At 39.3% G+C, this 67,500-nt stretch overlaps 1 protein-coding gene and 1 pseudogene across 1 annotated transcript; both read right to left on the bottom strand.

Annotated features, from left to right (window-relative positions):
* Positions 1-14,399: 14,399 nt before the first annotated feature.
* Positions 14,400-15,800, bottom strand: LOC128661565 (uncharacterized membrane protein C3orf80 homolog; annotated as a pseudogene).
* A 1,661-nt stretch (positions 15,801-17,461) lies between these two features.
* Positions 17,462-40,050, bottom strand: LOC128660600 (collagen alpha-2(VI) chain-like). The gene is made up of 4 exons (XM_053714526.1): positions 39,903-40,050; positions 22,679-23,125; positions 22,550-22,588; positions 17,462-20,245 (listed from the first exon to the last, which is right to left on the bottom strand). Exons 1-4 carry the CDS (start codon positions 39,928-39,930, stop codon positions 19,638-19,640), a joined length of 1,122 nt encoding a protein of 373 aa, XP_053570501.1. The 5' UTR covers positions 39,931-40,050; the 3' UTR covers positions 17,462-19,637.
* Between the last annotated feature and the right edge of the window lie 27,450 nt (positions 40,051-67,500).

Here is a 67,500-nt window from a genome sequence, read left to right as displayed (position 1 = left end):
GCGGCTAGTGTGTTGTCTATTCCTAGAGGGGTCTTATCAGACTTCCCACTCACTATCCCACTCTGAGTTGCAATTCTTTTTGGGGATTTTTTTAATGGTGGTAGTTTGCACTGATGCGGGTTACTTATTTAGCCCATTAACTTTAGTCTAAAGTTTATGTGATAAATATAGGTAGTGCACATTAGTTCAGACCACAACCATTAAAAGAAATCCTCATAAAATACTAAGGAGGAAGTTACTAAGATGAGAGCTCCACCTGCACTATAAAAATACCCCACGTGTTCTATCAAATATTCCTACCTATCAAATATTCTTACTGCTGCTAATGCACTGTGAAATGTGCTGACGTGCATATGCTCATGCGCACTCAGCAGGGTAGGAAAATTTGATAGGGGTTGTGGAAATAATTACTCCTGCTTCACTCAGTGAAGCATTGATGTAAATAGTGTATGCGCACTCAATAGGTAGGAAAATCTGACAGATAGTGTTTGTGTTCTGTCAGATTTTCCAATTAATACATGCGTAGTACTTGGGTAGGTGAATCTGACAGAGGAAGCATAAAGAGTCATTATAATTAACTGGTGTTGTTCTTTAATGGGAACTGATATTGCAGTTGGAAGACGGCGAGCTAGTCCTTGCTTACCTTCCAACATTTATGCTACCTGTCTATAGAAAACCAGGATTGGTTACTCTGCTTTTCTTTTTCTACAGGTCCCTGTCAGAGGTCGGTTGAGTCTGTCATACCTTTGTTGCTGTACCTGCCTTGCAGCGGATCCACAAGCACTTAAGCAGTTAATATATGTGGACCAGGGACTCAGTTTATTTATCTCTTCATATTTGGGGATATTACTGAAGGGCATTAGTGGCTGGGCACTCACTGCTTGAGGGGATTATTTTTTATTAGAAGCTTGGCGGTATTGAATCTTGAGGGGTTAATCAGTATATGTGGAACAACTGAGACCGAGTTGGATATTACACAGGTCTCAGGATTTTTTGGGTGATTTTATGTGCAGCATGATTTCTCTGCAGTTCCTTACATGTTTCATAAAGATGTAAGAGATTATTCATGAACGGTAAATTTGTGAGTGAATCTCTAGCGCCGCTTATTTGTGCGCATGTCTTTTTGTGTTGCAGAAGTTTTAACTGCGATCACATGACCTCCTGTCCATTCCTCTATATCGCGCAGAGACAGACTCAGCTACGCAGCTCCCGGCCATCGCTCTGGGTACTCCCCGTGGAGTGTTTAGTGTTCCAATAGTTTGATTCCTTGCTGGTTTTCTTGAGTGGTGCCTTCCTAATGATTAAAGTTCCATTTATTTTGTAGATCAAATTTTTTTGGGGGGAAATACATTTTTAATGTTATATATAAAATTTGGATTGTATTGATCTTCAAATATTTTTTTCTGCAGTATATACAATTAAGGTTCTATAGATCAAGTACATGGGACAGAATGGCATTGTGTATGGAAGTAATTGGTCTCATGGTGGCTTCCATGGACGTTATTTTGTTTGCTCGTTTGCATCTGAGACCTCTACAGTTATGCATGCTCAGACAATGGAGACCACTCGGACCTCTCTCAGAGGATAGTCTTAGACACACAGACAAGAGATTCTCTGTCCTGGTAGCTCTCTCAGGACAATCTGTCCCAGGGCACATGCTTCCTGAGACCATCTTGGGAGATTGTGACCACGGATGCCAGCCTTTTAGGCTGGGGAGCAGTTTGGGGTTCCTTAAGAGCTCATGGACTTTGGACTCAGGAGGATTCTGCCCTCCCAATAAATATTCTGGAGTTGAGAGCAATCTTCAATGCACTGATAGCTTGGCCTCAACTGAGTTTGGTCCGGTTTATCAGATTCCAATTGGACATCATTACTTCAGTGGTGTATATCAACCAGAGAGGAATTTGGAGCTCCTTAGCTATGAAGGTGACTTACATACTTCAGTGGGCAGAGTCTCACAATTGTCACCTTTCTGCCATCCTCATTCCAGGGGTGGACAACTGGGAAATGGATTATCTGAGCTGACAGACTTTTCATCCAGGGGAGTGGGCTCTTCATCCAGAAGTATTCTCAATGATAACTCTCAGGTGAGGAGTTCCGGAGTTGGACCTGATGGCGTCTCGTCTAAACGCCAAACTTCCAAAATACAGATTAAGATCAAGGGATCCGCAAGCAGCTCTGGTGGTTCCATAGGACTTCGGTCTAATCTACCTGTTTTCTCCGTTTGTCCTCCTTCCTCGGGTGATAGCCTGTATCAAACAGGAGCAGGCTTCGGTGATTCTAATCACTCCAGCTTGGCCTCGCAGAATTTGGTTTGCGGACCTGGTAAAGATGTTGTCCTTTTCCCCCGTGGAAATTGCTTCTGAGGAATGACCTTCTTCTTCAGGGTCCTTTCCTACATCCAAACCTAGATTCTCTGAAGCTGACTGCTTGGAGATTGAACACCTAATCTTGTCTAGACGAGGTTTTTCAGATAAGGTTATTGATACTATGATTCAGGCTCGTAAGCCAGAAACTCACAAGATTTGCTATAAAGTATGGCGTACATACTTTTTCTGGTGTGAATCTAAGGGATTCTCTTGGAATCAGGTGAGGATTCCTCACATTCTGTCTTTTCTCCAGGAGGGCCTAGAGAAGGGCTTATCCGTCAAGACTCTGAAATGCTAGGTCTCTGCCCTTTAGGTTCTTTTTCTTTAGCGTCTGGCTGATTTACCAGATGTTCAATCTTTTGTTTAGGCTTTAGTCAGAATCAAGCCTGTGTTTAAGTCTGTTGCTCCTCCATGGAGCCTTAATCTTGTTCTTAGAGTTCTGCAGCAGGCTCTGTTTGAGCCTATGCTTTCTGTTGATATTAAATTATTATCCTGGAAGGTTTTGTTTCTTCTCACTATTTCTTCTGCTCGTAGAGTCTTAGAGCTTTCGGCTCTGCAGCGTGACCCTCCTTACCTTATTTTTTATGCAGATAAGGCGGTCCTTCATACTAAATTGGTATTTCTTCCTAAGGTGGTGACGGACCGCAATATCAATCAGGAAATTGTTGTTTCTTCGTTCTGTCCTAATCCTTCTTCTCAGAAGGAACGTCTGTTGCATAACCTGGATGTTGTGCGTGCTCTGAAGTGCTGTCTGCAGGCAACTAGAGACTTTCAACAATCTACTGCTCTTTTTGTTATGTACTCTGGTAAATGTAAGGGCCAGAAGGCCACTTCTTCTACTCTTTCCTTTTGGTTGAGAAGTGTTATTCGGCTGGCTTATAAGACAGCTGGACAACAGCCTCCTTAGAGGATTACTGCTCATTCCACTAGGACTGTGTCATCTTTCGGGGCCTTTAAAAATGAGGCTTCTGTGGAACAAATCTGCAAGGCAGCTACTTGATCCTCGTTGCATACTTTTTCTAAATTCTACAAATTCAATGTTTTTGCCTCGGCTGAAGCTTCTTTTGGGAGGAAAGTTCTTCAAGCTGTGGTGCCTTCTGTTTAGGTCCGCCTGTCTTGTTATCCCTCCCTTCCATTCTGCGTCCTCTAGCTTGGATATTGGTTCCCACTAGTAATTAGAATGGATTTGTGGACTCTCCATGCCATTAGAAAAAAAACAAAATGTATGCTTACCTGATAAAATATTTTCTTTCCTGGCATGGAGAGTACATAACCCGCCCTAAATTTATTTTAAGAAGGCTCTTGTAATTTTTTAAACCTCAGGCACCTCTATAACCTTTGTGTCTCTTTCCATATTACTAGGGGTTTATGGGAAGTGCGAGTGATACTTAACAGCTTTGCTGGGGTGTTCTTTGCCTCCTCCTGATGGCCAGGAGTTGAATTCCTACTAGTAATTAGAATGGATTTGTGGACTCTCCATGCCAGGAAAGAAAATTATTTATCAGGTAAGCATAAACTTTGTTTTTGAGGGAGAAGCCAAGGTGGCAACTGGACATCTGAACCAGGTCCAGATGTCAGATTGAATGGTCAAGCAGGAGCAATCATCATTACTGAAGCTGACACCTGATTGGAGCAAAAAATCTTTAGAAAAGATCAAATAGTGGAAAAGGATGTTCTAGACTAAATTTCCAAGGAGACACATAGGGGTCAATTTATCAAAGGCTTTGCAGGCCTTTCGACCCCCTACAACTGCAGGTTCTCACAAGAGAACCTGCAGTCCGTATTTAGCAAGCAGCAGTCATCAAACCGCTGCTTTCCTAAACTTTTGCCACCTCTAACGTGGCAAATTTCAATCTCTCCAGTCTTGTCCTACCGGGGAGATTGACAGATCCTGTCTGCGCGTGATTGGCTGGCAGGGGCGGGATTGCACGCAAACACAAAATAGCGCTTGTGTGCAATGCTGAATTTATTCCACAAGTAAAATTCAGCCCGACAGCAGCTTGATAAATTGACCCCTAAGTCGTTTGTCATATGTGCCTTTTAGAACCTGGATCTGTCACAGTACTTCGAAAGAGAACAGCTGACAGGGAAGAAAGCAAGTAACAGGTAAGTAGCAAGTTCTGTGTATACAGAATCTACAGAGCATACAATAAGGTACAATTTATTATCAAATAAGGTACATGTAATTAGTTTGTTCTCTCAATACAGAGTCTAGACTGATAAATAAAGCTGAATTTATAATCTTGGAAGAAAATACACTTACTAGACCAGTCAAATTCTGTCTATACAGAATTTAGATATTGATACACTAAAGCATAAATTATGCAAAAAGTGTACTTATTCATAAATAAACAGATGCCCATAGATATAGGTCCTTGAGCAAGTTAACTCAGGCTAATAGGACCGAAACACAAGACATTAACTAAGCAGTATTTTTTATGTTGAAATTGTTTTTATTGTAATTTTTACAATATTAATAAACATATTAATTTAGCATGTCACCATTGTCATATTGCTTCTGCATGTACTGTTACATTGTCACAGATAATACAATCAGTTTTCTCTGAACGTTGTCTTCTCATCTATTTCCTGGACTACTATTTTATTATAGTATGAAACCGTTCAACCTAAAAACAAAGAATCATATAAATTGTTTTTCATATATTGCATCTAATAGTCTGCAGTAAATATTGACTAGTAAATTGTGCATACTGAATAGGTCCCAGCTCTCCGTTCTAACTCTGCACAAGCTATATATTACTACTGAGACATCTGAATCCCCCTCCTTTCTCTTGCTGCGTAAAACATTATGAATGGCTCCCATTGAATAAGAAAGCTTTTTTAATGTTTAAGGTTTCAGCTGCTATACTTGCCATGTTGTAATGGTGTATTATTTTGTTTTTAATAAGTAAAAAGTTTGGAGGCGTAGTTTTCCAAAATTGAGTTAAACTTATTCTAATAATTGTGCAAATGGTCATAGCTAATTTCTGATTTCTTTTTGGGATTTGTTGGATCAGGAAATGTAATAATGCTTGTTCAGGTGTCAGTAGGATCTGATTTTGAAATATAGAGCTTAAGAGATCATAGGCCTGGTCCCAGATCTCTCTGATTTTGTTGCAATGCCACCACATATGTATATACGATCCTCTCTCTTCACAACCTCTGTGGGGAGAGGCTTTCTGGTCTTCCAAATCTAGTTGGATGAAGATACCACTTAAAGACCACCTTCAAAATGTTTTCTTTGAGAGCAGCATTGTGTGAGAATGAAAAACCCTTAGTTAGATTAGTAGTCCAGGTCTTCAGAGGCCATGTTTTACTTAGATCCTGTTCCCACTTTAAAATAATTTGTGATTTGTTCTCCTTAAAGTTACTGTTGAAAATTGGATATAGGATAGATGTTGCACTTTGTATATGTTCCTTGGATAGGCACAAATATTCAAATGTAGTGTTTGTTGGGATCTTAGTGTAACCTATCACTTCTTGCACCCTAGATTTCAACTGCAAGATGTGAAACCAAATGTTCCTATCATTGGGCTCAAGGGCATTATATTGCTTGTATGAAGCAAAATTGTCCTCCATTAGAAGATCAGCTATTCTATAAAGCCTTTTATTAGCCCATTTCTGTTGCACCAGTAGGTGTATTGAGGTTTGTGGTAGTATCAAAGGTGTTGTCCTAGATCTGTCATGAATTAAAGGATATTGTGCAATTAACTTATGCCGTAGGAATATAGTGTGTGAGATTGCTATATATTTGTTTTTTAGAGATTGTCTAAAGCTTTTTTGTGTCCAGAGTAATCTAGTAATCTGATCTGAGTTCATAATTTCATACTTGATTTGTACACATTAAGAATTGTGTTCTTTTTTAAACCAGTGTATGGTCTGGGCCATTCGCGCAGAATAATAATATGAGACCATGTGTGTTAATCCTACTCCTCGTCTTTTTTGTGGGTGCACATAATTTTCTTGTTAATCCTGGCTCTTTTTTCCTGTCAAATAAAATGTAATTAATCGTACTGAAGAGAATTAAGATCCGATATCGGTATTGAAACCGGTAATTACCTAAACAAGTAGAAACTAAGCAGTATTTTTATATTTAATATCTTGCGAGCAATTATGAGCATGAAAATTCATATACACATAAATAGGCACAAGATATATACTTTACACAGTACTGTTACCCAGTAGAGGGTATATATAACCATATATAGATAATGGTACAATATATATGATGTGTACAGGTAAAATAACAGAGGCTAGTTCAGACTAAAACCATCTATAATATAACCCATTTTCAGATTTGGTAACAGATTCTTGATAGAACCTGAATAAGGTCAAATTTAAAGGGACAGTCAAGTCAAAAAAAAACTTTTATGATTCAGATAGAGCATGTAATTTTAAACAACTTTTCAATTTACTTTTATCACCAATTTTGCTTTGTTCTCTTGGTATTCTTAGTTGAAAGCTAAACCTAGGAGGTTCATATGCTAATTTCTTAGACCTTGAAGGCCGCCTCTAATCTAAATGCATTTTGATCGTTTTTCACCACTAGAGGGCATTAGTTCATGTGTTCATATAAATAACATTGAGCTCATGCACATTAATTTACCATGGAGACAGCTCTGATTGGCTAAACTGCAAGTCTGTTAAACGAACTGAAATAAGGGGGCAGTCTACTGAGGCTTAGATACAAGGTAATTACAGGTAAAACGTTTATTATTATAACTGTGTTGGTTATGCAAAACTGGGAAATTGGTAATTAAAAAAATGGATGGGAGGGCGGACAGCGCCTAAGACTATATACCGGCTACACTATTAAGAAGACCCCCTATTGGGTCTGGGAGAAATAGCAGTGAAGGATAAATAGGAGCGCCTAGGGCTTAGGTATAATCAGGAATCACACTTTCGGTTGAAAATACATAAAACAATTTATTACAACATACCCAATAAAAACAGAAAAATTAAAATAAATTCAGCATTTCAGTAATTGGAACAGGTTATTGGGACCCTTGTTTAAGGATCTTTACATAAATGAATCAGTTCCTCATCCGATTATTATAGATGGGGGGAGGGGTGGATTAGGTCCTCCAACGAATTGAGAGTGTGAATAAAACAGATACTGTGCTTTGACACAATAGAAAATTACCAAATCAACATGGGTTCACAATATATAGTGTGTGACAACAGTGGTGGAAATCAGTGATTACAATACAGTGATATAAAATGATGTGACAAAAGAGAAGCTAAAAGAAAAATTTAAAAAATTAAAAAAATTCAAAACTCAAAAAATAAAAAAATAAAAAATAAGAAACAAAACTGGTTTTCAAAAAGGTATTTTCGTGGACAAAAAATGTGTGTGATAGTGATAAAAAATGGAGTGTGATAAAATGCGATATTAAATCATCCTTAATACAGATTCCTGATAAGGAAATGATCTCATAGAATATAAAATGTTAAATATACCAAAGTAAAACAAATATAATAACACTGGCCAGGTAATTAAAGGATTATCTATCTTTTTAAACAAAAATTCTGGTGTTGACTGTCCCTTTAAAGTATACAGTATCTGGAACTAGGTACCTTTATACTAAGATATTAGAGTGCATGACTGAATCATTCCAATTATAACTTGCTTAGAAGAGTACTAGGAATGGATTATACATGAAGGAATATATATATATCTATATGAAAACATCTACAATACACAGCTGAGCAAAATCAGCTATAGTTTGAATATAAAAAATTGCGTTGGTCAATTCTCATATAAACGTATTCCCTAAGGAATAATGGCCGTTAAAATGCACTAAGAATAAGATATTAAACTGAGCGTAATCTTATATAAATAAAAAATGAAGCAGGGGAATAAGGGGAATATAACCCCTGACATGGAATAGTTATTAAAAGTCATAAATACTATTAACTACATGGTAAATCTCTTGTAACTTTGAGAAAAACAGTGGAACAAATTAAAGTAACAAAGAGGACTGATCTCTAAAACCTCTGGGGCCCCATCCGATATGCAGCGTCGCCCGCAAAAGCCGGCGACGCTGTTTTTTGCGCAGGTTTGGTATCCTATATACAGCGCCGCATATAAATGTGGCACGTATATTTCACCCGGCGGACGTAGTTTTTCCCCCCATAGACTAACATATAAAACCCGCGCAATTTGGTATCCAATATCCAGCGCAAGGCCTTACGTTGCGAAAATGGAGAAAACTTACTCCATTTTCACCTCACCATAAAATGCAGCCGTAGCAGGCCTTGCGCTGAGTATGGGAGCACCGTAACTCCCTAAAATGCCTAAAAAAAACAAACACCTAATGCATGCGCAATGTCTACCTACCTGTCAACCGCAATTCCCCACCGCAATACCTAATAAAGTGTTTCACCCCTAAACCGCCACTCCCGGACCTCGCTGCCACTAAATAAAGTGTTTGACCCCTAAACCGCCTACATTAAATATATCAATTCCTAATCTGACCCCCCTACACCGCCGCCACCTACATTAAATATATTAACCCCTAATCTGACCCCCTACACCGCCGCCACCTACATTAAATATATTACCCCCTAAACCTAAGTCTAACCCTAACACCCCCTAACTTAATTATTATTTAAATAAATCTAAATAATATTAATATTATTAACTAAATTATTCCTATTTAAAACTAAATACTTACCTATAAAATAAACCCTAAGATAGCTACAATATAATTAATAATTACATTGTGGCTATTTTAGGATTTATATTTATTTTACAGGTAACTTTGTATTTATTTTAACTAGGTACAATAGCTATTAAATAGTTAATAACTATTTAATAGCTACCTAGTTAAAATAATTACAAAATTACCTGTAAAATAAGTCCTAACCTAAGTTACAAATACACCTAACACTACACTATCAATAAATTAATTAAATAAAATTATCTACAATTATCTAAAATAAAATACAATTAAATAAACTAAACTATATTCCAAAACCCCCCCCCACTAAATTACAAAAAATAAAAAAATATTACAAGAAGTTTAATCTAATTACACCTAATCTAAGCCCCCTAATAAAATAAAAAAAGCCCCCCAAATCAATAAAATTTCCCTAACCTAAACTAAATTACAAATAGCCCTTACAAAGGGCCTTTTGTGGGGCATTTTCCCAAAGTAATCAGCTCTTTTACCAGCCCTTAAAAGGGCTTTTTGTGGGGCATTGCCCCAAAGTAATCAGCTCTTTTACCTGTAAAAAAAAAGAAATACAATACCCCCCCAACATTACAACCCACCACCCACACACCCCTACTCTAGAACCCACCCGATCCCCCCTTAAATAAACCTAACACTACCCCATTGAAGATCATCCTACCTTGAGCCGTCTTCACCCAGCCGGGCCGAACTCTTCATCCGATCCGGGCACAAGTGGTCCTCCAGCCGGGCAGAAGTCTTCATCCGATCGGGGCAGAAGAGGTCCTCCATCCAGCAGAAGTCTTCATCCAAGCGGCATCTTCTATCTTCATCCTCCCGGCGATGAGCGGCTCCATCTTGAAGACCTCCAGTGCGGAACATCCTTCTCAGCTGACGACTACCCGACGAATGGCTGGTCCTTTAAATTACGTCATCCAAGATGGCGTCCCTCGAATTCCGATTGGCTGATAGGATTCTATCAGCCAATCGGAATTAAGGTAGGAAAAATCCGATTGGTTGATTTAATCAGCCAATCGGATTGAAATTCAATCCGATCAGCTGATTGTATCAGCCAATAGAATTGACGTTGCATACGATAGTATGGGGACTTGCTTATTAGACCCAAACATGTAATAAAGAAATAAGCTGCAGAGCTCTCACAAACAAGATAACATCATGGGTCCAAGCAAATATAGAAGAAAAACTACTGTTGAGAAATTAAATATACCTTAAAGGGACATTAAACCCCCAATTTTTTTTTTCATGATTCCGATAGAAAATAGGATTTTAAACAACATTACTGTTTACTTCTAATATCTAATTTGCTTTATTCTTTAGATATCTGTTGTTGAAGAAATAGCAATGCACATAGGTGAGCCAATCACATGAGGCATCTATATGCAGCCACCAATCAGCAGCTACTGGGCCTAACTAGATATGCTTTTGAGCAAAGGATATAAAGAGAATGAAGCAAATTAGATAATAGAAGTACATTTTAATAGAAAGTTGTTTTAAATTGCATGCTCTTTCTAAATCATGAAAAAAAAATGTGTTTCATGTCCCTTTAAACATACTTGTACATCTCAATGCTAAGGTGCAACAGTGTCACTGTATAGAACAAGGGCAGCATTATAAAAGTTTTTTGATTACTGAACCAAATTTTGACTGAGGACTCTCCATTGTAAAATCAGAAACTCATTCCGCCATCAGATGATAGTACTCACTCCTTAAAGTAGTGCTGTGACTTTTGAGGTGCTGGGGGGAAATAAGTGAGTCCCTGGTAAGACCTCACCTTGAGTATGTGGTGCAGTTATTGGGACAGATCTCAAAAAAAGACATTGCAGACCTAGAAAAAGTTCAGAGAAGGGCCACAAAGCTAATAAGGGGAATGGAAAATGTAAACTATGAGGAGAGGCTAGCCAAACTGGATCTGTTTTCTCTAGAAAAAAGGCGCTTGAGAGGTGACATGATTACTTTATATAAATATATTCAAGGCCCATATGCAGAGATGGCAGAAGCTCTGTTTATTCCGTGAAAATTGTTTGTCACAAGAGGTTACAATTTGCAACGGAAACATTTTTTCACTGCAAGAGCAATAGAATTGTGGAACTCATTACCTAAGGAGGTAGTGAATGCCAAACCCTTAGATACATTTATAAATGGTTTGGATACATTTCTGGATAGAAACAGATTTCATGGATATGATTGCTTGTATTAAATGGGTCACCTTTTAGTGGGATAAATTTAAGCTCAACTGGAGCTTTTTTGTAAGTATATTAGATTTGTATAGGTTGAACTCGATGAACTTCGGTCTTTTTTCCACCTCATCTACTATGTTACTATGTTATGTTTATGGTTTGCAAATGGCGGCCACCATCTGAGGAAAGATGGAGAGCTCTAGCTAGTGGTAGGAAAAATATAACGATCCGTATCGTGCTGTGCAATAAAACCCTTCTCTACAACAGCTTTAATAGTTGTAATAAATAAAAATTAATATAATTGATTTTAAAATGTATTCCTCATGCACAAGACAAAAAAGTATGAGCCGCTATTTAGCTATATACCAAATACAGTACAGTGATTTAAAGCGGTAAACACCTTTTATTGATAATAAATAAAAATTAGTTTCTGAGCTGTATTAACATTTGAGAGTCCACAAGCCCTTATACAGTAGTGTAGCAACATAAGTATATGATCGATAACAGTAATAGTGACACCTGAAAGTTTTTAGTCCCCTACCATGCAATACGCAGCAGTGTATGTGCTAATAGCCTAATAGGCTATTTGAGTGCTGTAAGGTCCCTTACCTGAGCGAAGCCCCCCTACACTGAAGCTTAGCAGCATGATGTATGTTGCTCTATTCAGAGCCCATCCGGTGCTTGTACATGTACAGCAAAGGATCTGAGAGGAAATACCTGCAATACCACAGGGAGAGGCTAAGGGATATGTCCCCGCACCTGAGGGTAGTTATGGCTGAAATCCCATAGGGAGATGCTGTGCACATTACAGAGTTTTCACATGTCCCTGTATTATTCAGAGTGCTTGAAATATCTTCTTTCTTTTTTTTGAATGATACGTCCCAGGGATAAAAGGTCTCATATTGGTCTGAGCTCCCATATAATAATCCATAAGTAAGTAGCTGGAACACCTCTATTCTCAACCTACTCCTAAGAGGCCAAGATAAAAAAATACAGAGGAGAGATGGGAGGCATTTAAAGGGACATGAACCCAATTTTTTTCTTTCTTTGTGATTCAGATAGAACATGCAACTTTCTAATTTACTCCTATTATCAATTTTTCTTCGTTCTTTTGATATCTTTATTTTAAAAAGATGGCATTTAAGCTAAGGAGCCGGTCAATTTTTGGTTCAGACCTCTGGACAGCACTTATTTATTGGTGGGTGAATTTATCCACCAATCAGCAAGGACAACCCAGGTTATTCACCAAAAATGGGCCGGCATCTAAACTTACATTCTTGCTTTTCAAATAAAGATACCAAGAGAATGAAGAACATTTGATAATGGGAGTAAATTAAAAAGTTGCTTAAAATTGCATGCTCCATCTGAATCACAAAAGAAAAAAATTGGGTTCAGTGTCCCTTTAAGCTCTTGTGTGGGTTCTTGGCCTCCTCTTAGTGGTGTAAATCATATCCCACATGATAAGAGTCTAGAGATTCAATAACATCATACGAAAGAAAGTTTCTCTAAATGTGCTACAATCCTCTCCCCCAACACACATTCACTTATATAATTCAGGTGTAATCCATCCTTACTGTACAATTTGTACCCAATTGAAAAGTCAGCCCAGTGCTCTAAAAAGTGAAAGCCCTTATTTTTACATCATGATTTTAACCAGGAATTAACTGCTTAAAGGGACTGTCTAGTCCAGAATTGTTATTGCTTAAAAAGATAAATAACCCCTTTATTACCCATTCCCCAGTTTTGCATAAACAACAGGGTTATATTAATATACTTTTTACCTCTGTGATTACCTTGTATCTAAGCCTCTGCAGACCTCCCCCTTATTTCAGTTCTTTTGACAAACTTGCATTTCAGCCAATTGGTGCCCTCTCATAAGTAAATCCACTGACGTGAGCACAATGTTATCTGTATGGCACACATGAACTAACACCCTCTAGCTGTGCAAACCAGTCAACTGCATTAAAAAAAGAGGTGGCTTTCAGGGGCTTAGAAATTAGCAAATGAGTCTGTCTAGGTTTAGCTTTCAACTAAGAATGCCAAAAGAACAAAGCAAATTTGATGATAAAAGTACATTTGAATGTTGTTTAAAATTAGGATCCCTATATGAATTATGGAAGTTTCATTTTGTCTAGAATGTCCCTTTAAAGTACTTTTACAATGGGAAGTGGCTACTTAGGAAATTTTGAGGTAAAATATTTTCTTTTTTTACACAGAGATGTTCAGGTGATATTTTACAGTCAGCTTCTTACAGATATGTTGCATCCATTTCAAGTGATTCAACATCTGGGTTTCCTCTCCCTTCTTTAAAAAAGGGCAGACCCTGAAAGTTGAAGAGAAATCAGAGCTGACCTCCATAGAAAGTAATAAAGCTCTCTGTGATGCAGAATTTCACAGGGTAATGTAGCTCAACAGGGAGCACCTGGGACCAGGGGCGGTGCTAGGATTTTTGGCTACACAGGCGAGGATACATTTTGCGCCCTCCTCCCACAAATTACATACCATTGCTGTTTTTTACAAAATGTTACAAAGATGTATTTAAAAAAAGAAAATATAATTTCCCATTACCCCATAAAATTATATATATCTATATATACACACACACACACACATATATATATATATATATATATATATATATATATATATATATATATATATATATATATATATATAAAAGAAACAGAAGATCCCCAAAGGAGGACAAATGGAGGCCGATGCTTCATCCAAGGTCAGTTCAAAGCAAGTTTATTAGCAAAGTGCTAGTACATCGATGAAGCCAAGACATTAACACCTGACGCGTTTCGCTTCATCATATTTATATATACACACACACAAAATATATATATATATATATACACTATATCATGTTGGTATTGATATATAAAGCTAGCTAGGGTAAGGCAGCCTAGGACTAATTGGTTGGACAAATATTATGTTATGTGACAAACATGGTATATGGATATAGAAGGAAGCTCTGGTATTTATCTGCAGGATAAAATTATATATGTAAATAGATTTGTAGGATAAATAGGATATGCAGGTGAAACTAATAGAAATACGTGTGCATAGATGGAACGAGCAAGGGATTACCTGGTGTGATGTATCTGTGTAAAAAGACTGGGGCTAAATTAAAGTGTCCCCTACAGTTTTTAGTGTCAGTGAGAGGTCTGTGTCCCTGGCCTCCCTTCCTCTCCTGCCTGTGCTGGGATCTGACTGTGATACTGGCAGGATGACCTGGTTGAGTCTCATGGTTGGACTATCGTATGTAGGTAGGTACTTACCGTACTTGACCTCCTCGTAGCTGGGCAGCTGCAGGAAAACCGGCGAAGCGATGCTCTGACAGATGCCGGATATTGTCTATGAGCGAGTCCTGCTGAGAGCTGGTTTCATTGAGCAGCCCCGGGCCATCCTGACTGTGCTGCTGTTGGCGCCATGTACCTGCGCGGGCTGGGGCAAAAATTATGCGCTGGAGGAAGTAGCCGATGGCGAAGAAGAACACCACCAGCAGTATAAGCAGTGAGTCCGGATAGCTTTCTGACAAACCAGTCCACGTTGTCCAGGAAAGGGAAGAGCAGCTTGCAGCATTTGATCTCTGTGTGGCTGACATTGCCATATACACAGCAGCCTTCCTTCTCCCCGCAGAGAGCAGATCCCCACAGCTCCAGCCAGCCTGGGACTCCTGCAGCAGCAGGAGGCTTAGTATTAGGGCATAGTGTAAGGGTTAGGATTAGCATCAGGGTTAGTCTGTGGCTTCAGACTTCACTGCTAAACAGTTGTGGCACCTAAGAGGCCGTAAACGGTGCTGGCGCTGCACTGCTGCCTGCTGGGAGACGGAGTCCTGTCCACTCCTATGTTGCGGATTCCGCCACTGATAAAGTGATATGTCAAAAAAAATAAATATATAAAACACTGGCTGTTCTGAATCTGACAATTTTGCGCCCCACTGCTGGTGCGCACTAAGGCGGTTGCCTACCTTGCCTATATGCAAGCACCGGGGTTGCCTGGGACATATAGATTCTCAGTTTGCAGAAAATACAAATTAAACTAAAAAAAATTCACTATAAATTTAACTTGCATTTGCCTGTAGTTTAATAACATTACTTTTCTGTCAGACAAATAAGTGTATCGTAGACTTTGAACAAATTTCACCTGCATACAGCAGGCATAAAAATAAGTGAAAAATACAGGTGTAAGTGTTTAGTGAATATAATAATTGGTGAGAGTTTCAGACACACCCAGGGAACTCCCCTGTGGAATTAAAAGGTGACCAGGGGCTGAGGTAAGGGAGAGTGATCTTAGGTGGTGCAGATTATACTATATATAATTGATGATGTTATAAAAATGTAATCAGTGATGTGAAGGGGGTCGTTTAAGTTAGGAATTTCCTTGTTCTAAATGTTTGATAGAAAACTTAAACTCTGATTTTAATGTTAGCTTTACCCAACACAGGAGCACGCTACATTTAGTTGAATGGCATCATTATGCACGCTTTGCTTAAACGGCAAACGTGATGCAGTTTTTAGAAAACTGCCACACCAAAGATGATGGCTATACATGAAAGCAAGGAAATTTGTATGTACAAAAACCACTAATTTCACATCTTTTTTAAAAGTATGGCTTTCCTAATGTTACATAAGTCTGCAATTTAGATTTCAGTTAATCATCTTTCTAAGGGCATGTTTCTCTATAGCTCTCTGCTCAAGTAAGTCTCTCCAAAAAGATCTGTTAATGCAACAAGATCCTTCACAGGGTTCCATAAAGGGAAATTTGACCTTGATTGCTGTGTATCTCTCTAAGTGGCATAGTATACATTTCTGTATGTCAAAGAGATGCACATACATTACAGAATAGTTCCCTATTATATAATAAGCAGTGTAACAAGCATATTGAAAGTGCAATGTAAAAATATTAGCCACAGTAAACTTTAAAGGGACATGAAACCCCAAAAAATTATTTCATGATTCAGATAGAGAATACCATTTTAAACAACTTTCCAATTTACTTCTATCATTTAATTTGCTTCCTTCTCTTGTTATCCTTTGCTGAAAGGTTTATCTAGGCAAGCTCAGAAGCAGGAAGCAGCAGAGAACCAACCTAGGTTCTAGCTGTTGATTGGTGGCTGCATATATATTTTGATTGTGATTGGCTTATCAATGTGTTCAGTAAGAAACCATTAGTGCATTGCTGCTCCTTCAACAAATGATACCTAAGAGAATAAAAACAAATTAGATAATAGAAGTAAATTAGAAAGTTGTTTAAAAATGTTTATTCTTTATCTGAATCATGAAAGAAAAAATTTGGATTTCATGTCCCTTTAAATTTATTTAAATTCATATTATAAAAACACAGCAAGATGGGAATTTAAATTATACAGTTTAAAAATGTATACTTAATTTTTCTCAAGTCTTGCAGCCTAGCGAGTGGGAGGAACAGAGGCAATCTTGGGCATGTATGATGATCTCTTATTGCATTCTCTAAAGATGCTGCACCTGTAGGTATCACTGTTTTATCTCACTAACTGCAAGTCCCCAGCATGGGATCTTGATCATGTGTTACTATCATACAGATGGCCTAATAGAAACTCAATGTGCCATTATTATTAACAATTGTTTTGTTGTTGAACTACTGCTGTCCATATAGCCAGGCATGGTTATGTTGAGGACAATGTGGTGGTTTATAACAGGGCTATGATCATTAGTTAAAGAGACATTATATACTAGATTTTTCTTTGCATAAATGTTTTGTAGATGATCCATTTATATAGCCCATACAGTATTTTTTTTTTTTTAAATGTATAGTTTTGCTAATTTTTAACAACATTGCTCTGATTTTCAGACTCTTAAACAAGCCCCAAAGTTTTAGGAGAATACTGACGTATACCTACTCCAGCTTGCTCCTGTTTGTGTAAAGAATCTTTTCATATGCAGAGGAAGGCGGGGGGGGGGGGGGGAGTGTCTATCTCCCACTTAAAGGGCCAGTAAACCAATATTATATAAGATTATTTTGTGGGTTTACTGGCCCTTTAATGTGGATGTTCTAGCTACCTTTTTAACAGAGCTAAACTGGATGCTGCTAAGTAAGTTTTAAAACTGTTTTATACTGGATTTTTATATCAGTATCTGTGCATATTATTCTTTATAGTAGTGTCTATTACATGCAGTTATATGAAAATTGGTGTATACTGTCCCTTTAAAGTTCACAGAGGAGGAGACACAAAACCTGTTTGCACATTTTATTTTCATGTTTTACTGACATTTAGTATGTTTTTATTTTTTCAAAATCAACAAAACACTTAAAACAACACACTTATCAATTAGGGCAAATAATGTGACATAATAGTCCACTCTTTATTACCAAAAACAAATATTAAACAGTCATATATGCAGTTCCTTAATTTTTGTAAACAATAAAGCATATTTTCAAAATGTTTCCTTTCTGCTGTATAATCCCTGTGCATTTTTCTGTCACACCTTGCTTTTTATCACGTAGCTCTATATTTCTTCAGTCCAACGCCTTTGTCCACCCAGTTGAACCTTAGATCTGCTTTGTCCCTTCTATATGTGTATTTTTACTTTTGTTATAGATTAAACTCCATTACCCAATGACAAATGACCTTTTCTGTTATGTTTTAGTAACTGATCTATCTAATCTAGCAGCACCCTCCCCTATTAAACACATAAAAACAAATGGCCTAATATTTGAAATGCATTTATTAGATATTTATAAAATTAAAATAATCTATCTGTAGTTTTTTTCAAATATTTTTTGCCCTCTACTACTTCAAATAAAGTTGCTTGAGAGCATCTGAAATCAGAACATTTGGGGCCATAATGCTAATATATATATATATATATATATATATATATATATATATATATATATATATATATATATATATTTATATATATATATATTATATGATCTCTAAAACCTACTAAAGTAATTACATTTTCTCCAAGAGCTGGGGTCAAGTCGAGCGGGAACACATGGGAACGGAGTTCCTGCACTATTTTTGCAAGAGGAACTAAGTTTCCTCTGAACAGAGAACATAAACACTTTAGTAAACACTGCTGCTGCTGGTGGGAGGAGCTAGAGCACAGTCTGTTTAGAGGGATAGTGAGATCCTCTAGTAATAGACAGTAACACTTCCTACAATACACAATATCACCCCGCAATGTGTGTAACACATGGTGCTTACATTTCTGTATGGCTTTCCCTTGGGTTATTTAGCTCCCCTCAGCAGAAATAGAACTATTGCACCTTAAGTGGGCGTGACAAAGGAGGATTCTCAGGCACAAACTATTCAACCCTTCATTGGATTTAATTTGCTTTCATTAACCAAAGTGTATATATTATATACATATTAATACAGTGTGTATGTTTATAAAACAATATTAATTGTAAGGGGGTGGAAGTCTTGGTGAGTTCCCACACTTTTTTTGTAGGACTTGACCCCTGTCCAAAAGTAATAGCGGTTTGTACTTACATATGATGCTGATGCTGGTAATGCATTCATTTTATTTTCAGCGTATATATTTATATTGAGTTTCATAATCTTAATATACAGCTAAGCTTAAAAATATTAAAGGGACACAAACATCTTTTTTTATTTGTTGCATGTAAGAAGACATTTTAAAATGCATTAGTTTTATTTAAAAAAAGAAGAAGAAAGAGACAAATAGTTGTTTCTGTTCTACCATTAAAGGGACAGTCTACCATAGAATTGTTATTGTTTTAAAAGATAGATAATCCCTTTATTACCCATTCCCCAGTTTTGCATAACCAACACAGTTATATTAATATACTTTTTACCTCTGTGATTACCATGTATCTAGGAACCTTCTTCCAGCCCCCTGATCACATGACTGTGACTGTTTATTATCTATTGTCTTAAATTTAGCATTGTTTTGTGATAAATCTTAAATAACTCCCCTGTGCATGAACACAGTGTTATCTATATGGCCCACGTGTACTTTTTGTCTATTTGTGTTGAAAAGAGATTTAAAAAGCATGTGATAAGAGGCAGCCCTCAAAGGCTTAGAAATTAGCATGTGAGCCTACCTATGTTTAGTTTAAATTAAGAATACCAAGAGAAAAAAGCAAATTTGATGATAAAAGTAAATTGGAAAGTTGATTTAAATTAAAAGTCCTATCTGAATAATGAAAGTTTAATTTATACTAGACTGTCCCTTTAAAGCAATGTAAGTTCTCATCAGCCTTAAGGCCCAGATGCATTTTCTGTTAGTTCAAAATAAAAATAAAAAGATTGAATCTGATCTGCAAAAAAAAAATGTCAAAAAAATATTTTAACATGTTTAAATAGTGCTCTTTCATATTCAAGAAATACATTTTTAAAATGTTCTGTCCCTTTAACTACTGATTACATTTTATTTTCATCCCAACCATTGCACAAAGTTTCTCACAAAGTGGGTGGTAAATAATTGATTATATTGCTTGAGAGTAAATAATGAAGCTCTGTCTCTTAGAGTCAATTGAGACAGCTTTTCAGAATTGACCTCAGATCCAACTGCAATGGCTGATGTAACAATATTATTGGCCCTAATGGACTCTACACCCTGTACAAGATTCTTGTTATTGTTCATGCCATCAGTTATGAAAACAAAGGAAATTTCAGCATTTGCTCTTGCGCCTTTAAGTCCTCCATTTCGGCTTCTCACTATGTTTTTGAGTGCATAAAGAATAGCTGTACCAACGTGGGATGATGATTCATAGTACACCGCATTAGAGGGCAATGACTGAAAGCTTGTGAGGTTGTAGGTGAAATCCAAAAGGATGTTTTGTTCATTTTCACCTCCATATTGGAGTACAGCAATCCTGGCTCCTCTTGTATCCTTATCATGCGTGGCAAGTTTAAGTTCATAGGATATGTGTTTTATAAACTGCAGAACTTGCACAAAGTTATCAATACCAGTTCTCTCTGAACCATCCACAAAGAATACAATATCCACAGGCCGGCCTACCAGTGGTCCAAGTGACGTCTCTGTAAATAACAAAGAGAAAACAAACAAACACTGTTTAGTTTAATATATATGTTTTACAGATACTATCTTGTATGTTAATTTGTTAGCTCTATTCAATCCATGTGTGTGTTTGTGGGAGGGGAAATGTGCATGCTCACAGTAGCAGACCTACTCAACAGAGGGATAGGATAGGAAATAAAAGAGCATTCAGATCTGCTCATGGCCCACTTAGAGGGGTATGTGACCTGGTTATCAAATGGTTAGTGGGAAAATGGCAAACTTCCTAACCTGTTAGACATAAGATTTAGATAAGATTTAGAGTTATTACTGTGGGAGGGAATGTAGAACTTTAGCTCATTCAAAAATAAATCCTTGAATCAAAGATGGGTGATATAAAAAGTGCATTTTCTCTATTTCTTAGCTAATTATAAACAATGTTTACATTAATAAAAGTGGGACCAAGCTCAAACTATGGGCCCATTTATCAAGGTCCGTGTTTCTGGTGAGCCTTTAGACTCGCCAGAAACACCAGTTATGAAGCAGCGATCTAAAGACCGCGGCTTCATAACCTTTCCGCCTGCTCTGAGGCGGCGGACAGAGATTGCGTAAAATCAACCCGATCGAATACGATCGGGTTGATTAACACCCCCTGCTAGCGGCCGATTGTCGACGAATCTGCAGCGGTCGGAGTTGCACCAGCAGTTCAAAAAAGCTGCTGGTGCAATGCTGAATGCGGAGAGCGTATTGCTTTCCGCATTCAGCGATGTCTGTCAGACATGATCCGCTGATCGGATCATGTCGGACAGACATTTCATAAATAGGCCCCTATATCGCATTCGCTAAAAGAATAAATCAATACATCAAATAGATGGCTGATATGAATGAGAAAAAAAACCTCTTTCAAATGAGTAATAACATTATACTTTAGATATCCACTACGCACTAGTTTTAGAGAAATAAAAAGTGCACCAACAAACATAACAAACAGCTGAGACCTTAAAGGCACAAATGACAGTTACTTTTCTTACTAGATACAGTATTTGCTTTAGAGCTGAAAATGGAGGTCAAACTATAAATACAAATACATCAAATAAATATAAATTATAAATACATATAGTATTTGGTTATTTATAGCAGTATAATTGAAGCTTTATGTTTACCTGCTCCCGGAAAGAATTCTGTTGACACCCATAGTTCAGAAGAAATAGTTGAAAAGGGGCAGTAAAGTCAAAATTAAACTTTCCTGATTTGGATACAGCATGCAGTTTTAACCACCTTTCCAATTTTCTTTATATGTAAAATCTTAACAATATACTGTATGTCTTTCTGGGGGTTTTTTTTTCTTCATTTTTTAATTTCTAGAAAGTCTACCTTCTACAATACTACCATAAATAAATGTATTTTTGGAACATTTTGTGTAACTAGATTTAATAACTTTAAACCCATAGGTGGCAGTAACGCGCTGCTTAGAATAAAGTACATTTCTTTATATTAGATTTTCAGAAACAGTAGCCTGTTTCCAATCTTTTTGAATATTACCTGATAAATATCAGAAAGCGTAGCTGTTTTTTTCTGTTTTGAAACAATTCTAATCAGCTACTGAAACATTCAAATCCATTAAAAAAAATAAAAATAGCATATTATTTATTGATATTTCCAGGAAATTTCAAAAATATTGATGAAAACTTCCTAATATACAATGGCTAACATAGAATTTTAAAATTATCTAAAAATATTATTTTTTTTACAAGTGCAATGATTTTATAATTAACATGTTTTAACCTCTAAAAATGTAATTACATAATAAATTAACATTCTGTTTTCAACTATATTACTATCTGAATTAAGTTATATTTTATCCTTTTTTTATTAATTTAATTGCTTATTAATATATGAACTAATCATACTTAAGAAGTTTCACATTAAACATGTTACAGTTAAAGTGCTCTTGACTTCTCGAAAGTGGTAAAAAATGACTTTTCAACAGAAAAACCGTGGCGAATGATTTTATGTACTGATTGAAGTAGCATTGTTGAATTGTCACTTTTATGGACGAATGCATTTTATATAACTGCCGTTTTTTTTAGGGTTGATGAATGGATTAGCAGCTACTCATTTTGGAAAACTTTGTGAGATTCTTCTCTATTTAATATTTGAAAGTCTTTCAGTTGAATTCGAAATGAGGCCCCTGTCAGTCAGTGAGTAACAGGACCCTGACATACACAACCCTGCACTTCCTTAAGTGTCACCATAAATTTAAACATATTTTCTTAACCTATATATATATAAAATGTGCACTAACATAGTTTTGTTGTATTTCTTACCTTGGTTACAGACTTGATCTGGGCAAATAATTTCAGGTTCTACAAAACAAAAACCGGGAAAAATACAAATAAAATCTCAATTGTCAATTAAATCATTGCCTAAAAGTACATCTGAGATCAACAATATACCTGGACAGAGAAGTGCTTCAATGTTTTCCAAAAACTCCTCTGCTGCTAATTCTGCGTACACACTTAGATTCTTTACACGATGATTTACGTTGCAAGCAATTTTCTCCAGCTCTTTTTTCTCTGCACTGCTGTTAAAGATATCTCCTATACCAATGGCATAGACTTCCACTCCTTTACAGAGGGACTCCAGCTTGTCTCTATCCTTGGGATCATACCGTCCATCTGTGATTACTAGAGCAACCACCTTACTCACTGCTCTTTGGTTGGGTTGGATCAGCTGCTCATAGGTGTACTTCAGAGCTGAAGGTGTCCAAGTCCCTCCAGCTAACCACTCCATAGACTTAACTCTACTCAAGAAAGAAGCCTTGCTAGATATGCTGGGATCATCCATTCTAATTGCTTGGACAGATCCTTGATGGCTGTACTGCACCACACCAAGACGAGAACCTGCACAAAACATTGGAAATAAATATAACTATTTTAATGTGCCTCTGCAAAGTTAACTATACAAATAAAACATTTTCAAGAGAAAGTCTACTCCAGAATTTTCATTGTTTAAAAAGATAGATATTTCCTTTATTCCCCAATTTTGCATAACCAAAACAGTTATATTAATACACTTTTTATCCGTGATTACCTTGTATCTAAGCCTCTGCAGACTGCCCCCTTATTTCAGTTATTTTGACAGACATGCATTTTAGCCAATCAGTGCTGACTCCTAGGTAACTCCACGTGCGTGAGCACAATGTTATCTATATAGCACACATGAACTAACACCCTATTGTTGTGAAAAACTGTCAAAATGAATTCAGATAAGAGGCGGCCTTCAAGGGCTATGAAATTATCCTATGAGTTTACCTAGGTTTAGCTTTTACCAAGAATACCAAGAGAAAAAGAAGCAAATTTGAGGATAAAAGTAAATTGGAAATTTGTTTAAAATTGCAAGCCCTATCTCAATCATGAAAGTTTAATTTTGACTAGACTGTCCATTTAATTTTATTTTATGAAAGTGTTGAGAAATAAATGAATAAATTGTTCCTGTGATGTTTAATTAAAGGAATAGTAAATGTTTTTTTGACCCATTAAAGGGACAGTCTACTCCATAATTTGTGTTGTTTAAAAGATAGATAATCCCTTTATTACCCATTCCCCAGTTTTGCATAACCAACACATTTATAATAAGACACGTTTTACCTCTGTGATTACCTTGTATCTAAGCCTCTGCAAACTGCCCCCTTGTTTCAGTTCGTTTGACAGACTTGCATTTTAGCCAATCAGTGCTGACTTCTAGGTAACTCCACGTGCGTGAGCACAGTGTTTTCTATATGACACACATGAACTAACACCCTCTAGTGGTGAAAAACTGTCAAAATGCATTTTTATAAGATGCGGCCTTCAATGTCTAAGAAATTAGCATATGAGCCTACCAAGGTTTAGCTTTCAACTAAGAATACCAAGAGAACAAACCAAAATTGGTGATAAAAGTAAGATTAAAATAACATGCTCTATCTGAATCATGAAAGTTTATTTTGGACATGACTGTCCCTTTAATTATAATTTTTTTGGGGGCCAGTATAGTCTAATGACTGTTACTTTACTGTTTCCATAATTTTTTTTTAATGTTTAACTTGCCCCCTGAACTTGACAGCTAACTCTCCACACCAGCTGCTTGCTGCACAAGCAGTTTTTTTCCTGAAGTTGTCAACAGGTCGGTGCGGCCAATCATAAGCATGACAATTGCATTATCAACTTTAATCAGGACCTTGAATTCAGCATCTTGAGTGTGCCCTGATAAAATCAATGGCAAGAACAGCATGCTTATGATTGGATGCTCCACAGACGGTTAGGGTAAGTTATGCATAAAAACGCTGCGTAGGAGCAGTAAAGTAACACTCATTAGTCTATACTGGTCCTTAAAAATAAAATTCTGAATTTTAAAAAATAACTTTTACTATAGTAAAAAAAAATTCATTGCATTCTCATGATTTATTTTTCTTGCTTTGTCTTTATAATTCACCATTAAAAACTGCATTTTCTTCCAACATTCACAGAAAGGCAGGAGTGCATACTGTAGAATTAACAGGGATGTAGCGTATCTTAAAAAGATAGATAACCCCTTTATTACCCATTCCCCTGTTTTGCATAATCAACACAGCTCAGTTATATTAATTTACTTTTTACCTGTGTGATTACCTTGTATCTAAGCCTTTGCAGACTGCCCCCTTATTTCAGTTCTTTTGACAGACTTGTATTTAGCCAATCAGTGCCCTCTCATGTGTAACTTCCCGGGCGTGGTCACAATGTTATCTATATGTCACACATGAACTAACACCCTCCAGCTGTGAAAAAAAATGCCAAATGCATTGAAATAAGGGGCGGCCATCAAGGGCTTAGAAATTAGCGTATGAGCCAACCTAGTTTTAGCTTTCAACAAAGAATACCAAGAGAACAATGCAATTTTGATGATAAAAGTAAATTGGAAAATTGTTTAAAATTACATTCCTTATCTGAATCATGAAAGTTTAATTTTGACTAGACTATCCCTTTAAGAGACATAACATACTAAAGAGAAGGCATATTTAGCATCTGAATGCAGAAGAATGTGTTACATTACTGGATTAATAACCAATCTAGCCAATAGGCGATACATAAATATCTGCTATAAGGGGTAGCCAAGTGACTATTATGCCCCTATAGGATGATACACACCATACTTATGTAACTTGACTTAGACTAAGCGGTAAAGTATCTGGAATTCATCTTATTTTCTACATAGTATTGGTTAAAAAGTTTAACTAAATTAGGGTCAATGTTTTCTTTTAGTATTTTATAAAATTCTGCCGGAATTAAATCCGTTCCAGGTGCTTTGCCTGTTTTAGATTTTTTAATATGTGCTAATACTTCTTCCTCTAGTATAGGTTGATTAATATTTTCTAACTCTTGTTGACTAATCTTGGGAGGTTTACATTTATTCCCAAAAATTTTTTTGGAATCTAGATTTACCGTTCCGCTAGCATATATTTTTTTTATAATATTCAAAGAAACATTTTTTAATTGTATCATAGTCTGTTGTTTTAGAATCACCCTTCCTAATTGCGGAGATAATATTACTATTGGTATTAATCTTAGTTAGTATAGATAGATATTTAGCGGATTTCCCGTAATAACCTTTCAATTTTGCCTCTTGTTTCTTATCCTGTTGGGTCAATTTTTGTTTTATGAATACATCTCTTTCCTTTCTGTGTTTAGAATATTTTTTCCAGTGATATTTAATTGGGCTTGCAATAAATACATTGTAGCTAATCCTAACTTGTTTTGCCAACTGGATATCTCTTGATAAGAGATTTGTCTTCCATTTACACAGGTATGCAATAATTTCTCCTCATATATAGGCTTTAAATGCTTCCCAATAAATCTCAGGTTTACTTTCAGCCTCTTTATTATTACTAACATGTTCTCTGCATTTCTCTTTTAACCAATTATTAAAATTTGCATTTTCTGAGAGATATCTTGGGAAAGAGAAACTTGAATATCTAGCACCTGACTGCCTATTTACCCTGATCTGTAGAGAAATTACAGCATGGTATGAAATACATATATCCTCAATACTAGCTCTCATGTCCCAGCCCATGAGATTATCAGTTACCGAAAACAGGTTGATTCAAGAGAATGTATTATATGTTTTAGATTCACACTAATAAACTCTTTGATCAGGGTTTTGAATATGCCATATATCATGTAGCTTTAGATCAAAAAGAAAAGGATTCAAAATTTTCTCTGCTTTCCTTACTTTTGGGGACTGGGGTGGGGGAAATGTATCTAGGTTAAAACTTGGGACCATATTAAAATCACCCGCCATCACCAATTTTTTAACATTATATTTCAATAGTTTTAGTTTTAATTTCTCCCAAATCACTTTGTCTAAGTTATTGGGTCCATAAACATTGCAGAGCACCATGTTGACCCCTTGAATGTTAATTTCCATAATTATAAATCTAGCTGAGGGATCAATATCTTGATTCAAAATATCATAATTCAGACTTTTGTGAAACAGGATACTGACCCCTGGTTTACAACCACAATATGGGGTGGAAATTACATTTCCCACCCATTTAGATCTGAGTTTAGCTAAATCAGGGGGTTTCAAATGAGTTTGTTGTAAAAATACAATTTGAGGGTGAAATTTGTTAAGATATTTTAGGATTAATTTTCTTTTTCCCGGTCATGTTATACCCCCAACATTCCAGGATAGGACATTCAGATTTTCATGCATTGTTTTTTAGGAAGGGTTTTAAAATTAAAAATTTTAAAAACCTTGCCAAAGGTCATAGAGGGAGATATGGAGGCCACAGCGAGGGGGAGAAAGGGGGAAAAACAAAAAAGAAATAGAAAAAAAGCACAATAAACGGAGACACATTCATTACCACACACATCTTATTTGCATAGTTTAACAATTTGCTCCTGGCACACTATCTAATGATGTTCTAGTCTTATTTCTTTAAATAGGGCCTGTGCTTCACTGGTGTTATTGATGACTTTGGTCAAGCCATTAACATCTTTTAAGATTTTTGCTGGGTACAGCAATCTCGCCTGAAATTTTACATTGATTAAACGTGTGCAGTAAGGTGCCATCTCTCGTCCTTTAGCAACAGTCTCTGCAGAGTAATCCTGAAATAGTAGAATCCTGTGCTGATCAATTTTACATTCCTTAACTCTACGGTACCCTCTAAGAATATTGACTTTGTCTTTGAAGTTAAGAAATTTAATCATTATGGGACGACCTTTACTATTGCTTTCTTTCCTAACAGGACCAATACGATGCACTCGTTCTACATAGGAGTATTTTGTGGCAGGCCTAGTGCTTGTGGTAATTGTACAACTGAAACCTGGAGCAAATCACTATATTCAACTGACTTTGGCAGGCCTATTACTTTTAAATTGTTTCTTCTCGATCTATCCTCAAGGTCCTCTGTCCTCTGTTTCAGGACAGAGGACCTTGAGAAGTCATATTACTTTACAGACTATCAATATGGTCCTCTAAGTTAGAGATCCTCGTCTCAGCTTCAGTCATTCTATTTGCATATTGTTTTATCTCTGACAAGCTTGAGATTTCTTTTTTAATCTCCGCAAATTGTGGGAGGAATAGCTCTGCAATTTGCTGAAAGAGTGACTGATTATCAGCTAGACTATGATGAGGTTCTTCACCTCCTAGCAGACTAGAGTCTGGGTTTTTCGCCATGCTTTTTTTGTCTTTTAGCTTTGGGACCATTGCTGGGGATATTGTTTTGGTTTGAGCAATATATTTATCCATTAAAGCAAGAACAAACAATACGTCTAATCACACGTGATAAGGGTAAACTCTTCTATACAGTGAATATAATAAAATTGTACAGTGTAAGTGGCTGAGAAAAAAATATAGAAAAAGTAGATAATAGTGAGATAATATTGAGGCAAAAAGCTTCTGGCAGAGGTTAGGATTCTAATTCCTGTGCTAGAAAATCAAATCTATTCAGTGAATTTAAATTACAAAATTATACACTTAGGAGGCAGAATACCCTAATCATGGTAAGGGGTATTAGCACTTGGGAGGCAGATTATCCTGCTTATGGTTAGAGATAGCAGCAATTGGAAAGCAAGTCAGCTTGGTCACAGTTATGGATAGTAGTACTTGTGAAGCAGGTGAGCCTGTCATGGTTAGGTATAGAAGCAGTGCCAGTGTTTCAATAGAGGCAGACTAGGTGACCACCTTAGGGCACTCCTGCAAGAGAGGAGCACAAATTTGGTGCATGATATGTTTATTAGTGAATGTCTTGCATTATCACATAGTGCAAAGTGTCGTGTTTATTAGTGTTTAAATATGAATTATAATCACTTTACAGTGACACTTGTCCAAAATAAGTGCGAGTTGTACTGGTCCCCTGGCCAAAACTTGTCAGTACTCAACTGCAAGTAAATGTAATCTAAAGTAGGGCTTAAAAAATGTATACTTATGGGAAAATGTATAAAGATGCATATGCAGCAACAGAGCTCTTCTGCTGTCTTGAATTTTACCAAGTGGCGATTGCAGGTGGACCGGTTCTCTGCGGCTTGATACATTTTCCTGTTAGTATTAGTCTAGATATAATGGTGAAAAAGAAAAGAGGACCAGGCTTGTGTGTTTTATATATGATCACCACTGTTTGGTTCATTATGCAGAGCCACCACTGATTTGCTATGTTCTGCAGAGCCACCACTTTTATGTCATGCAGAAATTAACCATTATAGCTATTATTATAGTTAAAATAAATAACAATAACAATAAAGTATTTCATGTTATAGCAGAAATGTGTTTTGTCTATCATTATGGATAAAATACTTATCTTTAGCTGTTTAACCCATCACTAGGATCGTATGTTAAGAAGCAGTAATAGTAGGGTATATAATTTATAGGGGTAAGGAGGCTGCAAAATGTCTTCCTAGAACTGACCCTGGATAGAAGCAATTGAGAAGCACATCACCCTGGTCAAGGTTAGGGATTGTAGTAATTAGGAGGCATGGCAGCTTGGTCACATTAATGGAAAGTAGCAGGTTGGGTGTCAACACACTGTTACAGTTTATTGCAGTGGGAAGGAAGTTGTCATGATTGGGGATACTGGGCAATAACACTGATACCTATATGATAAATATAAAAGTGTTATATAATGTCTTGGTCAAAAGCAGTAAAGTCTCATATTTTTTTTTTTATATTTAAAAAAAATTCTAAAGTCTGGGAACCTTTAAAATGAATTTCATCAAGAATAAAAGAATGATTTATTTTTAGAAGCATGCATATTGTAGAAACCTGTTTTTTGTTTTCTAAATTAAAATAATCCTCAGAAACAAATTGTTTTGTCTGAAAAAGTTATTGAGGCCTATTTATCAAGCCGTCAACCGCAAATACGCTGGAATTCCGCAGTGTAATTGTGGCAAGCCAGATTCGACCTAGTTATCAAAGCCTACAGACCGGCAAAAGTTGACATTTGTGACGTAACATACAATCCGCCGGTCTCAATGCGATGCTTACGTCATTACAGATGTTCCGAATACAAATTCGGCACTATCAGACAACTTTTGCCATTTATCAAATTCCTAACAGGTACGCTCGCCACTATTCCAGCCCAGCGTACCTGGTTTTCAAACCGCCACCCTGGAGGCCGGGGATGCCATAGGAATCAATGGGAGTCTGAAAGCAGCGAAAGCTTATATTCGCTGCTGCCAGATATCCCATTGATTTCTATGGTAGAAAACAAATAACGTTTACACCTAACACCCTCCTAACATTTACCCCGAGTCTAAACACCCCTAATCTGCTGCCCGACATCGCCGCCACCTACATAATGTTATTAACCCCTATCCCCCCGCTCCCCAACACGCCGCAACTAAATAAATATATTAACCCCTATCCCGCCGCTCCCGGAGCCCACCGCAACTCTAATAAATGTATTAACCCCTAAACCCCTGGCCTCCCACATCACTACCACTTACTAAGCCTATTAACCCCTAAACCGCCAGCCCCCCACATCGCCATAAACTAAATTAAGCTATTAACCCCTAAACCTAAAAACCCGCTAATTTTACATTAAAATTACCTCATCCCTATATTATAATAAATTTAAACTTACCTTTAGAATTAAAATAAACTATATTAAACTATTAATTAACCTACCTTAACTATTATACTACAATTACATTAAACTATATTAAACTATTAATTAACCTACCCTAACTATTATACTACAATTACATTAAACAATTAAATTAACTATATTACATATTTAAAAAACTAACCCTACTCAAGTTATTTAAATCTACTATTAAAAGTTACTAAGTTACAAAAAAATTACAACTAAGTTACACATCCATCCTCATCCAAGCGGCAGAAGTCTTCATCCAAGCGGGCAGAAGTCTTCATACAGACGGCATTTTCTATCTTCATCCATCCGGTGCAGAGCGGCTCCATCTTCAAGACATTCGGCGCGGAGCATCCTCTTCTTATGACGTCTCATGAAGAATGAAGTTTACTTTAAATGACGTCATCCAAGATGGCGTCTCTTACATTCCGATTGGCTGATAGAATTCTATCAGCCAGTCGGAATTAAAGGAGAAAATTTCCTATTGGCTGTTGCAATCGGAATGTAAGAGACGCCATCTTGGATGATATCATTTAAAGGAAACTTCATTCTTCAAGAGACGTCGTAAGAAGAGGATGCTTCGCGCCGGATGTCTTGAAGATGGAGCCGCTCCGCGCCGGATGTCTTGAAGATAGACGATGCCGTCTGGATGAAGACTTCTGCCTGCTTGGATGAAGATGTTGGCCCGCTTGGATGAAGTCTTCTGCCGCTTGGATGAGGATGGATGTCCGGTCTTCGAAAACTGTAAGTGGATCTTTGGGGGTTAGTGTTATTTTTTTTTTTAAGAGTTTATTGGGTGGGTTTTAATTTTAGGTTAGGGACTTTGGGCAGTAAAAGAGCTGAATGCCCTTTTAATGGCAATGCCCATACAAATGCCCTTTTCAGGGCAATGGGGAGCTTAGGTTTTTTAGATATGTTTTTATTTGGGGGGGTTGGTTGTGTGGGTGGTGGGTTTTACTGTTGGGGGGGTATTTTATTTTTTTTAACAGGTAAAAGAGCTGATTTCTTTGGGGCAATACCCCCACAAAAGGCCCTTTTAAGGGACATTGGTAGTTTAGTGTAGACCAGGTTTTTATTTATTTTGATAGGGCTATTAGATTAGGTTTAATTAGTTTAAATATTTGATCATTTCTTTTTTTATTTTGTGTAACTTAGTGTTTTTTATTTTGTGTAACTTAGTTGTTATTTATTTGTAACTTAGTAACTTTTAATAGTACATTTAAATAACTTGAGTAGGGTTAGGTTTTTAAATATGTAATATACTGTAGTTAATTTAATTGTTAGTTTAATGAAATTGTAGTATAATAGTTAGGGTAGGTTAATTAATAGTTTAATATAGTGTAATGTAATTTTAGTATAATAGTTAGGGTAGGTTAATTAATAGTTTAATATAGTTTATTTTAATTCTAAAGGTAAGTTTAAATTTATTATAAGATACCGATGAGTTAATATTTAATGTAAAGTTAGTGGCTTGTTAGGTTTAGGGGTTAATAGCTTAATTTAGTTTATGGTGATGTGGAGGGCTGGCGGTTTAGGGGTTAATAGGTTTAGTAAGTGGTAGTGATGTGGGAGGCCAGGGGTTTAGGGGTTAATACATTTATTAGAAATGCGGTGGGCTCCAGGAGCGGCGGGATAGGGGTTAATAAGTTTATTTAGTTGCAGTGGCTCCGACAGTGGCGGGATAGGGTTTAAACATTTCAGTATAGTGGCGGTGTTTAGTGACAGGATATAAATAAAGTTGGGAAAAAGCCAAATAGCAGCGAGATCAATGACTGTTAGTTAACAACAGTTCGATGCTCATTGCCCCGTACTTGGTGCACTGCTTTTTGACAGCTTTTTTAATAAAAATGGAGAGCGTATTCAGGTCTGCGGCCGCGATGTTAGGCGAGAGCGTATTGGTGCCGGCGAATGCAGCATTGTTGACGGCTTGATAATTCGGCCTCATTGACTAAGGGGTATATTTATCAAGCTCCGTACGGAGCTTGAACCCCCATGTCGCCCTGGCTCGCCAGAAACACCAGTTATGAAGCAGCGGTGTAAAGACCGCTGCTCCATAACCTGTCCGCCTGCTCTGAGGCGGCGGACAGACATCGCCTAAAATCAACCCGATCCAATGCGATCTGGTTGATTGACACCCCCTGCTAGCGGCCAAACGTTTGACCGCAAATCTGCAGGGGGCGGCATTGCACCAGCAGTTCACAAGAACTGCTGGTGCAATGATAAATGCAGACAGCGTATGCTATCGGCATTTATCGATGTGCGGCGGACATGATCCGCAATATTGGATCATGTCCGCTCGCACATTAATAAATAGGCCCCTAAGGGTCAGATTATGAGTGGAGCTCTCAACACTGCACGGTTTTCCCCCTGTACTGCACTATGTGGATTGCCGTGTCTGACGGCATGAAAATGAGGCTCACATTGGAGCCTATGGAAAAGCGCTCTCGTAATTGAGCCCTAAATTGTTTGATATTTTTTTAACCTTTTAACTGTTGCAGATACAGATTATATTAAACTACACCAAAGCACAATACATCATTTTTACATTTAAAAACAAAACAAAAAAACAGTCAGATTGTTTCTAGTTAGTTCTGCTATGCTGGTTTAGTTTGCTTGATTTGGGTCCTTTTAATCACCTGACCAAATTAAACTTTAAAAAATCCAAGAATTACCCTATGCCTATGGCAATCTTAAAAAAGTTTTAAAAACAGTTTTACTATACATTGTAACAATCAGGTGGCTATGGAGCTACTCAATACTCTTGACACTAATTCACATAACTAAAATGGTGTTGCATGCGTGCCCTGTAATAAACATCATGTTCATGTGTGCACATTATTCACCCAACACATTCCATATCACATTCCATGTGACTGTAAAATAATAATAATTTATAACACACAATGGATCATTTATTATGGCGATAATGTTGCTGATGTGACATTATGGTATATAACCGTTTACTTGCAGTACAGTATTTTAAGCAATAGCTGTTTAAAGGACCAGTAGACACAGTCAATTTGCATAATCAACAAATGCACGATAAAAAGACAATGCAATAACACTTAGTCTGAACTTCAAATGAGTAAATTAGTGCAGGGAGCGCATGCAAAGGGAATGGCCTAAGGGAGGGGCTGCTGGGGGTGAACAATAGATCTAGGTGTGCCGAGTGGGGGGAAGCTGTAGGAGAGATAAGAGGAATGGTTGCTAAGGGCAATGGGTGGCCATTGGTCAGAGGAAAGGACAAGGGAGGGGCTGAGCAAAGGGGATATAAGGAGGGGGCCAGCAGGAAGTGGTCACTAACCTTTTTTCTTTTGTGTCCCACCCTCCCACCCTAGAAATGGCAGAGCATGATACAATAATCCGTAGAGGTCACATCGAAAGATCAGTAACAGCACGGCTAAGGGCAGGACGTTAACTAATTGGTTGACTCGCAGTAAGACCGCCCGTGCTCCTCCATAAGGGGAAGAAAACAGCGCAACTGAAGGGCAGCAGGTGACCTGGCGTGCTACGCTGGCTGGAGGATAAGAATACGGCAGCTGTATATATTATCAGGTTATACAATCACAAGCAGGCAGGGAAGTTTTGGTGCGGCACGTGGGCGGGGCAGAATGGGGGGCGGGAGGATCCCGCGGCATACTCGGTCCGGAGGGGTGATCTGGTGGTCTATCTAGGGACGGGCTATGCCGTGGGTTCTCCCTCCTCCACCTGCCCTGCTAGGCGTGGGTCCCAGAAAACTTCCTTTGGTTAATGCAGTGGCATTATTTGGTGTTGAATTTGAATTATGGCTGAATTTTTTTCATAAAGGGAGCAAAATTCATTTAATTTAATAAATCGTGAATTTTCCACATTTCGCCATAACAACTGTGTCTGTGTGTTTATTTTAGATAAGAATTTAGATCAGAAGGAAAAATGGGTACATGAGTTGTGAAGTGGGGTTATGGATATTGGTAAGAGGAATGCAGCATCCTGATCTTAGTAGATTTTTTTCTAACACATTTCAAAGTTATGTCTATTTCCACTCCCCCTGTACCATGTGACAGCCATCAACCAATCACAAATGCATATAAATATATTCTGTGAATTCTTGCACATGCACAGTAGCTGCTGGTGACTCAAAAAATTTAAATATAAAAATACTGTGCACCTTTTGTTAATGGAAGTAAATTGGAAAGCTCTTTAAAATTGCCTGCTTTATCTGATTAATGAAAGTTTATATTTGACTTGAGTGTCCCTCTTAATTAATTCATAACAAGTAACAGCTTTGGGTTGTACCAAATGTGCTGCTCTGAAGGGGTCACCATGGGTTGCCCTAAAACAAATTCCACTGTAGGGCACTGTTGATGGCTACTTAAAATGATAGAAAAGACATTTCCGAAATGACTATCACAAGATGCTATTGTCACTACACTGTGCAGAATTTGGCACATGCAAGTGGCATTTGTTCTGGTGGTGAAGGGAAAATAGACCACACCACCTACAAAAAATCATGGCTGGTGCAAAGGGATTAAATCATCACTTTTGGTGTTACTGGTAGCTAAGGAAGTAAGGTCACTAATTTATGTTTTACTGACACTGAGAGGTTTATTAATCACTCTGTATTTGTCTAACTGTGGTACAGACACAAAGACGTTTCTGTTACTGACAGCTCAAGGGGGTACAATCTCTTCTGTGTGTTCTGCGGGGGGTTAAATATTTGCTCTGTGTGTGTTACAGGCTGTTAAATGACTGATATGTATTTTACTCACAGCCTAGTTGGGGATAAACCCACTTATCTGTCTGGGTTGCTTTGTGTGTGTGTTACTAGCAGTCAACAAAGTAAAAATTACTGATCTGTATCGGCTAGATTTAGAGTTCTGCGGCCAAAGGGGTGCGTTAGCTACGCGTGCTTTTTTTCTCCCGCACCTTTTAAATACCGCTGGTATTTAGAGTTCACAGAAGGGCTGCGTTAGGCTCCAAAAAGGGAGCGTATAGCATATTTACCGCCACTGCAACTCTCGATACCAGCGGTGCTTACGGACGCGGCCAACTTCAAAAACGTACTCGTGCATGATTCCCCCATAGGAAACAATGGGGCTGTTTGAGCTGAAAAAAAACCTAACACCTGCAAAAAAGCAGCGTTCAGCTCCTAACGCAGCTACATTGTTTCCTATGGGGAAACACTTCCTACGTCTGCACCTAACACCCTAACATGTACCCCGAGTCTAAACACCCCTAACCTTACACTTATTAACCCCTAATCTGCCGCCCCCGCTATCGCTGACCCCTGCATATTATTATTAACCCCTAATCTACCGCTCCGTACACCGCCGCCAGCTACGTTATCCCTATGTACCCCTAACATCGCCGACCACTATGTTATATTTATTAACCCCTAATCTGCTGCCCCCGCTATCGCTGACACCTGCATATTATTATTAACCCCTAATCTGCCGCTCCGTACACCGCCGCAACATACATTATAGTTATGTACCCCTAATCTGCTGCCCCTAACACCGCCGACCCCTATATTATATTTATTAACCCCTAATCTGCCCCCCACAACGTCGCCGCCAGCTACCTACAATAATTAACCCCTAATCTGCCGACCGGAGCTCACCGCTACTATAATAAATGTATTAACCCCTAAAGCTAAGTCTAACCCTAACCCTAACACCCCCCTAAGTTAAATATAATTTAAATCTAACGAAATAAATTAACTCTTATTAAATAAATTATTCCTATTTAAAGCTAAATACTTACCTGTAAAATAAACCCTAATATAGCTACAATATAAATTATAATTATATTGTAGCTATTTTAGGATTAATATTTATTTTACAGGCAACTTTGTATTTATTTTAACCAGGTACAATAGCTATTAAATAGTTAATAACTATTTAATAGCTACCTAGTTAAAATAATTACAAAATTACCTGTAAAATAAATCCTAACCTAAGTTACAATTAAACCTAACACTACACTATCAATAAATAAATTAAATACAATACCTACAATTATCTACAATTAAACCTAACACTACACTATCAATAAATAAATTAAATAAAATACCTACAAATAAATATCATGAAATAAACTAACTAAAGTACAAAAAATAAAAAAAGCTAAGTTTCAAAAAATATAAAAATATTTACAAACATTAGAAAAATATTACAACAATTTTAAACTAATTACACCTACTCTAAGCCCCCTAATAAAATAACAAAGACCCCCAAAATAAAAAATGCCCTACCCTATTCTAAATTATAAAAGTTCAAAGCTCTTTTACCTTACCAGCCCTGAAAAGGGCCCTTTGCGGGGCATGCCCCAAAGAATTCAGCTCTTTTGCCTGTAAAAAAACCACATACAATACCCCCCCCCCCAACATTAAAACCCACCACCCACATACCCCTAATCTAACCCAAACCCCCCTTAAATAAACCTAACACTAAGCCCCTGAAGATCTTCCTACCTTATCTTCACCTCGCCGGGTATCACACCGATCCGTCCTGGCTCCGATGTCTTGATCCAAGCCCAAGCGGGGGGCTGAAGATGTCCATGATCCAGCTGAAGTCTTCATCCAAGCGGGAGCTTAAGAGGTCCATGATCCGGCTGAAGTCTTCTATCAACGGCATCTTCAATCTTCTTTCTTCCGGAGCCATCATCTTCCAGCCGACGCGGATCCAACCTCTTCTACCGACGCCTACTCGCCGAATGACGGTTCCTTTAAATGACGTCATCCAAGATGGCGTCCGTCGAATTCCGATTGGCTGATAGGATTCTATCAGCCAATCGGAATTAAGGTAGGAAAATTCTGATTGGCTGATGGAATCAGCCAATCAGAATCAAGTTCAATCCGATTGGCTGATCCGATCAGCCAATCAGATTGAGCTCGCATTCTATTGGCTGTTCCGATCAGCCAATAGAATGCGAGCTCAATCTGATTGGCTGATCGGATCAGCCAATCGGATTGAACTTGATTCTGATTGGCTGATTCCATCAGCCAATCAGAATTTTCCTACCTTATTTCCGATTGGCTGATAGAATCCTATCAGCCAATCGGAATTCGACGGACGCCATCTTGGATGACGTCATTTAAAGGAACCGTCATTCGGCGAGTAGGCGTCGGTAGAAGAGGTTGGATCCGCGTCGGCTGGAAGATGATGGCTCCGGAAGAAAGAAGATTGAAGATGCCGTTGATAGAAGACTTCAGCCGGATCATGGACCTCTTAAGCTCCCGCTTGGAGGAAGACTTCAGCCGGATCATGGACATCTTCAGCCCCCCGCTTGGGCTTGGATCAAGACATCGGAGCCAGGACGGATCGGTGTGATACCCGGCGAGGTGAAGATAAGGTAGGAAGATCTTCAGGGGCTTAGTGTTAGGTTTATTTAAGGGGGGTTTGGGTTAGATTAGGGGTATGTGGGTGGTGGGTTGTAATGTTGGGGGGGGGTATTGTATGTGGGTTTTTTACAGGCAAAAGAGCTGAATTCTTTGGGGAATGCCCCGCAAAGGGCCCTTTTCAGGGCTGGTAAGGTAAAAGAGCTTTGAACTTTTTTAATTTAGAATAGGGTAGGGCATTTTTTTATTTTGGGGGTCTTTGTTATTTTATTAGGGGGCTTAGAGTAGGTGTAATTCGTTTAAAATTGTTGTAATATTTTTCTAATGTTTGTAAATATTTTTTTATTTTTTGTAACTTAGCTTTTTTTATTTTTTGTACTTTAGTTAGTTTATTTCATTGTATTTATTTGTAGGTATTTTATTTAATTTATTTATTGATAGTGTAGTGTTAGGTTTAATTGTAGATAATTGTAGGTAGTTTATTTAATTTATTTATTGATAGTGTAGTGTTAGGTTTAATTGTAGATAATGGTAGGTATTGTATTTAATTAATTTATTGATAGTGTAGTGTTAGGTTTAATTGTAACATAGGTTAGGATTTATTTTACAGGTAATTTTGTAATTATTTTAACTAGGTAACTATTTAATAGTTATTAACTATTTAATAGCTATTGTACCTGGTTAAAATAATTACAAAGTTGCCTGTAAAATAAATATTAATCCTAAAATAGCTACAATATAATTATAATTTATATTGTATCTATATTAGGATTTATTTTACAGGTAAGTATTTAGCTTTAAATAGGAATAATTTATTTAATAAGAGTTAATTTATTTCGTTAGATTTAAATTATATTTAACTTAGGGGGGTGTTAGGGTTAGGGTTAGACTTAGCTTTAGGGGTTAATACATTTATTATAGTAGCGGTGAGATCCGGTCGGCAGATTAGGGGTTAATAATTGTAGGTAGGTGGAGGCGACGTTGGGGGCGGCAGATTAGGGGTTAATAAATATAATATAGTGGTCGGCAGTGTTAGGGGCAGCAGATTAGGGGTACATAGGGATAATGTAGCTGGCGGCGGTGTACGGAGCGGCAGATTAGGGGTTAAAAAAAATATGCAGGTGTCAGCGATAGCGGGGGCGGCAGATTAGAGGTTAATAAATATTATGTAGGGGTCGGCGGTATTAGGGGCAGCAGATTAGGGGTACATAGGGATAACGTAAGTGGCGGCGGTGTACGGAGCGGCAGATTAGGGGTTAAAAATTTTTAATAGAGTGGCGGCGATGTGGGGGGGCCTCGGTTTAGGGGTACATAGGAAGTTTATGGGTGTTAGTGTACTTTAGAGCACAGTAGTTAAGAGCTTTATAAACCGGCGTTAGCCCAGAAAGCTCTTAACTACTGACTTTTTTCTGCGGCTAGAGTTTTGTCGTTAGATTTCTAACGCTCACTTCAGCCAAGACTCTAAATACCGGCGTTAGAAAGATCCCATTGAAAAGATAGGATGCGCAAATTGCGTAGGGGGATCTGCGGTATGGAAAAGTCGTGGCTGCAAAGTGAGCGTTAGACCCTTTCCTGACTGACTCCAAATACCAGCGGGCGGTAAAAACCAGCGTTAGGACCCTCTAACGCTGGTTTTGACGGCTACCGTCCAACTCTAAATCTAGGCCTATGTGTTTCAAGCATAAAAGGGTTAAAATGTATTATGTATGTGTTATTGTCACTTATTAATATATGTGTGTTACTGGTGCTTAATGGGTGAAAATGGTTGATCTTTGTGAGTTGCTGACACAAAGGGGATAAATACTTGCTCTTAACTGGGAAAGACTTTAATAATTTAGAAAAAACATGTGATTTTAAATTAACTTCCATGATCAAATCTACTTTATTCTCTTGGTATCCTTTGTTGAAAATCCTATCTACATTTTCTCAGCAGCAGCAGCAGCAGCAATGCACTACTGGGAGCTAGTGACTGGTGGTTGCACATATATGTCTCTTATTATTAGCTCACCAGATGTGTTCAGCTAGCTCCCAGAAGTGCATAGCTGCTCTGGGGGTAACTTTAACTATGTATTTAACCCCTTTACATCGGTTAAGAAAATAGTTATCTGCAAACAACAATGTAATAATATATTCTCTAATATATTAAATGCACTTTTCTGTCCCTTTATGTTTGAGCTCTAGAGGATAAGCTGGAAAGAATTTTACACAGAAGAACAAGGCAGTATCCAGAGTGAAATTAAGATGCAGTTCAGTTTACCTGTGAGATCAGATATATTTTTTGCCATTTTTCCAATCCTATTGGCAATATTTATGACAAAATTCTTTGCGAGGCTAAAATTTGTTCTGCCAACACTTTCTGAACTGTCGATGACAAACACCAGATCGATTGGCTTACAAGACCTGTAGCAATCTGTAGAAAATGAAAAGGACATATTTACATGATATACTATTACATTTTGTGAAATGTGAATTAATGAGAAACATTTTGTAATAACTGCTGTCTTTAAAGGGACATGAAACCCATTTTTTTTTTCTTTCATGATTCAGATAGATCATACAGTTGTTTTTTTTTAAATCATCTTTATTGAACTCCAACAGGTTTATACATTTTCAATGATTTCCAAAACAAAGAATACAAAGAACATCAGCAAAAAAAACGCAAAATATTATGAATTAAATTCCATTCTGTCATTCCTTAATAGTTATGATTTCTCTGTTGGAGTATATTTTACCATTTTTTATTCCCTTTCCCTCCCCTCCCCCCCAACGGGAACAACAACAACATAAACAATGACCAGGAACAGATCCCAAAACAATCTTTCCCACTCTCCCCTCCCCCTCCTCCTCTAAGCATATATCGTTAACTTAGGGAGTATACATTATGACTCATATCTTGTTGGAAAGATCCTAGGCTAACTCAAGTCACAATAGTATCAACATGTTCAAGGTTAATCTTGCGAGAGGGGGAGAGAAAAAAAAAAAAAAAAAAAAAAAAAAAATTTTTGTAAAGAGGAAAGAAGATCCTCTAACGCCACAACAAGGGGAGAGGGAGAGAAATTAGGATAAACCTCACTTTACCATATTCCCAGTAGTACCATTTCTGAATTCTGGAAGGGAAATATTATTTGGTCGACCTCTGGCACTGTAAGTGACTTGATAAATGGTGCCCACTTTTTAAGGAAAGATTGAATATCAAGTTCCTTATCAATGTTGGTTTCTCGCTGCTCTAAGATACATTGCTTTTTAAGAAAGTTTTTAATCTCTGGAACTGTTGGTAAATTTCTTGACTTCCATTTCTTAAAAATTAAATACCTGACTGCTAAAATAATTGAGGTAATTAACCTTTCATTGGGGATATGTTCTTCTTGGTTATTTAAACAAAATATGATCTGGATCAATGATAGACCCAGAGGGGAGATTCCAAGTGACGTTTTTACCCAGTATTCAATTTTAAACCAACACTGTCTAATCAGTGGGCAGTCCCAGATCATGTGTCTCAAATCTGCAGCCTCCTTAGAACATTTGGGACATTTATCAAAATTTAAATTCCTAAACTTAAATGCTTTCTCAGGGGTATAATAATATCTGTGAATGAGTTTCAGATGAGCCTCTCTCCAGGTGGCTGAGATTGTAGCTTGAGATATCCTACAAATAGATGTTTTTATAAATTGGCTGTCAATGTGGTCCTGTCCCAGGACTAGATTCCAGTCCTGGGTTAGTTTTTCAAGAAGATGCTTCCCTTTGCCTTCCCCCAGTAGATGATAACATGGAGTGATTGACATCAACCCATTCCTTACCAGGGTTAGCCAGCCCTCCAAACTTCCTAGGTCCCAGCGCCAGTTAACTGCCCTCATGATATCTGTAATATAATGCCTTGCCTGTAAATATGCGAAAAAATCTTTGTTGGAGAGGTTAAAGTTATTTTTAAGTTCATCAAATGTTTTAATACATTTTCTCTCTTGATCCACAAGTTGTATAAGTTTATCTAAACCTAAAGTGTGCCAGTGTTTAAATACAGCTGAATCAAGGCCTGCCTGAAATTTAGGGTTGCCTATTAGAGGTAAATATTGAGATATCTGATAGTTTAGATCCATAAGCTTCCCTATTCTCCTCCAGGCCCTCAGGGGGTTTGAGAGCATTTTAAGTGCTCTAATGTTAGCTGGCCACTCTTTTGGTTCGCAATGTAAAAGAGCTATGGGTGCATATGGATAACAGATTTTTTCTTCAAGTTTATTATTCAAGACATAATCTTTGGAGAAGATCCAGTCAGCTACAAACCGCGCTAGGAAAGCCAAATTATACAGCCTAATATCTGGTAATGCAAAGCCTCCATAGATTTTAGAAGATGACAGTTTATTCAGTGAGATTCTCGGCCTGGCTTTTTGCCAGATAAACCTTCTGAGCAGGCTATTTATTGTTCGTATATCCCTTTCTAAAAGCATTATCGCTGTGTTCTGTAGCACGTAAAGCAACTTGGGGAAGAGGACCATCTTGAAAAGTGCTATCCGTCCAGAAATAGAGAGTGGTAAACCCACCCAATTTCTGAGCTTTTCTCTAAATGTTAATATAATTGGTGAAATATTAAGCTTGTATAAATCTTTTGGGTCAGTAGGAATGTTAATACCCAGATATTTGAATGAGTCTTTAACTAGATGAAAAGGGATATTGCTAGGAGAGGAGTTGTTTTTCCTGAGCCAGAGTAATTCTGACTTTGTAGTATTTACTTTGTAGCCTGAAAAAGAGCCAAATTGGTCAATAATTTGTAGTAGCTTAGGAAGATTAATTTTGCTGTTTGATAAATATATAAGAATATCATCTGCATACAAAGCCAACTTTATTTCGTAATTCTCAATTTTAATGCCTTCTAGTTGTTGCCTGATTGCGATTGCCAGAGGTTCAATGCAGAGGTTAAAGAGGAGAGGGGAAAGGGGGCAGCCCTGGCGGGTTCCTCTATCCAATACAATTTGAGAAGATATTAAATTATTTATAATTAACCTTGTGTAGGGCTGATTATATAGGTTTTTAATGAAGCCAAGAAAGCCTCCTGTAAATCCGAACTTTGCTAAAGAGACGAAAAGATGATTATAATGAACGGAGTCGAAAGCCTTTTCGGCATCAAGCGAGATAACCGCCAGGTCTGGTGAAGTCCCCTCCCCCCCCTCCCCTTTGTTAAAGAAGTATTCTGATGTTATCAGAATCTCTCTGATTTTTGCTGCAGAGTTTCGAAAGTTTAAGAACCCGGCTTGATCTTTGTGGATGATATCACCTAATATTTTTTGTAACCTCTGGGCTATAATTGATGTGAAGATCTTGTAATCGGAGTTTAGTAAAGCAATTGGTCTATATGACTCCCTTAAAGATGGATCTTTTCCACTCTTGAGTATCAGAGTTGTATAGGAGGATGTGAAAAGTTTCGACATCTCTCCTCCATTTATATAGATAGAATTGTAGAACTCGCAGAGATGGGCTGATATTTCAGCAGATAGAATTTTATATAGTTCATTAGGTAGCCCATCTGGCCCAGGGGCTTTGTTCAGAGCGAGGTCAGAAATTGTTTTTTAATTTCTTCCTCTGTGATTTGTGCATTGAGGGTACCAGCTAAATCCGTGGATATCTTAGGTACTGATATTTTGCTCCAGAAGTCCTCTGCTTGACCTAAGTCCGAGGGTCTGGAATGATACAGTTCTTGATAATATTTTTCCATTTCTTCCGCTATCTCCTCATGTTTAAATACTTCTTTGTCACCTAGCACCAGTTTTTCAATAGTTGAGGATTTTTTTTCGCTTTTGACCAATTTAGCTAGGAGTTTCCCAGACTTGTTGCCATACTTATATAGTTTAGACTGTAATTTTAACTCTTTCTGAGTTTCTCTGTATAACAGGAAATCATCTTTGTTACTTTTTGCTTTATTATACTTAGCCCAATTAGCAGAGTTTTGGTCAAGAAGGAATCTATTATATGCGTTTATTACTGCATTTGTTAGTTCCTTTTCTCTTTGTTGCATTTTTTTATTCAGTATTGCCATATAGGCTATGATTTCACCTCGGATTACAGCCTTTGCTGCCTCCCAAAATATGGCAGGACGATCTCTATACTCTGAGTTACAGAGATCGTAGTCAGTGAACTTGGCTCTCAACCAGTTCTTAAATTTCGTGTCTGATGCTAGGTGAGAAGGAAAAAAAAAACGATTTAGCTTAAGCTTGGGCTGCTTATCCTGAAGATCTAGGGTAATTGGCCCATGGTCAGAGATACTAATAGGAAGAATTTTTGCTTTAACCTTATATGTACACAGTCTATCGTCTATCAGAAAAAGATCAATTCTTGATAGTGTTTTATGAGCTTTGGATAAGCAAGAGTATTCTCTAACATCGGGATTTTGCATCCTCCAGATGTCCTTGATGCCTAGGTTTTGCATAAGCCTAGAAAAGATTTTAGTTTCCAGATTATCTTTTTTATGTTTTTTTTGTTTTGTGTTTAGTCTCAGCCTGTCAAGTGGGCACTGTGGGGCCATGTTAAAGTCTCCTGCAAGAATAAGGTTACCTTCCAATATAGAGAATATTTCAGTCTGCACTTGATTCCAGAACTCTGGGTCAAGGATATTAGGCGCGTAAACGTTACACATTGTAAACACACGATTATTAATTTTTATTTTTAGACTCACTGATCTCCCCCCTGGGTCCGTCACAACATGTAGTATCTCTGCATTAATCCTTTTCCCTACCAAAATGGCTACCCCTCTCTTCCTCCCTTGTCCTGGTGCAGCAAAAACTTCCTTAACCCACGATGTTTTTAATTTTAATACTTCTTCTAAGTTAAGATGGGTCTCCTGGAGGAAAGCTATATCTGTATTCATTTTTCTTAGTTGGGTAATGATCGATTTCCTCTTTATAGGAGTGGTAATACCCCCTACATTCCACGATACTATTTTAAAGTTGACCATTTATTTTGATGGATAGATGGAATTGAAGAGAGAGAGAGGAAGAAAGAGAGAGAGAAAAAAAAAAAAAAAAAAAAAAAGGAAAGGGGGAGCCTCCCGCAAGACACCTTTATTACTTCGTAACATTTTCCCTGCCATCCCTAACTTAAGATGAGGTAACAACAAAGTCAGTGAGTCATTGATATTTCTTCAGATTACTCACTAGAGTTTAATTGGATTAATAATTTTTCTGCCTCTTGTGCATTCTCAAAAAAGTGGACTTCTCCTTTAGCAATAACCTTAAGTTTAGAGGGGTAATTAATTAGGGCCTGGTAACCCTGCTGGATAAATTTAGAACAGATTGGAGCAAGATTTCTTCTCCTAGATGACGTCTCTGCCGAGTAGTCCTGAAATAGGAGAATCTTGCTATCTTTAAACATAATAGGCTGATTCTTGCGAAAATATTGGAGAAGAGTTACTTTATCACTGAAATTAAGCAATTTGGCTATTACTGGCCTGGGTCTGTTGTTACCCCTGTTATCGACCTGAAGCTTCCCTATTCTGTGAGCCCTTTCTACCACTATTTGAGGGTTACTGGGGGGGATTTTAAGTAGTTGTACCAACGTATTTGTAATAAACAAATTTAAATTCTCAGGTTGTTCCCCCTCTGGTAGCCCAATAATGCGAATGTTGTTTCTTCTGGCCCTGTTTTCTAAATCTTCGATTTTAATTTTCATTTTAGATAGAGACGCTGTATTGGAGTCTATGCTATTACTATGTGTAAAAGTAAGGTCCTCAAGATCAGACACCCTTTGTTCCACTTCATTAATCCTACTAGTGAAATGTCTCAGTTCTTGGGACAGCAGTGTGATTTCTTGCTTAATCTCTGCCCTAAGGGCCTCAAATTTGGGGTTTAAGGCTTCTGCAATATTTGTCACCAGGGCCTGCATATTAAAGGTTTCATTAGTGACTGAAGGGTTAATGTGGGTTGGCTGTACCTCCATAGATGTTTCTATGCTATTTTTATTTCTTCTCTCTCTTGTTTTTGCTGTCATGGCTAGCGGGGGAGTCCGGGAGTGACTATGAAAAAATTTGTCCATAAGATGTGATAGTAATCTAAATAGTGATCAATTAATATTGTGCTATAAAAACTTAGTGCTTTAATTGGGAAAGGGATGTGGAAGTGAGAGGTAAAGGGGTGATGGAGTGAAGTAGGAAGGAGTGAGGGAAGTGAGGGGGAGGGGGGAAAAAAGAAAAAAAAAACAACAAAAAAAAAAAACTTATTCTAGTGAGATAGTGGATGTGGGTTCCTGTGTATAGAAGTCCCCGCGCCAGTCAGAAAGGCTGTAATTTTTAACTTTAAGAAGAGAGTAATTTAATCAAAGCAAGTCGAGGTATATTTTAATTCTCCTGTGTTTATTATTATGTTAGACCTTCTTTATCTTAATGACTGAGATATATTATATCCAGCCGTTATCTATAGTTCTTGAAAAGGGGTAACCTATGTCTTGTTTTCCCCACTGTCTAACTGTGCAACTTGGGCAAATTAGTGTTTGGACAATGCGCCTGCCTATTAATGATGAAAAAAATAAAATCACTTTTTATCTTATATAATAAAAAAAAAAAAAAAAAAAGAGAGAGAAAAAAAAAAAAAGAAAAAAGAAAAGAAAAAGCACAAATAAAAAAACGTTATTAATTACAGCAAACCTTATCAAATAATTTTTCAGGCAAATAGTATTGATGTTTCTAATAGACAGTAATGCAGTTAGACAACAGTTTTACTAATCTGCAAGACCAAGTAAGATCAGCAAGTAGAGGTTGATAGTACACTATTTTGCACACCTTGTTCGTTACAAAATTTTTATATGCTTTTGATATGGGGTGCTTTCTGTATATACACCTCTAAACTTGTGGTCTATCTTTAGTCAAAGTGTTTGTTTGCAAGAAAAGTACAAAAAACTTGGTTTTACTCAGGTTAGTACTAGTTTTAGAGAAAAGAAAAAGGAAAGAAAAGAAAAACATGACCTTAAACCTAGGCAGTTAGGAAAAGTTATAAGCTATTATCTTGTCCTTAAAGCTTCTATCTTTTGGATAGTCAATGAAGCAGAGTATTGCACAAAGAAATGTCCAGCAATTAACTTATTATTCTGCAAGCAACATATGCAAAATTGTCCAGGTTAGTTAGTAGCAGAGTCTTAGTAATAGAAGCAGGTATCTGTTAATCTCTCAGGCAGAAAGCATAGCAAGCAGCATTTTTAGCAAATACATTTAGTAGAAGGCAAGTAGCTCATGTTTGTATGTGTTGGTTTTCTCAGGAGCTCATGCAAAAGTTAGTAGAGTTAACAACAAGCTGAAAGGGATGACTCCTTTGAGTGAGCTGTAAGTAAAATAAAGCTACTCAATTTTCATTATCATTTCAGGAAGGAGAGTGCTTAATGTTTATGCTGAAGAAGTTAGACCATTCCCCTATCTGCTCCCCTTTCCTTCCCTTTTTCCTCTCTTTTCTTCCCTTCTTTTCCTGATTCGCCCACACCGCTCTTTAAGTTATAGGTTATGTACTGAATTGTGCCGTTCTGGGTTAAGGGGGCAAAGTGGACTCACCTCTCCTCGCTCACTGCACGCCTAGACCTGTCTTGTCCTGGAAGATGGGCTTCTTGTAGCTGCAATGGCTGTCTCTCCTAGGTAAACCTGTTCCCAACAGGTTAACCTCCAACAGTTCCATATCTCAGCCTGGGCCACCTAGCGAGCTCTCCCTCCCTCACGCAGCACCGGTGGGAGAGAGGGGAGAAGGTGGCAGGGTGAGCCTTTCTAGAGCAGGGATTCCTTCCTCGGTTCTTGGCCCTGGGGTAGCGCTACCTCCAATCCCTCTCACGCAGCACCGGTGGGAGAGGGATGGAGTGGTCAGCGCTGCAACCGAAATCCGGCGGTAAACCTCAGGGAGAGGCCGCCTCAGGAGGGCGGATGGCGTCCCACACCACTCAGAGACAGCAGTCCCGGAACTCCGGGCACGCTGCCAAAGCAAGCAGGAAGGGAATCAGCGGCTACGGTGGGCGGACCTGCCTGTGATAGGCCTGATGTTCTTGGTCCTCGGTCGAGGAAGGACCCAGCTTCAACTTCGCTCACTTCACGGGAGCAGGAGGAGAAGAGGAGCGGTGCATAGTGGGCGAGTGCGGCTCTGAGAAATTTGCTGTGCGTCCTCGTCAGCAGTGGAGAGTAGCGTACAGACCACCCCGGGTAAATTCTCAATGGTTGCCGAGTTCCATGGGTCTTAGGGGTATAGGTCTGTTTGTACTGAAAAGGGGAGCAGAGGGGTCTTTAAAGATAGGAAGGTGTCTCCTGGGTTAGTCTCTGTTCCTTTTTATTTTAGACATAGAAGGGGGGTGATAATCATACTGTAACAGCGAGATGTAGTTTGTCGCTTGTTTAGGTTCAGGTGCGATGTCTTAGGCTATCCCAATAGCTATCCCCTGGCTTGGGATGTGGCGCGAAGGAAACCGCCAGCAGCTGTAGGGTTGAAGCAGGTAGCTCAGCAGCACATGCTTGCTCCTCCTCCACCGGAACCTCAGGCCATGCCTAGATCATACAGTTTTAAACGACTTTCCAATTTACTTCTACTATTAATTTTGCTTCATTCTCTTGTTATCCTTTTGAAGGAGCATCAATCCACTACTGGGAGGTAGCTGAACACATCATTAAGCCAATGACAAGAGGCATATATGTGCAGCCACCAATCAGCAGCTAGCTCACAGCTTCTGATCCTACCTAGGTATGCTTTTCAACAACGGATACAAAGAGAACGAAGAAAATGTAATAATAAATATACTCCTGCCTGTCCCCTAAGATCCAACAATGACCTGCTTCTTGTGTCCTCTACCATCACCTCCTCTCATGCTAGACTACAGGACTTCTCTCGTGCGGCACCAACCCTCTGGAACGCACTTCCTCGTGCTGTCAGACTTGCCCCTAACCTCTCACCCGACTTATTAACAAACTAACTTCACTTAACTAACAGTTGCCCTCTATCTCCTCACTAATATCATTCTCACCTCTGCAGTCCCCACCTCCTGTTTCCCATCCTCCTACCCATCTAGATTGTAAGTTCCCACGGGAATAGGGCCCTCAATTCCCCCTGTATTTGTCTATAAAATGTTGTGTCTTATCGTATTGTTTCTCCATTGTACTGTTATCCTTGTACCCATGGACAGTGCTGCGGAATCTGTCTGCGCTTTATAAATAAAGAATAATAATAATAAGTAAATTGAAAAGTTTTTCAAAATTGTATGTTCTATCTGAATCATGAAAGAACATTTTTCGGTTTTGTGTCCCTTTAAAGATAAAAAAGAGAGGGGCGTGGCCTGACGGTGCTGAGGAATGGACGCTTAATCACAGAGCTCCGCTTAGCACACTGGGCAAACTATATATATACAGTCCTAATTTGATGCCAATTTGCAATAAAATAAAAGGAGGAACATCTAATACCCTAGCCCAACCGGGCTTAAAGACCGCAAGAGGGGTAAATGATCACAGATTGAACACAAACACTTGGCGGACACTCTGGGGCTCCTGACCGCATGGAAGACGGTGATAACTTCGGAAGCCACGCGGCTACTAAAATACACTATACAGCCAACGACGATCATCATCCAGATCGCCCGACCTCAGCCAGAATGCAATAATTACCGGAGGGAGACAGACACAGAGAGCAACAGAGGGAATCTCCCTACGCAGTATCACAAGTTTGTTAGAGCGCTTCCAAGATGGCGCTGACGGCAGGATCACACAGAAAACGGAACTCCCGCATGGCTGCAACTATAAGATAAGGATTGAAGAGAGACACAACGAGTAAATAGAGGTACATCTTTATCAAACCTATTACGGCACAACTGTCACATCTTGCAATAAAAATGCTGTAACACCTGATTTGGACACAAACATTTGCTTCAACTACACAGTTAAGGGGCCCCACTGTGGAATTAATGATGGGACAATAGTTCACTGATATACCCCTTTTGCTTACAAGTAAATACCCTAGGCAACAACCCCTATAAAGCGCTAGGGATCCTGACAAAGCACAGAGTGAAACAGAGAGACAACCTCACAAGAACACTACCATAAAGTGAAACACCTTCACAGCCGCTGCAAACATCCTGCCATCCCAAGTGCAAACAATACCGGTCGGGGCCCCTGGAGACACCGACTCATAGGGGTAACGATCTACCATCACCCCTATAACAAGGGACACATTAACATTAATATTCCTCCTAAACATGTCTGCCAGACGTTTACCAAAAGGAGACAAGTTACCCAAATCCTCCTCTGTCAATAACTTCTTCAAAATGACCCCAACCCCTAAAACAAGCATTGTAGACGAACCACATGAAGGGGAACAAGAAATATCAGACACAGAACAGACAGACATAAATTCAGATTCTACCCCTGTGACCAAAGCAGATTTGAAAGGTTTAGTATCCAAGCAAGACATAACCACTAATTTCGAAAAGCTCTGGAATAAAATAGATAACATGCACACAGCGATGGCCAATAGCCTATCTGCGATTAAAACAGACATAGCAGAACTTGGGGGGAGGCTGGATACACTGGAGGAGCATACAGACACCCTAGTTGAAGACATCACCAATGTGAATCAATCAATAGCCTCTCACCATCAGGAGATATCTGAGATTCACGAGAAGCTGGAGGATCTTGAAAATAGGAGTAGGAGAAACAATATTAGACTGAAAGGTGTTCCAGAAAGTATCCCTACTAAGGATCTCCTCTCCTATATAGCACAGCTCTTTCACCATGTGACGGCAGGAGCCGGGGATTTCGACATGGGGATCGAAAGAGCACATAGAGCCCTCAAACCCAGACCCAAAGAGGGCATGCCTCCCAGAGACATAATCATCAGGATGGCTTTGTTTCAGGATAAAGACAAAATCTTGCAAGCCGCACGTAAAAACCCCACGTTGAAGTTCCAGGGGTCCGTGATACAATTTTATCAAGATCTCAGTGTCAGAACCCTTCAACGCAGAGGAGCCATGAGACCTTTGACACAGCTATTGAGGAAACATCAAGTCCCATACAAGTGGGGCTTCCCTTTTGCCCTCTATATTACTAAGGACTCTAAAACAATCACTCTCAGGGAGCCATCTGACATTCCAGAGGTCTGTCAGGTTTTGGGCTTTGAGGTACCTAACATACCGATCTCCATCTCACAACAACAACCAGTGAAACCTGCTGAACAGATCTCGAAACCACAATGGTCCAAAGCACCAAGAAAGAAACAAAAAATTTGACACTGCTTTGTTACGACTTAAACATGAGATACAATGGTTTGTTGAGACCATTTTTCCATTGGGCACCTACAGGTCCTGAATTGGACTTATGATTCACTAATGGACATACTTGATAATATCACCATGGACTGTGCAGACCAAGGCGAACGAGAAAATTTGCTTCCCTTCTGCTGATGCAGCGACACTTCGCTGGCAAAGATGCTAGATGCTGCAACACCAAAGTTTAGCCACAATGGTTAACTTCCAGGCATAGGACTATTAACTCAACCACACCTAGCTCAGCGTTGCTAAAGCGACGACCCCAATTTAATGTTTATGTTATTATACCTTATGCAACTCTTTAATCTGTATTTTCTTATTTCTTTTCCTCTCTTTCTTTTCTTCCTTCCTCCTGCAAAGGAGAAAACTAGAGATCCACAATGTTGGTTTTTACATGTAGCCGAAGTATACTGTTGTTACCTGTTTTTTTGTTTGTTTCAAGATGAGGAATGGGAGACATCATTACAATTAGGGCTCAACGAGAAGACGAGCAAAAAACTTATACTAAGTTGGGATGGCTCACGGATGGGTAGAACACATGGGGGGGGTCTATTCGAGACAAGGTAAGCTAACAACCCACAACAAACACAAATATGGTAGGTGAACTATCTATTATCACACACAATGTTAGGGGCTTGAATACAGATATCAAAAGGAGACTAGCTTTTAAACAATACACTACACTTAAAGCCAACATTTTGTTTCTACAAGAAACACACTTTGTCACCCCTCAACTCCCTTATTACTGGACCAAGAAATACCCCACACACTTTCATGCGACGGCCAAGACAAAAAAGAGAGGAGTCTCAATTTTTATCCATTCTACAGTTAACTACGTACACGAATCCACTATTGCAGACGCTGACGGTAGATACCTACTTCTAAAGGGCCAGTTAGATAATGTAGACACCATCCTATGTAATGTCTATGCACCCAACGAGCAGCAACATGTTTTTTTTAAGAATATCTCGCAGATCCTTACTCAATGGGCACAAGTCAGAATAATCCTGGCGGGAGACTTCAATGTCCCCATTTCACCACTAGACGACCCAAAGCCGACAGCGGCTTCGAGCAAACAGCTAAGACGCAATAGTACAATAAAGAAAATTCAGGTCACACTGAGCTCTCATTCACTAATAGATTCATGGTACACACTAAATGGGAAAACCACTGATACTACGTTTTATTCAGCAGCGCATAACACGTACTCCCGACTTGACTTTATATTCACTAGCCAAATCCTACAACCGACATTTCACTCCTCGGACATATGCCCCTGTGTCTGGTCGGACCATTCAATAGTGACACTCAATATGAATGGACTGAATGATCCAAATAGAATTAGATCTTGGACATACGATGCAACATTACATAAAAACCCACAGGTTCATGCCTCCACCCTACGACACCTCAATGAATATTGGAATATTAATATTGACACCACTAACAACCCTACACATGTGTGGGCAGCACATAAAGCTGTAATTAGGGGTACACTCATTAAAGAAAGATCTGACCACATTAGACAAACGAGACAAAACATGCAACAGATGCACAATGACATAGCCCACTTAGAAAAACAACACAGACTAACAGGGAGTCCTGCCACTTTACTCAAGCTCCAAACCAAAAGAGACTCACTAACCAAGATTTTGAACGCCCAAGCCAATAGAGCTATTATGAGACTAAAATCACAATACTTTATCTACGCCAACAAGCCTGACAAATTCTTAGCCCATAAGCTTAGAGAAAAATTTAAGACTGCAAATATCCCACTAATTGAGAGACCAAATGGCACAACGACTACCCATCCCCAAGAAATAGTAAACACATTTGGGGACTTTTATGCTACACTATATGACGGTCGTAAAGTAACAATCAGCCCAACCACGGAACGCATCACAGATAGTTTTCTAAATTCCCCCACACTGGTCAAGTTAACAGAAGAGGACAAAAAAACACTAAATGAACCCATCTCAACACTAGAAATAATCCTTGCCATTAGAGCCCTGAAACCAGGTAAAGCTGCAGGTCCAGACGGTTTTCCGGGGGAATACTATAAGCTTTTCAGTAAAGAACTCATTCCACATCTGACAAAGTTTTGCAATCACATTATGCAGGGTCACCCTATCCCCCCTGAGCTGTTACAGGCGAAAATTGTGGTAATACCTAAACCAGGCAAAGACCCAAAAAAATGCTCTAGCTACCGTCCTATCTCCCTAATCAACCAGGATTTAAAAATCTTCACTAAAATCCTCGCCAATAGATTGTCCCACATTATGCCCAAACTAATACACAGAGACCAAGTGGGGTTCATTAAGGATAGGGAGGCCCCAGACAATATCAGACGCATTATAGATACGGTTCACCATTTATGCGACAGTCGAACGCCTTCTCTGCTCCTCGCGTTGGATGCGGAGAAGGCGTTCGACAGAGTAGACTGGGGGTATATGACTAAAACTCTAACACAGATGAACTTTGACGGCCCTTTTATGGATGCTATTAAGGCCATCTATACTGGCCCAAAGGCACAAATATCCTCCAACGGGTATAGATCTAGATCCTTCCCAATTCTGAATGGTACAAGACAGGGGTGCCCACTGTCCCCCTTATTATTTGCACTATGCATCGAACCCCTAGCAAATAAGATAAGAGCCAACCCTGATATAGTGGGAGTCCGGGTGGGAAACATAGAATACAAAATTAACCTCTTCGCAGATGACATATTGCTCACCCTAACCAAACCCATGCTGTCACTGCCCAGCTTATATGAAACTCTGGGGGAGTTCTCACTAATTTCAGGCTACCGCATCAACACGGATAAGTGTGAAATGCTGCCCTTGGGTATTCCTCCACATACGAAGAAATTAATAGAAATAAACTTCGAACTAAAAGAATCTAAACAGTCAATGAAATATCTAGGGGTGGGAGTAACGGCTCAGACACAAGATCTATACAAAGCAAATTATTTGCCACTATACAAATCCATTAGAAAAGATCTTCAAAACTGGAGACAACATAACTTCTCCTGGGTGGGGAGGATGTCAGCAGTAAAGATGACTGTATTCCCCCGACTGCTCTACCTCTTTAGAGCCCTACCCATACGCATTATACGCCCAGACCTGGAGAAGCTTCAGGCAGAGATTCTGGCGTTTATCCGTGGTAAAAAATTGACCAGGATAGCAGGACGGACCATGACTAAACATAGAAACTTTGGAGGCCTAGGGATACCCAACCTAATCGATTATTACAAAGCCGCTAGGCTCGCCCAAGACACACTAATACTTAGAGCTAGGGAGGAGGCCCTTTGGATACAACTAGAATCAGACATGGAGGGCAGGAAGGGTTTGGACGAGATATTGTGGGATCCCAGGGGTGGCACACGAGAGACAAAACAGAAACAACCAATCACAACTGATACTACCCAACACATATGGTCAGAACTAGCATACAAGAAGGGGATGTGCCCCAAAGACTCTACACTGCGACCTATCAGATACCTTTTAAATGAAGACTCACAAAGAGAAATCAATAAGTGGGAGAACAAGGGACTGTATCGTGTAGCAGACCTTTTCATACAAAACAAAATTATGACCCAAGCCCAACTAAACGACAAACTATATCCTGTTACAGTTCCTTGGTATCTATATCTTCAATTAACCTCATCCGTACATACATTTCTACAATCGACCCAAACTAGAGGTAAATCCATCCTAGAACATATATGTAGATCTCCAACCAGACCAAAACACTCTATCTCCAGAATATACTTAGACATCCAAACTCCAAGCACTATGACTAAAACACCGCTCATGCTCAAATGGGAAACAGGCCTGGAAACTAACCTAGACACAGACACATGGTACACGATTTTTGCAGCAGCTACCAGAGGCCTGTTGAGCGCTGATTTAAGAGAAAACACCCTGAAGACAATGTTCAGGTGGTACCTAACACCCCTTAGGACGTCACATATGTCACGATCTAGTTCTAGATTATGTTATAGAGGATGCGGGAAGATGGGCAACTTCCGACATATGGTTTGGGACTGCACTGACGTCCAGACCTTATGGAGATCATTGTCATCCCTTGTAAGCCATCTTTTAGACGAACGAGTACAGATAAGCATGGCTCAAGCTCTACTACACGAGTATATACCTAAATACAATAGGCCGATTAATACCTTCATCAGAATTCTATGCACAGTAGTAAGAACGAGTATTGTGAAGCATTGGAAAACAGGTACACCGACATGGCAGGAAGTCAAATGCAAAATACAGTACACATATAATATGTATGACCAAGCAGCCTGGTCTCTAGGTACCAAAAACACTAACGATGAAATTTGGTTCTACTGGATCTACAGAAATGGCTTTAATTTTTCACCAACTTGATTGTCTACCCATTCTCAGATACACAACTAACAACCACATATACCAAGTTAAAGTTCATGATTTTCGAATACTATGATGTTTACAATTAATGGTTAACACAAACTATAGATCTTGTTACGGTTGCCTCCAGGCTGGCTGGAAGTTGGACCGTAGAAAAGGATGCTCCTAGCGCTCACCAAAGGAGCAGCAGCACCGTGGACACTATAACTACTGCGTAGCCACCATCAGTAATGCAGACTATATGAACCACTGCTGCTGGGCTGGTATCTCGCCGTCTGCTCTGCGCCCTGGACCTACGACCAGGCTCCAGTAGGCGAACCTCTTCCTTCTGTAGCAATCCCTGTAGCTAAGGGAGTATGAAAAACATAGCAATCCCTGTAGTGATTATAAGCTGTCCCCTACAAACATGAGTCAAAGCTGCAAGTTAGAGGGTCAAAAATAGGTCTGATGTGCTGGAGCACACAGCCTGCTTTTTATTGAGGTTACATGCAAACAGGACACTCTCAGGGGGAGGCATAAAATCCCCCATCACACATTTGATATTAGATAGACACTCCCTTTGACAGGCCACAACATTACTTTAGCAGATAACATTTTACACACAATAAAACAATGCAGTCCACCTTATCACTACTAGAAGTCTGATTAGACAATGGGAATGTTTTATCACTAAACTTAATTAGAGCTGATCCCAGCAAACTTGTATTTAGAATGCTTCTTGAAGCTGAACAAAGTTATCTCTGTAGTTCTGACCGAAGGGTCTGTCACATAGCACTTAATGGCACACAATGAAACTGAACCAAGTGGGAGAAAGCCAGGGACAAGTCATTTCACAGGTCTGGGGACATAGTCTTAAAGGGGCATTGTTCACCAAAGTCACAATATGTCCCCAGATGGTTCTTAAAGGGCCACACACACACAACAAAAGTCAATATGTCCTCAGGGGCACACTCTTCCAGGGGCCATAGTCATGTGGAAGGAGGCTGGCAAATAGGCTTCTCCAAAATCCAGGGAAGCAGGGCAATTTTCCATTTAAAGGGCCAGTTACAAACAGCAGTTTGTAACATATCTCCCCTTTTGGAGGGAGACTAACCAGGCACCTGACCTTCTGCCGGTCAGTGCCTAAGTTAGTCTTGCAACCCACCCACAAATAATCGTTAGCAGCAAAGTAGCCCCCCCACAATACGTAGTACTGGCCTGTAAGTTCCAGGTTGTAGGATGAAAGTGTAGCATCCTCGGCCTTCCTGGCGCAGCTGGGCAAATAGCTGATGGTACTTGGGGGGCAGAGGCCAGCGGCACTCTGCCCTGGTGCCAGCGCTTCTGCTGGGGTGAGGGGTTTGCAGGCCAGTTCTGTAACAAGGACAAGGTCTGTAGGGCAGAGGCCAGCAGCGCTCTGTCCTGATGCCAGCTCTTCTGCTGGGGGAATTGGGGCATAGTCCTGCCCGGTGGCAAAGGGAACGTGGGGGTCAGTGGGGGTTAGCATCTCCACTGTTAACCCTGGGCCCAAGTTAGGAGTTAGCTGGGGAGGGGGAGATTGGCTTACCTCCTCCTCCTGATACTCTGGCGGCCGTTGGGAAGGGAGGTCGATGCTCTCCGCTTCCTGTGGAACATGCTGCGGCTGGGGAGAGAGACCGGTTGTCTCCTCTCCCTGGAAGGCACACTCAGGCTGGGGAGGGAGGTCGATGCTCTCCCCTCCCTGTAGCTGGGTCTGTCGCTGGGGATCTGAGCCGCCTGCCCAGCATCCCTGTAGGGCCGGTAGAGAGACTGCGGTCCCATCTCCACCTGCCTGCTGGGGGTCCTCCCAGGACCAGTCTATGAGGCCTGCTGCCTCTGGTATCTCTGGTTGGGGTTGGGGAAGGAGACCGGTTGTCTCTTCCCTCTGCACAGTATACTGCCGCTGGGGAGGGAGGTCGCTGCTCTCCTCTCCCTGTGGAACATGCTGCGGCTGGGGAGAGAGACCAGGTGTCCATACCCTCAAACTCCACAGTTGGCGCTCAAAGGCTCGTGCCGCTTTGTTCTCCATATCCAATTCCCGGATGATGCGACTGACTACCTCCTGCGCAGGGTCTGGACCATATCGGACTAGCCGCCTCTTTACCTCTGGAACGAAATCCGCGCCCTCATAGCGACGGATCCGGTTGAGGTGCTCTTCACATGGTTCTGACCAGTATCTTGTCAGCTCCATGCTGCTGTAGGTAGGGACGCTGCGCAGTGGCTAGCGTTGCCCTCAATTACTCTCCTACGATACCAGTGCTGTTGTGGTGCTGCTCCTTGCGCTAGGACGCCAATCCCACCGCTGCCGCCAAATGTTACGGTTGCCTCCAGGCTGGCTGGAAGTTGGACCGTAGAAAAGGATGCTCCTAGCGCTCACCAAAGGAGCAGCAGCACCGTGGACACTATAACTACTGCGTAGCCACCATCAGTAATGCAGACTATATGAACCACTGCTGCTGGGCTGGTATCTCGCCGTCTGCTCTGCGCCCTGGACCTACGACCAGGCTCCAGTAGGCGAACCTCTTCCTTCTGTAGCAATCCCTGTAGCTAAGGGAGTATGAAAAACATAGCAATCCCTGTAGTGATTATAAGCTGTCCCCTACAAACATGAGTCAAAGCTGCAAGTTAGAGGGTCAAAAATAGGTCTGATGTGCTGGAGCACACAGCCTGCTTTTTATTGAGGTTACATGCAAACAGGACACTCTCAGGGGGAGGCATAAAATCCCCCATCACACATTTGATATTAGATAGACACTCCCTTTGACAGGCCACAACATTACTTTAGCAGATAACATTTTACACACAATAAAACAATGCAGTCCACCTTATCACTACTAGAAGTCTGATTAGACAATGGGAATGTTTTATCACTAAACTTAATTAGAGCTGATCCCAGCAAACTTGTATTTAGAATGCTTCTTGAAGCTGAACAAAGTTATCTCTGTAGTTCTGACCGAAGGGTCTGTCACATAGCACTTAATGGCACACAATGAAACTGAACCAAGTGGGAGAAAGCCAGGGACAAGTCATTTCACAGGTCTGGGGACATAGTCTTAAAGGGGCATTGTTCACCAAAGTCACAATATGTCCCCAGATGGTTCTTAAAGGGCCACACACACACAACAAAAGTCAATATGTCCTCAGGGGCACACTCTTCCAGGGGCCATAGTCATGTGGAAGGAGGCTGGCAAATAGGCTTCTCCAAAATCCAGGGAAGCAGGGCAATTTTCCATTTAAAGGGCCAGTTACAAACAGCAGTTTGTAACAGATCTCTTCTTTCTTTCTCTCTTCTTCCTCTTCCCCTCTCATTCTTTTTGTCTTTTCTTTACTCTTATTTCTTATAAGTTCACAAAAATAAGAAGAAGGCGAGAAGACCTAAATTCCTATAATGAGATATGTCTGACTTTAGACCATATATTACACTGGGATGTTAGGTATTATATGAACATTTTAAACTCAGTGACTACTAGACTTGCTGTTCTATGAAGAGTCCAACCACTGGATAATCTTGCCATAATCTTCTTGTAATTTTTTTTCCTTTTTTCGCTGTTCTGATATGTTTTCAGATGTTTATATTTACTGCCTTCTTTAATAATAAAAACAATTCAAACATAAAGATAAAAAAGAGTTAACAGCACCCGGGCAGGACACTGTACATCTGCTTTCTTCATGTACTTTTTAAAAACGATTCTCATTTCTTTTGTTGCCAGCAGCTTTGACTTGACAATCTCAGGAAAATACACAGCTCTGTGTTGTGGAGCATCTGACTCACCACTGACTATTAAGGAAAGGTGATAGGAAAATAATCCTGTGTGTTTCCTACACTCATTCTCCAAGGACTATCTTCATTTGTATCACACGGCACGCATGACTTGTTACAGTACATTCTGCTGATTGTATTTCTTTTGGCACAACTTAGCAATGGTAGCATTGTTTTATCATGCAATCTTAGTTATTAATTACTAATAGTAGCTTTAAAAAGACATAAATAAAGTTGGGATAAAGACAAAATATAATAATATGTACTTTTAATTACTTTACCTGCAAATTTATACTGCAGTGCCTCGCCATTAACCCTTTCTTTTTAGTTTCTGAATTGTAAAGCTCTAACTCCCCCCCAAACAATTCCTTTTGATTTTAAAATACTTGCCAGCAATTTTTAAACATTCTTTTTATGCAAACTATTTTTAATTAGCCCTTTTAGGATATGCACAGATCTCACCCGGTTTTATGTCCCTTTAAATAAGAAAATAACGGGGGCGTGGCCTGACCGAGCTAGGAAATGGCTGCATAGCTGCAGAGCTCCGCTGAGCACATCAGCCAAAAACGAGCAATTAGGTCCTAAATTGTGGCCGAAGGAGCGATACATCATGTAGGGACCCTCACTGAACCCTAACATAGCTACAGGCGACTGGGGGACCGAAAGCAACAAGTGCTTAGAACACCTTCAAAGCGGCGGACCGCACTAACTCAGCAAGGGGTTTCTCATGGGACCCGGACCCGCTAAGCCCACAAGACAGAGGCGGTCTCGATAGTGCACCTCGCACAGCCTCCACCACATACCCGTGAACAGGGTAGATGCCGAGATTCCGCGGCTCTCAGAAACTACGCCACAAGATGACAGGGGGCAAGATGGCGGCGGAAGCATGAGGAGCCGGAGCCCCATGCGTGCTGTGAATTCCACAACAGGCTAAGCAGAGTCCAGATCTGGTGACCGGAGGTGGGGAGAAAAGCTGCATCAAGTACGGTAGGCGGCAGATTATGCCGGAGATAATGAGATTTTGAAGGGGACACATAACTACTAAGTGACCAAGGGATAGTTTGCGGCCTAAACCAAATTGACCCCATACAGCAAACACACGCTTCCTACATAACACATACCCTCAGATATGGGAGAAATCAATATCTAAGTACAGAAAACGAACACAGGGAGCAAACAAAAAAAAAAAAGGGGCAGCAAAGAGGATCCTCTGAGTCAGATTCAGCTAAAAGTACTAATTAGATGCTGGGGATACAGGAAAATTGAATTAACCCCTAATCCTACCCACGAAGGCTGTTACAACACACATAGTGGAGGGAGCTGACAAGCAAATACTTCTCACTGAGATAGAAAACAAGCTGATCCTAACCCTCAGTAAGAAAGTTTGAGACTCAAAAGAGAGAAAAGAAAAGAAGAAACAATACATACTCCTCTCATAATGTCCTCCAGGAGACTAGTGAAGGGAGACAAAATTTCCAAATCAACCCCTGTCAGCACTTTTTTCAAAGCGGCATTAACTTCCAACTTATCTACAGAACTGGAGCCAGATATCAGGGAGCAAGAGAGGTCAGAAATGGACCCTACAGACACTATGACAGATCCAACCCCAGTCACTAAAGCAGACCTAAGAAACTTAGTTTCCAAGCAAGACATTGCCACAAACTTTGAGAAATTATGGAACAAGATGGACAGCATGCACACCGCAATGACCAATAGTCTCTCTGAGATTAAATCTGAAATTGCTGAGCTTGGGGGACGGATAGATTCCCTAGAGGAACACACCGACAACCTGACTGAAGACATCACCAACATAACTCAGTCGGTAGCTACCCACCATCAAGAAATTATTGATATTCAGGAAAAAATCGACGACTTGGAAAATAGGAGTAGGAGAAACAATATAAGACTGAAGGGTGTACCTGAGACTATCCTTAATAAAGATCTCCTCTCCTATGTAGCGCAACTTTTCCATCAAGTGACGGCGGGGACGATTGATTTCGACATGGGGATTGAAAGGGCACATAGGGCTCTCAAACCCAAACCCAAGGAGGGACTACCCCCAAGAGACATAATTATAAAGATGGCGCTCTTCCAAGACAAAGATAAGATCTTACAAGCCGCACGAAAGAACCCCACGTTCAAATTCCAGGGGAATATTATACAATTTTATCAAGACCTCAGCATACGCACCCTTCAACGTAGGGGTTCCCTTAGACCGTTAACACAGCTATTAAGAAAAAACCAAATCCCATACAAATGGGGATTCCCCTTTGCACTATTTATCAACAAGGAGGGCAAAACAATCACCCTCAAAGAACCCACGGATATCCCTGAAGTTTGCCAAATTCTGGGACTAGACACACCGACGACACTACCTGCCCCCCCTCCTCCCAAGTCACCGAAACCAATAGCCCAATGTTCCACACCACAGTGGACCAAATCGAATAGGAAAAAACAGAAGACTCAGAAGTCACCAGATTGAACCGGAAGATCACGTACAGATTGGAAGACTGGACTATGAGTCGCTAAACTAAAGCTATGTTCCTTCATCACTGCATAGCTGGACTATTTAAAGTATACATATATAGACTGATCCTATTGCCTGAGGACCAGAATCTGAAAAACGATTGGCATGGTGTTGCCGCGGCAACATCTCTGTAGCTGTTTGCACCATTTATTTGTTTGTTAGTTTATTGTTTTTTCTTACTCTTCTCTTTGCTGAACTCCTTTTCTCTCTTTTGTCTTTTTTTCATCACTATTTTCTTTTCTTGAAGAGGAGAAGGCAATGACTGTTTTGTGGTTTTATTGTTACTTATTGTTTTTTATATTTAAGGATGCCGAGAATAGTAGACTCTCATTAATGCAGGCACATAGGCCTTCAGACAAGAAAACATTGCTAGAGCATGCCAGACCCACGGTGAGTCACACACCCACGAGAAAAACTCTGAACCAAGGTAAGCTAGACCCCCACACCCACACTATACATGACAGGTGAACTGACCATTATCTCTCACAACGTGAGGGGCTTAAACACAGATACCAAAAGAAGGGTAGCCTTCAAACAATATTCTACACTTAAAGCAAAGATAGTGTTCATGCAGGAGACCCACTTTGTCACACCACAGTTGCCTTATTACTGGACTAAAGCTTTCCCAACACACTTCCATGCGACTATAGACACAAAAAAAAGGGGGGTTTCAATACTAATTCACTCCTCAATTAATTTTGTCCATGAGTCCACGATAGCCGACGTAGAAGGGAGATACCTAATTCTAAAGGGCCAAATAGATAACATAGATACTGTTTTGTGTAATGTGTATGCCCCCAATGAACAACAACACCTATTTTTTGAAAATCTATCGTTACTTCTGACGCAATGGTCACAGACCAGAGTAATCCTAGCAGGTGACTTTAATATCTCCATGATACCACAGTGCTCTCAGAAAGCTACCTTAACGACAAATAAACAACAGAGACGCAATAGTATAATTAAAAGCATATCTTCATCGCTTAGCGCACACTCCCTGATCGACACATGGTCCACGTTAAATGGGACCTCAAACGACCCCACCTTCTACTCAGCAGCGCATAATATATACTCAAGGCTTGATTATATATACACGAGCCAAATACTACAACCCAATCTGATAACCACCTCTATCATTCCATGTGTGTGGTCAGACCACTCCCTGGTGGTGCTCAAGATGACGGGAACATCCGACCCAAACAGACTGAAATCGTGGACTTATGACTCCACACTACATAAAAACCCACAAATATATGCTTCGACTTTACAAAATCTCACAAACTACTGGGATATCAACACTGACACCACGGACAACCCACTTTATGTATGGGCGGCCCACAAATCAGTAATTAGAGGCCTACTTATTCAGGGGAAAACGTTACATAACAAACAAACACAGAGAGAAATGCGACAGACACACGATGAAATAGCACAATTGGAGAGACAACATAGGATAACAGGTAGCCCATCCACGTTGAAAACATTACAGAATAAGAGAGATTCGTTGGCCAAAACCTTAAATTCGCAAGCCAGCGGAGCTATAATGAGATTGAAATCACAATACTTTATTTATGCAAATAAGCCGGATAAATTTCTGGCACATAAGATTAGAGAAAAATTTAAAGCAGCCAATATCCCGCTTATAGGGAAAAAGGATGGCACTATTACCTCTCACCCCCAGGAAATAGCAGACGCGTTTGGGGAATTTTACACAGACTTATATGACGGCAAAAAAGTGACACACAGTTCAGAGGTGAGGAGACTGAGGGGGGAATTTATGGATACATCCCCATTAGAGAAACTGACAGAAGAAGAACAAAAAACACTGAATGACCCTATAACAAAACTAGAAATAATTCTTGCAATCAAAGGACTAAAACCAGGAAAAGCAGCTGGGCCCGACGGTTTCCCTGGGGAATATTACAAATTATTTAAGAACACATTGGTCCCACACTTAACTAAATTTTGCAACTATATAATGGAGGGACACCCGATACCCCCCGAATTACTACAGGCAAAAATTATAGTAATACCCAAACCAGGCAAAGACCCCAAAAAATGCGCCAGCTACCGCCCCATTTCATTGATCAACCAAGATCTGAAGATCTTCACTAAAATTTTGGCCAACAGATTAGCACAGATTCTACCCAGGCTGATCCATCGAGACCAGGTGGGTTTCATAAAAGATAGGGAAGCCCCCGACAATATTAGACGCTTAATTAACACCATACAACATCTGAGTGATACAAGGACGCCTTCTCTGCTCCTCTCGTTGGATGCGGAGAAGGCGTTCGATAGAGTGGACTGGGATTTCATGATGGCGACCTTATCACACATGAATTTTACGGGCCCCTTTGTGGACGCCATAAAAGCCATTTACACCAGCCCTTCGGCTCGAGTGTCCACCAATGGATATAAATCCAACCTAATTCCAATACTAAACGGAACAAGGCAAGGCTGTCCGCTGTCGCCCCTATTGTTTGCGATCTGCATAGAACCACTAGCAGCCCAGATAAGAGCCCACCCAGACATCACAGGAGTCAAGATAGGTAAACTCGAATACAAGCTGAATCTCTTTGCAGATGATGTTCTACTCACGTTGACAAAACCTATGCAGTCTCTCCCCAACTTGTATACGGTGCTTAACACATTCTCAGTAATTTCGGGATATAGAATAAACCTAGACAAGTGTGAGTTGCTACCGATAGAGCTCCCCCCACACACAAAGAAATTATTAGAGATCAATTTTGACCTCAAAGAGACGAAACACCCTTTAAAATACCTAGGTATTCACTTGACATCTCAAATCCAACAGCTATATAAAATTAACTATCTCCCGTTATATAAATCAATAAGACAAGACCTTCAAAACTGGAGACGACACCACTTTTCCTGGGTGGGGAGGATGTCAGCGGTGAAAATGACCATTTTGCCACGACTACTGTATTTATTCAGAGCTCTCCCCATACGAGTTATATACTCAGATATAGACAAAATCCAATCGGACATATTGACATTTATTCGGGGGAAAAAATCGGCCAGAATAGCAGGGAAAATCATGACCAAACATAAAAATTTGGGAGGACTGGGGGTACCAAATTTGATAGATTACTACAAGGCAGCGAGGCTAGCTCAGGATGCATTAATACTTAGATCCAAACAAGAAGCGATGTGGGTTCAATTGGAGTCAGACATGGGAAAGTGGGACAAACCAGACGACGTTCTCTGGGAACAACACAGCATCACACGAAAGACAATTCCCTGGTACTCTAAGGCAAGCGAAAATACTCACCACTTGTGGTCAGAACTATCTCATAAGCAAGGTTTATGCCCAGTAAGGTCATTAACACAACCCATTAGATACCTACTTCAGGGGGATTCACGAAAGGAAATTAATAAATGGGAAAATAAAGGGCTATACCGAGTAGCAGACTTATTGGTACAGAGCAAAATAATGACATATAACCAACTTAGGGAAAGGGTGGCCCCTTTAGAACTACACTGGTACCTATACCTCCAAATCTCATCCTCACTACAAACTTTTCTCAAACTGGCAAAACCGAACAACAGAACAGCACTGGAAGGACTAAGTGACTCACCAACTAGACCAAAACAAGCAATCTCCAGACTATATCTTGACATACAAAAACTGACACATAAAACCAAAACCTCTTTAATACACAACTGGGAAGCCGACTTGGAGGTGACTTTGGACTTAGACACCTGGGATGAAACACTTGCTATGGCCACCAGGGGACTACTTAGTGCAGATCTAAGGGAAAACACCATGAAGACGATTTTTAGATGGTACTTAACGCCCCTTAGAACTTCACATATATCAAAGACTAGTTCCAGACTGTGTTACAGGGGGTGCGGTGCAGTGGGGACATACCGACACATGATGTGGGACTGCCCAGGAGTTAGAGACATATGGCACTCACTTTCACGTATGATTAGTTACCTTCTGGACGAACAGGTACACCTTGAAGCAGCACAGGCACTACTACACCAAAAAGTCCAAAGATTTAACAAACCAATAAACACCTTCATCAAGATACTTTGCACGGTAGTGCGAACAAACATAGCGAAATACTGGAAAATAGGCACACCAACATGGCAGGAAGTTAAAAATAAAATCCAGCACATCTATAGTATGTATGAATCTGCATCTTGGTCCTTAGGCACTAAAGAAACAAATGATGAGGTTTGGTTCTACTGGAATCTTAGAAATGGCACTAACTACTCCAATTAACAATTTTGGTTAGCAAGGGCAAATACAGAGTCCAATTATAAGATGAATAGAAACTGAAAGAATGTGTAATAATCTAACTATTTCTCTGCATCCGATTATCTTCTTGGTTTTTTTTTTTTTTTTCTTTTTTTAAGGTATAATAATGTTATTAAAAAAAAATAAAAAAAAAATTCTTATGTATGAGTTATATGAATGTTTTGTCTGTGATGTACTAGTGGAGGAGATATCCTTATGCCAAATGTATTGAGATTGTTTTCAATGCAACAGAAGGACAGTAAAGAGAAAGACTCTCAGATTGGTGATGGGCTCAAGATAATGCAACACCATTGACTATATAAGAGCTCTCGCAGATTGATATACACTGCCTTTTAAAACTCATAATGCTCAATCTTTTGTATTTTTTTTTCTTTTTTATTCACTCTACTGTACATCCGGATTTTCTTGTTATTGCTTCTAATAAAAACAATTTAAACATAAATAAGAAAATAACATTTAGTTTAAAAAGGGCTCTAAAAGATACAACATTGTAGGTGATAAAACTTTATTTAGATACAAATTTCAGTGACATACCACAGCATCCACAAATTTCTTCGACATAGCTCATTATTTCACACTCCTGTTAAATAAAAAAACAAAGTAACCTTAGGTTTTATAGATTTAGAACATTAAAGTAAGTTTTGGAGACATACTTGACTCTTGACTCTACTATTTCCTTCATTCTCATTAGCTGTTAACTCATTAAATCCTGACATTACCACATGGGGTGCTATTTTACCAGTAACCCACTGTTTTTTAATCACCCACCTAGACTATTGCAACCTTTTACTAATGGCCTTCCACACTGTCTCTTGCATTAAAGTCAAAATTAAACTTTCTTGATTCAGACAGTGCGTGCAATTTTAAGCAACAGTGTACTTCTATGATCAAATTAACTTTGCTCTCTTCTTTGTTGAAAAGCACACATAGGAAGGCTCAGGAGCAGCACTGCACTACAGGTTACTAGCTAGTGATTGGTTGCTGCACATATAAGCCTCTTGTCATTGGCTTACCTTATGTGTTAAGCTAGCTCTCAGTAGTACATTGCTTTTCTACGCAGATTTACTCTTCAACAAGGGATAACAAAAGAATAATGCAAATTTAATAAAGTAGTAAAATCGGAAATTAATACATTTTGCTGTAGCTGAATCATGACAGTTTCATTTTGACTTTAATTTTGACTTCGCTATCCCTTTAAATGCTGTCCCTTTAATGCATTTGCCAGACTAATCCAACACGCCCACTCCTTTTTGCATCAGGTTATAAGTCCCTTCACTGACTTCTCATATCAGAAAATACTTAACATACATAACCATTGCTAACATAGGGTTAGATTACAAGTGGTGCGCTAACAGATGCGCACAAGCGATAACGGGTTTATTGCAGCTTTTTGTGCGTGTCGCATTATCGCTTGTGCAAAAACTTTTTAACTTGTACTACTACTAGCAAAGTTAATTCGCAAGCGGGAGCGCTAATAATCACTCGTAATCTAGCCCATAGTCTCCATACATTTCTGATCTAGTATCCTCTATGCACATATTAAAATCTACCGCTCTATAGTTCCTCCGCTACCATTCCTGGCTATAACACTTTTCTAATCACTTAGCCCTGTTATATACTTCATCAAATCCTTATGTTTAGACC

This window comes from Bombina bombina, chromosome 5, assembly GCF_027579735.1.
Source record: "Bombina bombina isolate aBomBom1 chromosome 5, aBomBom1.pri, whole genome shotgun sequence".
NCBI classification, from domain to species: Eukaryota; Metazoa; Chordata; class Amphibia; order Anura; family Bombinatoridae; genus Bombina; species Bombina bombina.
Note: the sequence above shows the minus strand (reverse complement) of the source record. Positions and strands in the feature narration are given on the sequence as shown.

Coding starts and splice junctions, on each gene's coding strand:
- LOC128660600 (XM_053714526.1), bottom strand. CDS start 39,930: ATGGCAAAAAATATATCTGATCTCACAG. Junction 23,126..39,902: donor AAATATATCTGATCTCACAG/GTAAACTGAACT, acceptor TGTTTTGTGCAG/GTTCTCGTCTTGGTGTGGTG. Junction 22,589..22,678: donor TGAAGCACTTCTCTGTCCAG/GTATATTGTTGA, acceptor TTTGTTTTGTAG/AACCTGAAATTATTTGCCCA.